Source organism: Budorcas taxicolor, chromosome 25 (genome assembly GCF_023091745.1).
Source record: "Budorcas taxicolor isolate Tak-1 chromosome 25, Takin1.1, whole genome shotgun sequence".
In the NCBI taxonomy this organism is placed as follows: domain Eukaryota; kingdom Metazoa; phylum Chordata; class Mammalia; order Artiodactyla; family Bovidae; genus Budorcas; species Budorcas taxicolor.
This window is the reverse complement of record NC_068934.1, coordinates 42,504,528-42,576,616: the sequence shown is the minus strand read 5'-3', so window position 1 is coordinate 42,576,616 and position 72,089 is coordinate 42,504,528. Positions and strand designations below refer to the sequence as shown.

Genomic DNA, 72,089 nt, shown 5'->3' with positions numbered 1-72,089 from the left:
TGGGGCCACTGTCTCCAAGTCTCTGTTGGGTATAGAAGCCCAGCTTCCAATCTTACCAGCTGGCCCACCCCTGTCCATGTTACCATGTCGGTGAGCTCAGTGGAGCTGGGCTGAGTACACTGCTCTTCGGGGATCATCCTCACATGTCTACTGCATCCTTCTGTGTTTCCCGAGTATCCACGTCTTTATCTAGAACCGTTTTCTGACCAGCACTGTTGGGACTTGGGGTGGACTACTCCCAAATAGATTACAATGGAACATTGTTTATTTTGAATTAAAGTTAAGAAATGGCCAAGGCAAGAGGGATGCTCTGACTCTCCTTTCTGATCCCCTGAAAGCAGGAAATACACCCCTCATGTGAAAGGTGCCCTCGCTGCACCTGGAGGTAGAAGGACACCCTTATTGCCAGGGACAGGGCATCCGGGGGAAGAAGCCTGGATAAACACCTCGTTACTTCTTTTGTTTACCACCCCAAGCGCAAACTCTGCTTAGATTCCTCACAACTGAACACTCAATACCTGTTTTGGGACTTCCCTGGTGGTCCAGTGGTTAAGAATCCATCTTCCAATGCAGGGGACTCGGGTTTGATCCTTGGTCAGAATACTAAGATCCCACATGCCTCAGGGCAACAAAACCTGCTCAGTGCAATGGAAGAAAGCCTGCAAGCAGAGCAAGCCTTCAGTCAGAGAAAACCTGTGCACTACAACCAGGAGCCCTTGCGCTGCAACGAAGACCCAGGGCAGCCAAACAAACAAACAGGCAAACAGCCACAATAACAGCAACAACAAACCACCCCATACTCAGAACACATTAGTTTCTTTGTCCTGTCAATTTCTCACACATGCATTGTTTTCTGTCTAAAATGTCTAAAAGCTGCCTGCTTTGGCACTTCTTAGGGACCATTTCCACGAGGCTCTGTGTGTATGCATTAAAATGGTTTTCTTTTTCTCGATGAGTCTATCTTGAGTTGATTTTATCATTCAGTTCAGTTCAGTCACTCAATCATGTCTGATGCGTCACAACCCCATGTACTGCAGCATGCCAGGCTTCCCTGTCCATCACCAACTCCCGGACCCTACTCAAACTCATGTCCATTGAGTCAGTGATGCCATCCAACCATCTCATCCTCTGTCATCCCCTTCTCCTCTCCCGCCTTCAGTCTTTCTCAGCATCAGGGTCTTTTCCAATGAGCTGGTTCTTCACATTAGGTGGCCAAAGTATTGGAGTTTCAGCTTCAGCATCAGTCCTTCCAATGAATATTCAGGACTGATTTCCTTTAGGATGAACTGATTTGATCTCGTTGCAGTCCAAGGAACTCTCAGGAGTCTTCTCCAGCACCACAGTTCAAAAGCAACAATTCTTCAGTGCTCAGCTTTCTTAGGTAGTCCAACTCTCACATCCATACATGACTACTGGAAAAACCATAGCTTTGACTAGACGGACCTTTGTCGGCACAGTAGTGTGTCTGCTTTGTAATATGCTGTCTAGCTTGGTCATAGCTTTTCTTCCAAGAAGCAAGCGTCTTTTAATTTCATGGCTGCAGTCACCATCTGCAGTGATTTTGGAGCCGAAGCAAATGAAGTCTGTCACTGTTTCCATTTGTTGTTTCATTTTATCATTAGTTTTATCATTAGTTCAGCCACAGTAACCCAAGAAGCACAGAGGGGGAAATTTTCTCTCCCCAACAGTACACAACTGAGACAATATTATTTCATAAAAGCAGAACCTCAGTGCTACCCAGAGTTCAGACATTTGTTCAACAGGTCAATCACAAGCCTGCTATGTGCCTGGAGGTGGCCAGGCACCTGGGACACAGGGCCGTCCAGGCGAGCTTCCTGCCCACAAACTGTGGGCAGCGAGAGGCCACAGGGTGGTTTCCTCCACTTCACACCAGCTTCCAGGCTCCCAGTTGGTCAGCCATGATCTACGTCATCTAAGCACCTACGCCCTCCAGTGGTATTACACCCACAGGTCCGTTGAGTTTCCCTCCTTTGATCCCTCCCTTCTCTGCATTTCATACCTGCGGCTCCTCCTCGCACTTACTCTTTCCCCTCTGGCCAGCCAGTTTCTCGCCTCCTTCCTGGGTGGCTGGCTTTCTCTGGATGTCCCCTTTCATGGCTGTATTTATTCCTGCTGGGGTTGCTTTTAAGGGGACCAGACCAGATGGGTCTTCCCTGAGCTGAAGGTTCTTGGTGTTCTGTGTATCCGTGGTCAGACCCCTGGTATTGAGCGTTACCCCACTTCTCTTGCTGCAGGTCACTGATGTGCTCATGACACAAGGCGTGACAGCAGGTGTCATCGGAGAAGTGGGCCCGGCCCCTGCCGCACTGCCATCCTGCAGAAGCAAGAGGGAAAAGCAGTAAGTGCAAGGAGTTGTCATGAAGGCAGCCAGTTACTATAGAGAAATCTTGCTTAGCTAGCAGGCATGGAGTTTAGTTTATTGATTTCCCTGTTTTGTGATCATTTAGGCTTATTTTAATGGAACTAAGTAAAAGCACAGGAAGATTTTATTTGGGGAAATGCAGACTAGCATGATTCTATTAAAGACACGGTTGAGGACTTCCCTGGTGGTCCAGTGGTTAAGAATTTGCCTTCCAAAGCAGGGGCACAGGTTCAGTCCCTAGGTGGGGAACTAAGATCCCACATGCCTCGGGGCAAGTAAATCTGAGTGGGGCAACTACTGAGCCCATGTTCTCTGGAGCCCGCATGCTGCAACTGGAGAGTCCATAGTGAAAGTCAAAGTCGCTCAGTTGTGTCCGACTTTTGTGATCCCATGGACTGCACGCTCCATGGAATTCTCCAGGCGAGAAATCTGGAGTGGTTAGCCTTTCTCTTCTCCAGGGGATCTTCCCAACCCGGTGATTGAACCCAGGTCTCCCACATTGCAGACAGATTCTTTACCAGCCGAGCTACAAGGGAAGCCCAACAAGAGAGTCCATGCACCGCATTAAAAGATTTTGTATGTTGCAACTAAGACTCAATGCAGTTAAAAAAAAAAAAAAGACAATTGAACTCTGTTCCGGACTGCTATTTTGTCTTGTTTATGCCTTTCTCTCCATGCCAGCCACTGTCAGTTGAGGTTCCTGGCTCATTTGCTGTGTGGTTCCAGATAGTCCTCCTCTTCTCACTGCCTTTATTATTATTATTTTTAATGTATTTATTTAGTTTTGGCTGTGCTGGGTCTTTGTTGCTGCACAACCCTTTCTCTCGTTGTGGAAAGTGGGGATTGGCCTCTAGCTGTGGTGCACTCGGTTCTCATCGTGGTGGCTTGTTTGGTTGCAGAACACGGGCTCTAGGGCGCCTGGGCTCAGTAGCTGCGGCTCCTGGGCTCTATAGCACAGACTCAGTAGTTGTGGTGCCTGGGCTTATTTGCCCCACAGCAAGTGGGATCTACCCAGACCAGGGATTGAACCCATGTCTCCTGCACTGGTAGGCACATTCTTTACCACTGAGCCCCCAGGGAAGCCCTCACCTGCTTTTATCATGTGTAAATGGAAAGCACTGGGCCTGGTCTTGTGCACATTCTCCCAGCTCTAAATTCTCTGATTCACCTATAAAGGCTGGCTGCCGGCCTCACCCACTTTTTTTCAGTCTTCAAATATTTCTCTATTGGAAAGCCATGCGTTGCCTTCATTTATTGGATTTCGAATCACAGTATGTCTACTTTGGTGAAACATGGCTGCATTTTCTAGTACAAAAAAGCTTTAAAAATTGTTTCAGGCATGAAAAGATGTATCCAACTTAAATTGCGAAAAAGCGCACTGTATTTACTGCTGCCCTGCAGTCATTTCTGCATTCCCCATGTTTCTTAAGTCACTATTGTCTGATTGCACACAATGTGAAGAGCAAGTATGAAAATCAGACATTTACATATACTTCTGAAGTCCTCTTGAGAATATCCTGTTGGCATTAAAGGCTCAGCTGCGGTGGCAGGATATGCACATGCCTGTTGGAAAGCCGGAATGATCTCCCAGTGATGCGCCTGGAACCATCAGGGAGGAGCCGCTGGACCTGCAAGGACGCAGCGGGGCTCACCGGAAGACTGCAGAGGAATGTCTGTCTCTGAACAGCCGAGTTATCGAATGACCAGCTTCCAAATTCACTCGTGTGTGTTTTTAGCTCACCTGTTTTATTTTGTTTCAAAACGCCATTTAAAAAAGTCCCTGCCCCAGCTCGCTCCAGCTATAGGAGCAGGGATGGAAGTAGAGAAAGAGGCTCTGCTGAGTCAGTACCGGGATGGGCAGCGCTTAAGTTTTGGCAGGGTTGCCGATCCCAACGAGAAGAGGAAGGTGGAGGAAACAAGGTTAATATAGGCACGGATATACGTCGCCAAGAACTGATTCTTTTTCATGAGAAAAGCACATTGTCTCCTCTGTCTCTACCCCCGAGAATCCCCCAACCTCGAGTCTCTCCTGGGTTCATTTTCCTTTTTCTGCCTCCCAGACTGGGCATCTCCGCGATGGGCTTCTTCCTTTCCCCAGTAGAGGGCGCCCTCTCCTATGTTGCTGAGGGGAACTTGAACAACAGCATTATGTTTCGTTTTTTTGAGGGGGTGGGTAGGCAGTTTCTTAAGATTAACCATTGACTTACCGGTAACTCCACAGCCCTACTTGTGTTTGCCCAAAAGAAATAAAAATATACTTTCATGCATACAAACAAACCTGTATGGTAACGTCCATCAGTTCACTTCAGTTCAGTTCAATCGCTCCGTCGTGTCCGACTCTTTGCGACCCCATGGATTGCAGCACCCCAGGCTTCCTTGGAGCCTACTCAAACTCACGTCCATCGTGTCTGTGATGCCATCCAACCAACTCATCCTCTGTCGTCCCCTTCTCCTCTCGCCTTCAATCTTTCCCAGCATCAGGGTCTTTTCCAGTCAGTTTTTTTGCATCAGGTGACCAAAGTATTGGAGTTTCAGCTTCAACATCAGTCCTTCCAATGAATATTCAGGACTGATTTCCTTTAGGATTGACTGGTTTGATCTCCTTGCAGTTCAACGGACTCTCAAGAGTCTTCTCCAACACCACAGTTCAAAAGCATCAATTCTTTGGTGCTCAGCTTTCTTCACAGTCCAACTTTCACATCCATACATGACCACTGGAAAAACCACAGGTTTGAGTTTTGTTGGCTAAATGATGTCTCTGCTTTTTAATATGCTCTTTAGGTTGGTCATTGCTTTGCTTCCAAGGAGCAAGCGTCTTTTAATTTCATGGCTGCAGTCACCATCTGCAGGGATTTTGGAGCCCCTCAAAATAAAGTCTGTCACTGTTTCCACTGTTTCCCCATCTATTTGCCATGAAGTGATGGGACCAGATGCCATGATCTTAGTTTTCTGAATGTTGAGTTTAAGCCAACTTTTTCACTCCTCTTTCACTTTCATCAAGAGGCTCTTCAGTTCTTCTTCGCTTTTTGTCATAAGGGTGGTGTCATCTGCATATCTGAGGTTATTGATATTCTCCTGGCAATCAAATACCAAAAGTCACAAAAATGTCCTTCAGATGGTGAATAAGCAAATGCTGGGACATGCATAAAACAATATACCACTCAGCAGTAACAAGGAACAAAGTTTATTTATGCTACAACATAAATGAATGTCAGACATTCATTAAGTCAGCATTCTGCTAAGTTAAAGAACCCAGACACAAAAAGCAAGCTACTGTATGATTCCATTTCTATGACATTCTAGAAAAGGCAAAGCTATAGGGAGAGAAAAGAGATCACAGGAGCTGAGGTGTGGAGCTGGGGGTGAGGGGCTGGCTGACAACAATGGGGCATTGGGGAAATTTAGGGGTGAGTGACTCTCCTATACTCTGGGTTCTGCTGATGGTCACATGGATATGCGAGTTTGTCAGCAGTCCAAGAACTATATACAAAAAGGGTCAATTTATTATTAGTAAATGTTCTTCAATAAGTCTACTTTATATATTTATTTTGAATATAAACATATATATATACAAATACATGCACACCTATGTGTATGCATATGTGCTGTAAAGCTGTTTTAATGGTTGCATAACATGCCATTCATGCAAGGGCTTCCCTTGTAGCTCAGCTGGTAAAGAATCCACCTACAATGCAGGAGACCCGGTTCTATTCTTGGGTAGGAAAGATACGCTGGAGAAGGGATAGGCTACCCACTCCAGTATTCTCGGGTTTCCCTGTTGGCTCAGCTGATGAAGAATCCGACTGCAATGTAGGAGACTTGGGTTCAATCCATGGGTTGGAAAGACACCTTGGAGAAGGAACGACTACCCACTCCAGTGTTCTTGCCTGGAGAATTCCATGGACTGTATATCTATGGGGTCGCAAAGAGTTGTACATGACTGAATGACTTTCACTTTCACTTCACATGCCATTACCTGCAGGTATCTATTTTATTTGTCCAATTCCCTGCTGTTTCCAGGGTTTGGGCATTCTCTTTAATGCTGTGATGCTGTGGAAGGAAGCAGGGAGTTGGTCCAGGACCTATCCAAGCCTGCCCCAGTGCCTCCCCACACACGCCCTCACTCCATCACTACACAGCCCAGAGGTAGGGATTATTATCTGCTCTACAGAGGGTGCAGCTGAACTTAGCAGGGGGGTGGGGGAAGTCACGTGTGCAAGTTGCACACTCAGGGAGCAGGAGACCGAGGATCCCCAACTGCTTCTGTCCAGTTGGGAGGCCCACGCCCCTCTCCTTACACTGTGCAGCCAGTTGTTAATGATTGGGAGGAAATAGCTATTTCTTCCTCTTGTTTGTCCCTCCAGAACAACAAATATATAGGAGACTGGACCCAAGATGAGATGCTTTCCAAGAAATGGGGGTTGGCTTGAACGGAACCCCACTCTCCAGTGGAATAAAGTCAACAGTCTGACCATGAACTCTTCTCTAATGAAGATGAGCCCTTGGTACACTGTGGGGTGGGGAGCACAATGAAGTCAGCAAATGGCCCTTGAGTGCCTGTTGTGCCAGGCACTGAAGGGAGAACCAGTGCATGTTGGTGCAACTGTTCCCCATCTCCACCTCAACCCTGGGGCTTAAACAGAGAACCCGTCCTTGCTTGAGGGAGCCAGATGGCTCACACAGCCCCTGCTCACGGAGAAGGCCCCGTGTTCACAGCCAGAGGCAGGAATCTCAGTCAGGTCTCCAAGTCTCAGTCTTGGCTTGGCCTGAGACACGAAAACCAGAGATGGGCAGAGGGCAGCCCTGGCAGGGAACATTCTAGAACCTGACCCTCAAGGAGCCCCAGTCCAGCCTGCAGGCTCCTCTGTTCATCACCTGCAGTCAACAGTTGGGAGCCCTTCTTGCACTGGTGAGAAGTCCCTCCATTTACTGGGATGACTGGGCTGGAAAGGCGCTCTTTAGAGGACAAAGGCGAGACGGAGAGGGGGTCCAGAAGGCAGTGTGGGTGGACACGCAGCAGGGCAGTGAGTCAGAGTGATGTACACAAGTTGGGTGTGAGTGCAGTGTATGTGCAGAGTGTGTGTGTGTCAGAGAGTGAGTCCTGACTCCCAGGAGGTCTGATATGCCTCCTAAAGGGCCACCCGCCTTGTTCCCTGGGCGAGTGATATGAGTGATGGAGCTCCAACCTGCAAAGCCCGACATGCCAGACATGGTGCTCAACATGGAGCCGCATTATCGTCATTCCTGCGAGTAAGACCTGTCACTGCCTCACTTGACAGATGGGAAGACTGAGGCTCATGGAGATTAGATGGCCTTTCTCACCTGTAAGTAGAAGAGCAAGACCAAAACCTAGTTCTGAATGTTTCCAATGTTATGCCCTTCATGAACCCAGGACATCAAGGCCATCCTGGGACAGCTCAAGTCTGGGCTCCAGGCCTTGAGCCGGCTGGGGATCACAGACTGTGGTTGGGGTTGGCGATGGGCAGTTCCTTTCTGGAGTTTGCCGGAACAAGAGGTATGTTGCCCTGGTCACACTCAGAATGCAAGATACACCCCTCCCACAGGAGTTTTATCTCAGGAACACTCTGAGGTCAGCCAGCACCGAAGCTCCCTGGGCCCTGGCTGAGACAGCCACACCCTGACCAGGGGGCTGAGCGACTGCTGTGGGCAGAGGATGCCAGCTGACTAGTGGGGAGACATGGCTGAGAGCAAAGCCTTTGATTATAGGAGTCAAGACTCAACTTGGCCAAAGATGTGACAGTTTACACATTAAACAGAATGACTACACAGAGATTGAAACGTATCCAATATTTTGAAATCTATGTGCTCATGATATTTTTAAATTTATTTGTCACCTTTGGAAGGTATGAAAGACTTACCATATCATTTGAAAGACTGATAAACAAAGGAAGAGATCCAATCGATCATTTGTTAAATGAGCTATACTCAGGGAACCAGATGAAAAACTGCACCAAAATCTAAAGTCACAACACAATACTGAAAAGGTAGACATACTTACGTATGCAAATAAGTAGAAAAGTGATCTGGAAGGGCACACACCCAGCTGTCTAAAGGAAAAACTGTCTATATAGGAGACCATGGTGGAAAGGGATTTTAGCCTTAATGCTGACAGTTTTGATTGGGCTTTGGTTTTGTTTTGTTGTGGTGTTGTTATTGTTAACAAGGAAAATGTATTTACATGTTACTTGTGCAATTAAAGAAATTAATTGTTTTTTAAGTTCAGGCTTTGGAGTCAGAGTCTCCTAGGGTCAGATTCCCACTCTGCCTCTTGGAGAAGTTCCTTTACCACAGCATTTGTGCCCTTGAGTGTGAACTTGGGAGTAAGTAGTCCTACTTCACAGCTTCCCTGGTGGCTCGGTGGTAAAGAATCTGCCTGCAATGCAGGAGACACAAGAGATGTAGGTTCGATCCCTGGGTTCGATCCCTTGGAGGAGGAAATGTATACCCATTCCAGTATTCTTGCCTGGAGAATCCCATGTACAGAGGAGTCTGGTGGGCTACAGTCCCTCAGGTTGCAGAGTTGTCACTACTGAGCAACTGAGCATGCACGCACCCATTCCTACATCACAGGGTTGTTTCAAAAGCTAAATAAAAGCCTTTCTCATACGGCAGGCTGTGGTGAGCACTCAGAGAGTGTGGATATTTTTGAGCCAGAAGGGAGGAACACGTGGAGGAGGATAAAGGGATGGAGGGAAAGCAGAGGGGCTGCTGCGATGGAAGATGAGGGGGGACAAGGATGCTTTCTGACAGCCCACCCAGGCCCACTTCTGTGAACCACACTCCTGGTCCCACTGATATGGACAGCGTGACTGAGGAGGTGGGGCTGGGCTCCCCGAGCCCTCCATTCCTGCCTTCTGAGGACTGCCCGCAGGAGTGCTTGCCACCCAACCTGGACCCTCAGGTCTCAGCTTGTACCTGTGCCCCTCTGAGCCAGAGCTGCAGACCAACAAGGAAATCACCACCAACAGAGTTTTTTTTTTTTTTTTAAATAAAAGCTTATCTGCAGTTTAGACTGACCAAGGCCATCTTTTTGTCAAGATGATGTCTGTCTGTTTTGTTGCCTGGACGTCCAGCCTTTATCATTTTAAGAGTTTGGTTTTTCCTCTGACTCTGCCCAGGCATACAAGTCTTTAGAAACGTGAGTCAGATTTCACATGAGAATTGCTTTGTCTTTAAGCGGAGCCAGGCTACGTGCTGGGTAGACAAGAAGGCCCTGAAGAAAAGCCATCAGAGTTTGAGATGTAGGTTCAGAAGGAGCTGGTGAGGTCAAGGTCATGGTCAACACTCACCAAGTTTTAGGGCAGAGAGGAGAGGGGAAGAGTTGGTGATGGACAGGGAGGCCTGTTGTGGTCCATGGGGTCGCAAAAGTTGGACACGACTGAGTGACTGAGTTGAACTTGAGCTGAACATTCTGCTTTATTGAATGATTTTTAAAATACTGACTGACCCACTAAATAAGAGCTATCACTTTAATCCAATACAATGGATTAAAGACAATCTCTTTAACAAGTGATGCTGGGAAAACTGGTCCACCACTTGTAGAAGAATGAAACTAGAACACTTTCTAACACCATACACAAAAATAAACTCAAAATGGATTAAAGATCTAAATGTAAGACCAGAAACTATAAAACTAGAGGAGAACAGAGGGAAAACACTCTCCGACATACATCGCAGCAGGATCCTCTATGACCCCTCTCCCAGAATATTGGAAATAAAAGCAAAAATAAACAAATGGGACCTAATTAAACTTAAAAGCTTCTGCACAACAAAGGAAACTATAAGCAAGGTGAAAAGACAGCCTTCAGAATGGGAGAGAATAATAGCAAATGAAGCAACTGACAAACAAGTAATCTCAAAAATATACAAGCAACTCCTGCAGCTCAATTCCAGAAAAATAAACGACCCAATCAAAAAATGGGCCAAACTACTAAATAGACATTTCTCCAAAGAAGACATACAGATGGCTAACAAACACATGAAAAGATGCTCAACATCACTCATTATCAGAGAAAGGCAAATCAAAACCACAATGAGGTACCATTTCACACCAGTCAGAATGGCTGCGATCCAAAAGTCTACAAGCAATAAATGCTGGAGAGTGTGTGCAGAAATGGGAACCCTCTTACACTGTTGGTGGGAATGCAAACTAGTACAGCCACTATGGAGAACAGTGTGGAGATTCCTTAGAAAACTGGAAATAGAATTGCCTTATGACCCAGCAATCCCACTGCTGGGCATACACACTGAGGAAACCAGCACTGAAAGAGACACATGTACCCCAGTGTTCATCACAGCACTGTTTATAATAGCCAGGACATGGAAGCAACCTAGATGTCCATCAGCAGATGAATGGATAAGAAAGCAGTGGTACATATACACAATGGAGTATTACTCAGCCATTAAAAAGAATACATTTGAATCAGTTGTAATGAGGTGGATGAAACTGGAGCCTATTATACAGAGTGAAGTAAGCCAGAAAGAAAAACACCAATACAGTATACTAATGCATATATATGGAATTTAGAAAGATGGTAATGATAATGCTGTATGCGAGACAGCAAAAGAGACACAGATGTACAGAACAGTCTTTTGGGCTCTGTGGGAGAGGGAGAGGGTGGGATGATTTGGGAGAATGGCACTGAAAGATGTATAATATCATATATGAAGCAAATCACCAGTCCAGGTTCAATGCATGATACTGGATGCTTGGGGCTGGTGCACTGGGATGACCCAGAGGGGTGGTATGGGGAGGGGGGAAGGAAGGGGGTTCAGAATAGGGAACATGTGTATACCTGTGGTGGATTCATGTTGATGTATGGCAGAAGCAATACAGTATTGTGAAGTAATTAATCCCCAATTAAAATAAAAAAATTTATAATAAAAAAAGTTATCACTTGCCAAAGGGTCACAAACCAGAGTTGCTGGATTGTAGGGTATGAACTTTGGCCTTGTTAGAAAAAGAATGGAAGATGAAGCTTTTCACTGGCAGAATACCAGAGGTGTAACGGCTCAGTATTTAAATATTTGCCAGCACGGTAGCTGCAGCATACAGGGTCTTTCAATTAACATTTCTATAATTGCTTATGAAGTGCTTCATTTTGTCATGTGTTTGTGAGACGTTTGTATTCATTCCTCTGTGAAAAGCCCATTAATGTATTTGTCCACTTTTCTGTTGGGTTGTCTTTCTGTTATTGATTTCTTTATGCATACTGAATATACCAATCCTTTGTCAGTTTTTGTGTTACAAATATCTTCTCCCAGATGTTGCTTATCTTTTCATTTACTTTATTATTCTTATTTGATGGAATCAAATTTACCTTTTTCTGCTTTATTATATTTTCTGTATTATTTTGTGCTACAGAATTACGGAAGGGTCATAAAGATGTTCTGCATTTTCTTCTAAAAATTTTATACTTTTGCCTGTGATGGTTAACTTTGAGTCAACATGACTGGGCCAAGGTATGCTCTGGTAGCTGATGAAACATTATTTCTGGGTCTATCTGTAAGGGTGTTTCCAGGTGAGATTAAGTGTTTGAATTAGTCGACTAAGTGAAGATCTGCTCTCACCTGTGGGCAAGGAGAAATGTGAAACAAAATGGAATCACAAAGGTCAAGTTTTTTTTTAATGGAACCAGAAGGCCATTAAATAGGTGGACCTTTCCCACATGCTACTTGGATGGAACCTCAACTTTTGGACTGCGTGAAACCACAAATCCCGAGGACTCTGAAAAAACACCTAAAACTTGGCGTGTGTGTGTGCTCAGTTCTCCAGGCAAGAATATTGAGGTGGGTTGCCATTTCCTTCTCCAGGAGATCTTCCTTACCCAGGGACTGAACCCATGTCTCTTGTGTCTCCTGCACTGGCAAGCCTATTCTTTACCACTGTGCCACCTGGGTAATCCCCAAAACTTGTCATAGCAACAGGTTTTCACCTTGCTCTAGTCATAGCTTTAGTAATCCTGTTCAGCCAGGACTGGCTTCTGCATCTGGCACCAATTAAAATTCTTTGCCATACAAGCCTCCCTTCTTTGTCTTTAAAAGCCCATGACTGTTACTCCCTAGTAGGACACAGTTTAGGTTGCTACTCACATCTGTGTGCTCTGCATCGTAGTTTTTTGATCCCAAATAAGAGCTTTCTACCTCATTATCGCCTTCTAGGCTTCCGTGGTGGTTCAGATGGTAAAGAATCTGCCTGCGATGCAGGAGACCTGTGTTTGATCCCTGAGCTGGGAAGATCCCCTGGAGAAGGAAATGACAACCCACTCCAGTATTCTTCCCAGGAAATTCTATGGACAGAGGAGCCTGGCAGGCTACAGTCCATGGAGTCGCAAAGAGTCAGGTTTATTTAGGTTGACAATGAGCATCATCCCATCTACTGACGGCCCAAATAGAACAAAGAAGGTGAAGGAAGAACTCTCTCTCTTCTTGAGATGGGAGGTCAATCTTTTCCAGCTTTCTGATCTCAGATTTCCTGGTTCTCTGACCTTTAGACTCCAGAGCTTACCCTAGCACCCCACGCTGCAAGTTCTCAGGCCAGGAACTGGGACTTGGACCATCAGCTCCCTTGGATCTCAGGCCTTTGGGCTTGGACTCTGTTATAACACTAGCTTTCTGTTCTCTGCTTGCAGATGGTGGATCGTGGGACTTCTCAGCCTTTGTAGCCATGTGAACCAATTCCTATAATAAGCCTTTTCTTGCATCTATCTATATACCCCTGCTCTGTTTTGATCACAACAATAATTTATAATAAATCTTGGTATTTGATAGTGCAAGTCTCCCTGTCTGGTATTTCTTCTTGGCAATGAAAAAGCTAATCTTGGTTTTTTACTTTTTGGAGGTCCACTTGAGAATCTGGCAGCAAATTTCAGCAAAGACCCTGTTGGAATTTGGTTTGGAATTGCACTGAATCTAGAGATGAAACTTGGAGAAAAACTGACATTTATGATATTGAGGTTTCCTATCCATGAATACTGTATCTCTCTCCAATCACTAGATTTCCTTTGATATCCTTAAATACTTTTTCCACAGAGATGTCATCCATATATTGCTTGAATGTTTGGTAAGACTCATCTGTAAAACAATCCAGGTCTGCCTTTTTTTGTGGGACAATTTTTAACTACTGATTTAATTCCTTTAATGGTAATAGAGATGATTAGATTTTTTTATTTGGATTCATCTTGGATTCAATTTTGATAACATGTTTTCCTTAGAATGGTGGCTCAGATGGTAAAGCATCTGCCTACAATGCGGGAGACCCAGTTTCAATCCCTGGGTCGGGAAGATCTGGGGAAAAAAATGGCAACCCACTCCAGTATTCTTGCCTGGAAAATCCCTTGGATGGAGAAACCTGGTAGGCTTCAGTCCATTGGGTCGCAAAGAGTCAGACACTACTGAGTGACTTCACTTTCCTTTCCTTTTCCTTAGAATGTATTAATTACATCCAAATTTACTAATTTATTGTCTTCATGTTATTTATTGATTTCTTGTTGTTTGATCTCCTTAGCATCTGTAGTTATATCTCCATTTTCCCCTAAAACATTAACTTGTGCATTCTCTTTTGTTGCTTATTTTGATTCATTTCTTTTGGTTCATATCTTTTTACTTTCTTTCTATTTTTCCCTTCTGCCTCTTTCTATCTTCTTTTTTTTTCAGTCTTTAAAAGGTATAATTAACATACAACATTGTCTTAGTTTACCTTAGTTTCAGGAGCACAACATAATGATTTGATATTTGGATATATTGCAAATGATCACTACAACAAATCTGGTTAACATCTGTCATCATACACAGTTACAAACTTTTCTTTTTCTTGTGATGAGCACTTTTAAGAGGTACTCTCCTAGAAACTTTCAAATATGCAACGCAGTATTTTAGCTATAGTCACCACTGTGTCGACATTCTAGGAATCAGCGAACTAAAATGGACCGGAATGGGTGAATTTAACTCACATGACCATTTTATCTACTACTGTGGGCAGGAATCCCTCAGAAGAAATGGAGTAGCCATCATAATCAACAAAAGAGTCCAAAATGCAGTACTTGGATGCGATCTCAAAAACGACAGAATGATCTCTGTTCATTTCCAAGGCAAACCATTCAATATCACAGTAATCCAAGTCTATGCCCCAACCAGTAATGCTGAAGAAGCTGAAGTTGAATGGTTCTATGGAGACCTACAAGACCTTTTACAACTAACACCTCAAAAAGATGTCCTTTTCATTATAGGGGACTGGAAGGCAAAAGTAGGAAGTCAAGAAACACCTGGAGTAACAGGCAAATTTGGCCTTGGAATGTGGAATGAAGCAGGGCAAAGGTTAATAGAGTTTTGCCAAGAAAATGCACTGGTCATAGCAAACACCCTCTTCCAACAACACAAGAGAAGACTACACATGGACATCACCGGATGGTCAACACTGAAATCAGAGTGATTATATTCTTTGCAGCCAAAGATGGAGAAGCTCTATACAGTCAACAAAAACAAGACCAGGAGCTGACTGTGGCTCAGATCATGAACTGCTTATTACCAAATTCATCATGAACTGCTTATTACCAAATTCAGTCTTAAATGGAAGAAAGTAGGGAAAACCGCTAGACCATTCAGGTATGACCTAAATCAAATCCCTTATGATTTTACAGTGGAAGTGAGAAATAGATTTAAGGGCCTAGATCTGATAGATAGAGTGCCTGATGAACTATGGATGCAGGTTTATGACATTGTGCAGCAGACAGGGATCAAGACCATCCCCATGGAAAAGAAATGCAAAAAAGCAAAATGGCTGTCTGGGGAAGCCTTACAAATAGCTGCGAAAAGAAGAGAAGTGAAAACAAAGGAGAAGAGGAAAGATATAAGCATCTGAATGCAGAGTTCCAAAGAATAGCAAGAAGAGATAAGAAAGCCTTCTTCAGCAATCAATGCAAAGAAATAGAGGAAAACAACAGAATGGGAAAGACTAGAGATCTCTTCAGGAAAATTAGAGATACCAAGGGAACATTTCATGCAAAGATGGGCTCGATAAAGGACAGAAATGGTATGGACCTAACAGAAGCAGAAGATATTAAGAAGAGGTGCAAGAATACACAGAAGAACTGTACAAAAAAGATCTTCACGACCCAGATAATCATGATGCTGTGATCACTCATCTAGAGCCAGACATCCTGGAATGTGAAGTCAAGTGGGCCTTAGAAAGCATCAGTATGAACAAAGCTAGTGGAGGTGATGGAATTCCAGTTGAGCTATTTCAAATTCTGAAAGATGATGCTGTGAAAGTGCCAGGGGCCAGCGTGAGGAACTCCGCCCATGGCAAAGGTCATGAGGAAGGAGGCTTGGCATACGCAAAGGCGTAATCAAGCCTCAGGAAACCCCCTGTTCCCGAGCATCTAACCCCAAAACCAGAGTCTGTTTTATGCTCTCACCTACATCTCTGACTTTACGGGGGGCTCTCCCCCATAACCGTTTCTCTCAGAGAAGGAGTAAACGTGCAGCTCCAAGGCAACAAAAATTCCTGGGCGTGACAAGAGTGTTTCAGCTTACAGACTCCTCTGAAGGTTATCTAGCCCACCTGTATAGGTTCATCTGGCCACATGTGATGTTTACAGCCTCCCAACCTGACAGGCACGAGATGATTTAGACTTACTAAAGGCAAATTCTTTTGGGGAGTTGGAAATTATTAGTATAGTGGATTGGTTAGGAATTATATTGGTGAAGGGTTTTTCATTTGTTGTGTCAATAATTGCTGCTAATTCCTTCCCCTGGTTGGGACAAGGATGTTTCAGGTCAAACCTCTCTGCCGATAGACTCGCTTGTGTGACAGGATTATCCACACTCCTGCACATGATTGTTTACTACCTCTCAACCATAAGCAGCACAGAGAGTTTTGGAGTATTCTGAGAGTCTTAATTAGCATAGGGCTTTTTCTTCTTGTTGAGTCAATGATTGCCACCAGGCCTCCATATCCTTAGGCACCTGGGAATATATTAATCAATGTATTTGGACTATAGAAAAGGAAATATAGTAGTTTTTAAGGTTAACAATACTAGACTTTTTGAGTTAATGAATTTTCTCTTTTGTAATAGATCACTGTACTTTGTTATAAATCACTGTGTCCTTGCTATGTAAAAATGTAACTTAATTGCTATCTTAAGACTAAATAGATCTTAAGGGGAGCATTGGTGAAAGGATTTTCATTTGTTGGGCTGATGTTTGCTACTAAATCTCCATGTTCCCTACCCTTATAATGAATATAACTAGCATATAGGAAGAAGTAAGTATTAACCTTTAAGCATATAGGAGAAATAAGCATTAACCTTTAAGATTAATCATGTTAATCTTGGGTTAAATAAATTCCTTTCTTGATTGTAACTCACTACACCCTCACCCTATAGGAATGTAACTTTATTTGGAGGGTGGTGCCTGGTTTGAGAAAAAACACTCTTGGAAGAAATAAGTTTTTTGGTTATCAGAAAAAAAGGATCATAAAATGTCAGCGGGTCTCGTGGCCAGAAGATGATGTAATATTCCTAAGACCTTTTTTTTATACATTTATGTGAAGCACCTGATTTTGCTAAAGGTCAGGACTGCTAACCCCCACGTGACTCTGTATTCATCCCTATGTGTAGCAAAAGGTATATAAGCAAACCCCAAAATAAAGAAATCAGATCAGTTTCCGGAAAGACTGATTCCCTCATGTTGTTCTTTTCTGCTCCCCGTTTTTCTGGCTGAATTCCCATCTGGAGTGTGGGTGCCCTCCAAGTCTACTCATTTGCCCCAGTTTTCAAGCCCACGTGAGAAGGAGGCCAAGGAGGGGCACCTTCCGATATTCAAGTGGCACCGGTGGCCCAACGTAGATGGTGCAAATTCCTTGTCTTGGAATTTTATTGGTATCCCACGTAAACCAAGTTATTCAGCCCCTTTTTCTCTCCTACTATTTTCTGGCTGAATTCCCATCTGGTGCATGGGTACCCACAAAGCCTGTTAATTTTGCCTGGGCTTCTAAGATCGGAGCGGGGGGGTCCTCAGTGCCTCCTCTCCTTCGGGAGAATGGGAAGACGCCTGCGGCCTGCATAGGTGGTGATTGGTATTCCATGTGAACCAAGTTATTCAGCCTCTTTTTCTCTGCTAATCTTCTAATCCCTCTCTATCTGTAATTAAGTAAGTTATTTCCCAAGACGCCAATGCCGTCCCCACCTTCGAACTCCTTGGATCCACCAGGGCTGGACCCCAGCATGAAAGTGCTGCACTCAATATGCCAGCAAATTTGGAAAACTCAGCAGTGGCCACAGGACTGGAAAAGGTCAGTTTTCATTGCAATTCCAAAGAAAGGCAATGCCAAAGAATGCTCAAACTACCACACAATTGCACTCGTCTCACATGCTAGGAAAGTAATGCTCAAAATTCTCCAAGCCAGGCTTCAGCAATACGTGAACCATGAACTTCCTGATGTTCAAGCTGGTTTTAGAAAAGGCAGAGGAACCAGAGATCAAATTGCCAACATCTGCTGGATCATGGAAAAAGCAAGAGAGTTCCAGAAAAAAATCTATTTCTGCTTTATCGACTATACCAAAGCCTTTGACTGTGTGGATCACAATAAACTGTGGAAAATTCTGAGAGAGATGGAAATACCAGAGCACCTGACCTGCCTCTTGAGAAACCTGTATGCAGGTCAGGAAGCAAAAGTTAGAACTGGACATGGAACAACAGACTGGTTCCAAATAGGAAAAGGAGTCCGTCAAGGCTGTATGTTGTCACCCTGCTTATTTAACTCATATGCAGAGTACATCATGAGAAACGCTGGGCTGGAAGAAGCACAAGCTGGAATCAAGATTGCCGGGAGAAATATCAATAACCTCAGATATGCAGATGACACCACCCTTATGGCAGAAAGTGAAGAGGAACTAAAAAGCCTCTTGATGAAAGTGAAAGAGGAGAGTGAAAAAGTTGGCTTCAAGCTCAACATTCAGAAAACGAAGATCATGGCATCTGGTCCCATCACTTCCTGGAAATAGATGGGGAAACAGTGGAAACAGTGTCAGACTTTATTTTTTTGGGCTCCAAAATCACTGCAGATGGTGACTGCAGCCATGAATTTAAAAGACGCTTACTCCTTGGGAGAAAAGTTATGACCAACCTAGATAGCTTATTCAAAAGCAGTGACATTACTTTGCCAACTAAGGTCCATCTAGTCAAGGCTATGGTTTTTCCAGTAGTTATATATGGATGTGAGAGTTGGATTGTAAAGAAGGCTGAGTGCAGAAGAATTGATGCTTTTGAACTGTGGTGTTGGAGAAGACTCTTGAGAGTCCCTTGGACTGCAAGGAGATCCAACCAGTCCATTCTGATGGAGATCAGCCCTGGGTGTTCTTTGGAAGGACTGATGCTAAAGCTGAAACTCCAATACTTTGGCCACCTCATGCGAAGAGTTGACTTATTGGAAAAGACTCTGATGCCGGGAGGGATTGCAGGCAGGAGGAGAAGGGGACGACAGAGGATGAGATGGCTGGATGGCATCACCGACTCGATGGACGTGAGTTTGAGTGAACTCCGGGAGTTGGTGATGGACAGGGAGGCCTGGTGTGCTGTGATTCATGGGGTCGCAAAGAGTCGGACAGGACTGAGCGACTGAACTGAACTGAACTGAACCATGTGGTAAATTACATCCTCATAACTTATTTATCTTATAACTGTAAGTTTGTACATTTTGACCTCCCTCACCCACTTTGACCACCCCCCAAGCCCCACCTCTGCCAACCACTGTCTGGTCTTTGTGTCAATAAGCATGAGTCTTTTTAAAGATCCAATATATAAGTAAGATCATACAGTATTTGCATTTATCTGACTTATTTCACTTTAGCATAATGCCCTCAAGGTCAATTTATACTGTTACAAGTGGCAAGATTTCATTCTTTCTTATGGCTGAATACTGTCCTGTTCCATAAGTATATACCACAATTTTTTTCATTTTTTAGTTGGCAGTGAATCAGCACCTTTTTACAATTAAAAAAATTTTTTTTTAAGTGCCAAAAACATTTTGTATACTACAGTTTCTTCATCCACTTATCGATTGATGGACACTTGGGTTTTTTCTGTATCTTGGATGTTGTGAATAATGCTGGGACAAACATGGGAGTGCGCATATCTTTTCAAATTAAATTTTTTCTTTTCTTTGGATAAATACCTGGATGGGGGATTCCTGGATCATATGGTAGTTCTATTTTTAATTGTTTGAAGAACCTTCTTACTGTTTTCCATAGTGGTTCCACCCATTTACATTCCCTCCAACAGGGGACAGGGCTTGTCTTTTCTCCACATTCTCACGAACATTTGTTATTTCTTGCCTTTATGATAACAGCCATGAACTGATATCTCATTGTAGATTTGATTTGCATTTCCCTGATGATTATTACTGTTAAGCATTTTTTCATTTACCTATTGGCCATCTGGGCTTCCCTTGTGGCTCAGCTGGTAAAGAATCTGCCCAGTGCAGGAGACCTGGGTACGATCCCTGGGTTAGGAAGATCCCCTGGAGAAGGGAAAGGCTACCCACTCCAGTATTCTGGCCTGGAGAATTCCTTGAACTGTATAGTCCATAGGGTCACAAAGAGTGGGACATGACTGAATGATTTTCGTTTCCCTTCTCTTCACTGGCCATCTATATGATTCTTTCTGTTAATATCTTCTTAAATTAGATGATTAACTCATTCAGTTCAGTTCAGTTCAGTCGCTCAATCGTATCCGACTCTTTGAGACCCCATGAACCACAGCACGCCAGGCCTCCCTGTCCATCACCAACTCCCAGAGTCCACCCAAACTCATGTCCATCAAGTTGGTGATGCCATACAACCATTTTATCCTCTGTCGTCCCCTTTCCTCCTGCCCTCAAACTTTCCCAGCGTCAGAGTCTTTTCCAATGAGTCAGCTCTTCACATCAGGTGGCCAAAATATTGGAGTTTCAGCTTCAACATCAGTCCTTCCAATGAACACCCAGGACTGATCTCCTTTGGGATGGATTGGTTGGATCTCCTTGCGGTCCAAGGGACTCTCAAGAGTCTTCTCCAATACCACAGTTCCAAAGCATCAGTTCTTCAGTGCTCAGCTTTCTTTATAGTCCAACTCTCACATCCATACATGACCACTGGAAAAACCATAGCCTTGACTAGACGGACCTTAGTTGGCAAAGTAATGTCTCTGGTTTTTAATATGCTGTCTAGATTGATTGTAATTTTCCTTCCAAGGAGTAAGCGTCTTTTAATTTCATGGCTTCAGTTACCATCTGCAGTGATTTTGGAGCTCAGAAAAATAAATCAGCCACTGTTTCCAATGTTTCGCCATCTATTTGCCATGAAGTATTGGGACCAGATGCCATGATCTTCGTTTTCTGAATGTTGAGCTTTAAGCCAACTTTTTACTCTCCTCTTTCACTTTCATCAAGAGGCTCTTTAGTTCCTCTTCACCTTCTGCCATAAGCATGGTGTCATCTGCATATATGAGGTTATTGATATTTCTCCTGGCAATCTTGATTCCAGCTTTTGCCTCCTCCAGCCCATTGTCTCATGATGTACTCTGCATATAAGTTAAATAGGCAGGGTGACAATATACAGCCTTGACGTCCTTTTCCTATTTTGAACCAGTCTGCTGTTCCATGTCCAGTTCTAACTGTGGCTTCCTGACCTGCATACAGATTTCTCAAGAGGCAGGTCATGTGGTCTGGTATTCCCATCTCTTTCAGAATTTTTCAGTGTATTGTGATCCACACAGTCGAAGCCTTTGGCATAGTCAATAAAGCAAAAATAGATTGTTTTCTGTTATTCTCTTGCCTTTTCTATGATCGAACAGATGTTGGCAATTTGATCTCTGGTTCCTCTGCCTTCTCTAACTTTCAGCTTGAACATCTGGAAGTTCACAGTTCACGTATTGCTGAAGCCTGGCTTCGAGTATTTTGAGCAATACTTTACTATCGTGTGAGATGAGTGCAATTGTGTGGTAATTTGAGGATTCTTTGGCATTGCCTTTCTTTGGAACTGGAATGAAAACTGACCTTTTCCAGTCCTGTGGCCACTGCTGAGTTTTCCAAATTTGCTGGCATATGAGTGCAGCAGTTTCAGAGCATCATCTTTCAGGATCTGGAATAGCTCAACTAGAATTCCATCACCTCCGCTAGCTTTGTTTGTAGTGATGCTTTCTAAGGCCCACTTGACTTCACATTCCAGGATGTCTGGCTCTAGGTGAGTGATCACACCATCGTGGTTATCTGGGTCATGAAGATCTTTTTTGTACAGTCCTTCTGTGTATTCTTGCCACCTCTTCTTAACATCTGCTTCTGTTAGGTCTATACCACGTCTGTCCTTTATTGAGCTCATCTTTGCATGAAATATTTCCTTGGTATCTCTAATTTTCTTGAAGAGATCTCTAGTCTTTCCTGTTGTATTGCTTCCCTCTATTTCTTTACATTGATTAACTCATTAATTTGCACCTTTTTCTTTCTTAATGTAAGAATTCATAGTATAAATTCCTCTCTAGGTATGTCTTTAGTGGAATGACTCAAATACTGATATCTTAATATTTTTGTAATTGTCTAGTTCTAAATATTGTCTAGTTTCCATTGGGTTTCCTTCTCTGACTCATAATTTATCGAATAGTGTGTTCTAAAATGTCTTAAAGTATAGGATTTTTCTAGCTATCTCTTTGTTATTGATTTCTAACTTAACTGCATTACGTTTAGAAAAAATGATGTTTGTCTTACCAGTCCCTTGAAATTTGTCCAGACTTGCTTCAAGGTCAAGGACATGGTCAGTTTCATAAGCATTCCTTTGTGTGTGGTGAAAAAGAATCTGTATTCCACAATTGTACTGTATGTGTTCATTAAACCAGCTTGTAGGTAACTTCTTCAAAGCTTCTGTATCTTTACTGGTTTTTGTGTACCCTTAATTTATCAGTTCCTGAGAGAGGTGTCTGTAGATCTCCCACTGTCATGGTCAATTTGTTAGTTTCCCCTTGCAACAAGCTAACATTTTCAGTACCTATTAGAGGACTTTTATGAGATGCAAACAATTTTAGAATTATCATAGTTTCCTACTGAGTTGCAACTTTTATCAGAATTGTTGTGGAGTATTTTTTAACACCAGCCACTAATTCCCCAAGTTCCAGACACCAACTGGTTGGTCAACAAGTCAGTTCGATTTTGATACTAAGCACAGACGTTGCAACGTCAGTGCTCAGCACCCTGACTGCCCTCCTTCACCTTCAGATGCTGTTCACCACTTGCAAGTCCCAGGCCACGTGTATTTCTGTCAATGGATTAAAAATCACAGGTTCCCACAACCCCTCTGATGGTTCAATAATTTGCTAGAGAAGCTCACAGAACTCAGGAAAGCACTTGAATTATGTTTAGTGATTTATTGTAATGGATACAACTCAGGAACCGCTAGGTGGAAGAGATGCATAGAGCAAGGCGTGGTGGCAGAGGAGGCAAGGAGCTTCCCTGTCCTCTTCAGGCAGCCACTCTCTGGATACCTTGGTATGTTCACCACCAGGAAGTTCAAGTCTCCTCCTGAACAGTTTTTATAGAGCTTAATCTTCAGCAACCTCTCCCATGTTCTCTTCTTAGAGATCTGTAGCCTGAAATTTCCAACCCTCTAATCATTGAGTCTTTCCGATGACCAGACCCATCCTAAGGCTATCTTAGGGTCTAAGTCACCCCATTAACCCAAACTGAGGTTGATCAAAGGGGTTCCTTAAAAATAGCAAAGACAAGCATATCACTTGGGAAATTCTGAGGATTTTAGGTGCTCTGGCCCAGAACCAAGGACAAAGACCAAGTGTATTTCTTATTATGCCCCACTTTTTATCTTCTTTCTGTCTTGTAAACATTTTTGCTGTAAAGCCTATATTATAGAATATGAGAATGCTATACAAGCTTTTAGTTAATTAGTACTACTAATTAACCAATTTTTAGTTAGCACTGGCCTAGGATATCTTCTTTTAATTAAAAATAATTATATAATTTATAGAAACAATTTTGAAAGTTTTATTTTATTTAAATTATTAAGTTCAAATTTCAGAAAAATTTAAGATGTTTTATGTGAAAACTTTAATATACAAAAAGTACTAGAAAGACTAGTACAATGACCATTCATATACCCAGTGTATAGATTAAAAATTTATATTGGTCATATTTGCTTTATCTGCATCTATTTTTAAACTGGATCATGTGCTTTACATAAAATTTCATGCCTATCACATTTAATAAAATTCATAATTTCTTAGTTTTGTAAAATACTTTCTATATTTAAAATTTCCCAGTTATTCCAGATTGCTTTTATAATCATTTTTCTCATTTAATTGTTTTGCCTCCAACATGTTTTTCAGTCTAAAACAATTTATACAATTTTTCTTCTTGATAACATTAACATTTTAAAGAAACCAGATGAGTTGTCATGTAAAATGTCCATCATTTGAACATGTGTTTGTATTCTTATAATTCACTTTATCTGCTGTAAGCAGTATTCCTGGGTTAGTTTTCTAATCCAGTGTAATGGTTGCTTTTACTTGGCAAGTTTAGTTCATTTCTATTTATGGTCATTACTAATACATTTGGAATTAGTTCTTCCATCTTATCTGGTTGTTTCTACACAGCACACTTTTTGTATTTTTCTTTCTTTCTGAACTGGGTGTTTTGATTTGCTTTCTTGTGTTTATTTTTCTCATTCTTTTTTTCCCATATAGTTAGTTTGGAGGTTTATAGTCTATCTGTCCACATCACATTCTGCCCCATGTAAGAGAAGGGGCTCTAAGATACACACCCTTCTATGTTTGGCCTGTGTCTCTTAGGTTTGGGGAGCTTGAGAGCTGGCATGACATGTTACATCAATAGGGCTGAACCGAAAGAGAGAGAGAGAAAAAAAAACTACACTGGGAGAAAATTATCCTTTATCAACACTGGGGCATAAAAGGGCACAAGCTTATCCTAGGCCAGATATGGTCCAAGCAGGAGGGAGCTGGCAAGGAGCCGTTTATAAGTTCTGTCCAGGATTCCACAGACAGATGGTCCCCATACAACCGGAGCTGATCAAGGAAACACTGGCACTAGATGTAGGAGAAGACTTGTCCTGTGGACTGAAGGACAAATTTGCCCCATCAGGGTGCTTCTGAGGAATGCACGAAAGCTTTTTTCAGGAAAATGGTCACTTTGAACATCTGCCAAGCCCAGTGAGTGATAGCAGCAAATCTCAAGGGTCCAACCAGGAATGGTCATACCTCCTTCCCTAAGCCCTCTCCAGAGGCCTCAGCAGCAGGCAGGTCAGGTATAGGACCATCCACACCCACACTCCATAACGTCTGAAGCAGCCTTGTACCATGTGACCTGGCTTCACTGGCCAGAGATGATTGGCCTAGTGGGGCCACCTGACCCAATGGCAGTCAACCAATTGGTAGACAGCTCAGTGTGGTGAATGAGCCAATCAGATTCTCTCTCAGGAGCTTGTGCTAGGAGCTCCTCTCAGGCCAGGGGTAAGGCTGGAGCTGAGCAGATATGGGAAGAGACACCACAGGAGTGGGTGTGGGATCAGAGACTTGGGGGCCGTGACAAGTCCCAAGAAGAGAGGACGCAGGATCACTGCAGGGTGGAAGTGATAAGGCAGAGAAAAGCTGTGGAGAGCAGGGGAGGTTTTAAACAAGACTGGCCAGAGCATATAATTTTCATTTTGGCTGTGGTTTGGTTTGGTTTGAACCCCACTGGACATCTACAGACTCCAGCTGCTGACTCCTAGAAGCCGGCCTGGGTCTAGTTCCAGGTCAAGGGTCCTGATTGCCCTTGGTTCTTGTTCTTGCATATCAGTCAGGTTTGTCTGTTTTCCTTGCTGGTGACCAGTACCTACACAACTGGAAACACCCATTACTTGAGATAACCAGTGCTGGACTTTGTTTCCTACAGGTAAAGAACACTGCCCACAAAAAAAAGTGAGAGAAAATCACCGAAGAACCAGAGCACAGCCTGGCATCAGCAGGAACAGAGCCTCGCTGCAATCTCAACAGACTTCATGCCAGGCAGATCTTGATGCATGTCCTCTATAAAATCTTCCCTTATTGGGTTTTGTTTTTATTATTGTAAGGAAAAATGAAATCTACAAACCATACCAGAAACTGATAGCTTATGGTGTTTGGTGTCGAATTTGTGGTCTGCAAAGAAGAAGATTTAACTCCAGGACCAAAGATGCAGTCTCAGTCACTCAAAGCTTTGTGCAGCAAAGATTTTAATTTAATGTAAAAGGATAGAGAAAGCTTCTGACATAGATATCGGAAGGGGGTAGAAAGAGGGCCCATCTTACTAACTTAAGCAAGGCATTATATATTTTTCAACTGGCTGCTGAGAATAGATAAAAAGAAAACCTCAAGACTGAGAAAGTTTTATCCACCCCCTTTCCTGCAACATACATCTTGAGATAACATTGGCCCAAGGCTAGTGTGGAAGAATGGGTTTCAAGCACTCTGTCCCTGGCAGAGATGTATTATTGTTGTGTAAGCAGTGAGAAAACAGGCTCCCAGGCAACATTTGTTACAATTATAATGACTAACATAGAGACACAGAATCTGAGAAAACCATACCCAGGAGTAAGATATATTATGCTAAAAAGGCCAGTTTTGAAATGAAATAGATTGTTGCAAATTAACACAGAACTTTAAAATAAGCATGTCCTTGAGCAAGACATATCATAGCTCACAGGGCCTATGAGACTAAGGCAAAAGAATATGAAAAAGAAGGAAAGTTTACTTCCTCCTTAAAGGGGCCTTGGACTGCCTATCAACCTACCTATTAATTCTCTCAAAACTGTCTAGCAAAACAAGACTCCCCTGAATGTCTAATGCCACTGCTGACAAGACATTCCCTTCGGGTCATTGATTTTGCTAGTTTCTTGAGAACACGGCTCCAGCAAGTACGACCAGCACACCCAGTGCCATGGTGATTGCTGCAAAACCTCTGGCCTGCAAGAGAGACAAGAGTGAGTCAGACTCTGTGTCAGTAAGCTGAGTAAAGACTGTACATTCAACAAGGATGTCCAGCTCAGGGTGCTTCATGTGCCTCATAGCCTCTTTGACAAACTCAGGAGTCAACAAATATTGGCAGCGAAATGCAGAGAGGAGGGCAGCATGGGGAAGGAATTTGTGAATGGGGCAGCTGGCCAATGACATACACAGGCCTGAAGAGGGAAATTCCCTTCAGCCTGTGGGTTTTTAAAGCAGACATATCCCTAAAGGGTGACTGTGGAAAGGACAGGGAGATGAAGCCAGATGGTTGAAATCCTGGCTGATGAACAGGGAGCTCTTGAGATACATATAAAGTTGATGAGGAATTGCTATTGAATCCTCAGTGAACTCTGACCTGGGTCCTAACAGAACCCTCACTTGTCTTCATCTTTCCTGTATCCCCTGTGCCCAGACCTGCCAGGCGCCAAGTGCTCTCTGCATGTTCTTCAATAAATGACTCAACTATGAAAAAGAGTGGTGATGTTATACTTTAAATTATTAAGATATCTTACTTATATTGCTTGTACTAGAAAAAAAAGAAACCTGCAAAAGTAAAAGTAAATTTCAGGGTAAAAACAGAACATGTATCAAATTTCACTGCTTCCTAAACTCCAAATAAAAATAAAGTAAGACATTAGTTTTAGGCATAATTCCACTAGGACTCAGAGAACAGTAAAGGCTAAGGCAGCTGTAGAAAAAGCTGAATATTAATCCTAAAGACAGTAAGTCCCCTACATACTAACCTGGTCAGTTCTGAGAGCACGTTCTTAAGTCCAGTTTGTTTGTAAGTTCAACAAAGTTAGCTTGGGTACCCAAGTAATACAATCAACTATACAGTACTGTACTGTAAAAGATTTATAATAGTTTTCATACAAAAAATACTAAAAAACAAAAACAAAGAATAAAGAATACATTTTTTCCTTTACTTCAACTTAAATTCTTTATTATCATACTCAAAGATACTTATTGAAAGGGAAAGCATTAGCTGTTCAGTTGTGTCTGATTCTTTGTGACCTCATGGACTGCAGCCTGCCAGGCTTCTCTGTCCATGGAATTCTCCAGGCAAGAATACTGGAGTAGGTTGCCACTCCCTTCTCAAGGGAGATTTCCTAACCCAGGGATTGTACCCCAGTGTTCTGAATTGAACGCAGATTCTTTACCATCTGAGCCATCTTTTTAATAGGGTTCTCATACATTAAAAAAAAAAAGATTTATTCATTGATTTTTGGCTGCACTGGGTCATCATTGCTCTGTTCAGACTTTCTCGAGTTGCAGGTAGTGGGGGCTCCTCTCTGTCGTGGAGCATAGGCTCTAAGCTTGGGCTCAGTAGTTTTGGGCTCAGCAGTTGTGGCACACGGGTTGCTCCTGGACCAGGGATCGAACCTCTGTCCCCTGCATGGGCAGGTGTATTCTTTACTGCTGGGACCACCAGGGATGTCCCTCTGATATATTTTTAATCTTACAGTATAGTACTTTGAAAAGTACAGTAGTGAAGAACAGCAGCTGGTGTCCAGGGCCTGGTGTCATGTGAATAAGCAAGAAGAGTTACTGACTGGAGGAGGGAGAGGAGGTGGGAGATGGTGGAACTGAAGGATCGTCAGCAATAGGAGTTGGAGGGCAAGCTTCAGTGTCACTCTATCCTGACTTTGCTGGAACACAAGTTCGCATCTTTGAAAGTTCAAAACTTGAATATTTATATGTTGGGGGCTAACTGTGTACAACAGAATCCCTGAAAAAGACACATATTGACATCACCAGGTACTTCTGGAAGTGGGTGAAAGAGAGAGAGCCCAAGCCCCTCCTTAACTGCAATGAAAATCAGAAGATTTGGGGTCTGTAAACAGAAGCACATGTGAGGGTGTGGGTATCATACCTCCAAAAAGGGATTGAGGGGCCATACATATGTGAAAAGGAGACTCTTGGCCTTCCTGTCCCCTCTCCTCCTAGTATTTTACCCTCTACATAAAAGTCAGGAAAACTCTTCTGGGGAATCTGACTGGCCCAAGTGGAAACAATGAAAGGTGCCAATATGAGGGTTCTCAGTCTACTCCTATACAGACTATTAAATTAAGTGGGAGGGACTGTCCTATGACGGCGGAGGAATAGGACAGGGAGACCACTTTCGCCCCTACAAATTCATCAAAAGAACATTTCAACGCTGAGTAAATTCCACAGAACAACTTTTGAATGCCGGGAGAGGACATCAGGCACCCAGAAAAGCAGCCCATTGTCTTTGAAAGGAGGTAGGAAAAAAATATATATATTAAAAAAAGAGACAAAATGGTAGGGACAGAGCTTCGTCCTGGGAAGGGAGTCTTAAAAAGAGAGAAGTTTCCAAACACCAGGAAACACTCTCACTGCTGAGTCTGTGGCAAGCCTTGGAAGCACAGAAGGTAACATAACAGGGAGGAAAAATAAATAATTAAAACCTACAGATTACGAGCCCAACGGTAACCCCCTAGCAGAGGAGCAGCGTAGACGCCTGCACCTGCCACTAGCACCTGCTGGGCAGGGAGGCAGGGGCTGGGCAGGGAGGCGCGGGCTGCATTGATTAGAGTAAGGACCGGGCCTGAATGCCCCAAGGGAAATCTGAGCGAACTAACTTGGGCTAGCAAACCAGGCTGTGGGACAGCTACCACGCACAAAGCCCTAACCTAAGACACTTCCAGGCCCGCGCACAGAACAAAAGACTGAACAGAACTAGCCGGCTACAGACCATCCCCCTCCGGTGACAGGCAGCCAGAGCCAGAGGGGGCAATCGCAGCCCCAGAGAGACATTATCTACCAAACTTCAAGCAGGCTTCATTGCTAACTAAGACTTCTTGGGGTTCTGGACAGTCAACATCTGCCTGTCCAGAAGAGAAGGTGCGCCGGTTGTACACCCAGAAAACTGAACGGCAGGGATGGGGAGGCAATAAGTCAGTGACCGCAGTCTCCAAACATCTCATCACCTGAGCTGGGAAGGGCACAGAACGCAGGCCCAACCGAGTCTGCGCCTCTGAGTACTACCTGAGTGACTGAATCTGGGCGGCTTAGACCTGGATGGTGCATGCAGACCAGGGCTGGCCTCGGACGGTTCCCAGTGGAGCAGCCTAGAGCCTGAGCAGTGTGGGCAGGGAGGGTACATGCGCCGTGAGTGGGGGCAGACCCAGTGTGGCTGAGACACTGCAAGCACACGCCAGTGTTATTTGTTTGCAGTGTCCCTCCCCCCAACAGTGCGACTGAACAAATGAGCCTAAAAAAAAAGTGTCCACCACTGCCCCTTTTGTGTCAGGGCAGAAATCAGACACTGAAGAGACCAGCAAACAGAAGAAGCTAAAACAGAAGGAATCGCCTTGCAAGTGACAGGTGCAATAGATTAAAACCCTGCCGTTAGTACTGTCTACATAAGAAGGGGCCTATAGATCTTGAGAAATATAAGCCGGACCAAGGAACTATCCGAAAATGAACTGACCCCACATACCCACAACAACACCAGAGAAAGTCCTAGATATATTTTTACTATTTTTAAGATCATTCCTTTTTTTAAATTAAAAAAATTAAGTCCTCTATTACTCCTTTAATTTTCACTTTTATAACCTACTATTACTTTGCAAAAAAAAAAGAAACCCTATTTTTAAAAGCAAACTTCATATATATATATATTTTATAATTTTTGTCACTTTTTCTTCTTTTCTTTAATATTGTATTTTTGAAATTCCAACCTCTACTCTAGATTTTTAATCTTTGCTTTTTGGTATTTGTTATCAATTTTGTACCTTTAAGAACCCAATCTTCAGTACCCATTTTCACTTGGGAGCGAGATTACTGGCTTGACTGCTCTCTCCCCCTTTGGAGTCTCCTTTTTCTCTACCAGGTCACCTCTGTCTCCTCCCTCCCCCTTCTCTTCTCTACCCAACTCTGTGAATCTCTGTGTGTTCCAGACGGTGGGGAACACTTAGGGAACTGATTACTGGCTGGATCTGTCTCTCTCCTTTTGAGTCCCCCCTTTTATCCTCCTGGCCACCTCTGTCTCCTTCCTCTCTCTTCTCTTCTCTGTATAACTCTGTGAACATCTCTGAGCGGCCCAGTTGTGGAGTGCACATAAGGAAGTGATTACTGGCTAGCTTGCTCTCTCCTCTTTTGATTCCACCTCATCTCATTCGGGTCACCTCTAACTCCCTCCTCCCTCTTCTCTTCTCCATGTAACTCTGTGATCCTCTCTGGGTGTCCCTCACTGTGGAGAAACTTTTCCTCTTTAACCTCGATGTTTTATCAACGGTGCTGTATAGAAGGAGAAGTCTTGAGACTACTGTAAAAATAAGACTGAAAACCAGAAGCAGGAGGCTTAAGTCCAAATCCTGAGAACACCAGAGAACTCCTGACTCCAGGGAACATTAATTGACAGGAGCTCATCAAACGCTTCCATACCTACACTGAAACCAAGCACCACACAAGGACAAACACGTTCCAGAGCAAGACATATCACGCAAATTCTCCAGCAACACAGGAACACAGCCCTGAGGTTCAATATACAGGCTGCGCAAAGTTACTCCAAAACCATTGACATCTCATAACTCATTACTGGACACTTCATTGCACTCCAGAGAGAAGAAATGCAGCTCCACCCAGCAGAACTGCGACACAAGATTCCCTAAACAAGAAACCTCGACAAGCCACCCATATGACCCCACTCACAGTGAGGAAACTCCACAATAAAGAGAACTCCACAAACTGCCAGAATATAGAAAGGCCACCCCAAACTCAGCAATATAAACAAGACGAAGAGACAGAGGAATACCCAGCAGGTAAACGAATAGGATAAATGCCCACCAAACCAAACAAAAGAGGAAGATATAGGGAATCTACCTGATAAAGAATTCCAAATAATGATAGTGAAAATGATCCAAAATCTTGAAATCAAAAGGGAATCACAGATAAATAGCCTGAAGACAAGGATTAAGAAGATGCAAGAAAGGTTTAACAAGGACCTAGAAGAAATAAAAAAGAGTCAATATATAACACAATAAATGAGATCAAAAACACTCTGGAGGCAACAAATAGTAGAATAATGGAGGCAGAAGATAGGATTAGTGAAGTAGAAGATAGAATGGTAGAAATAAATGAATCAGAGAGGAAAAAAGAAAAACGAATTAAAAGAAATGAGGACAATCTCAGAGACCTCCAGGACAGTGTTAAAGGCCCCAACATTCGAATCATAAGAGTCCCAGAAGAAGACAAAAAGAAAGACCATGAGAAAACACTTGAGGACATAATAATTGAAAACTTCCCTAAAATGGGGCAGGAAATAATCACCCAAGTCCAAGAAACCCAGAGAGTCCCAAACAGGATAAACCCAAGGTGAAACACCCCAAGACACACATTAATCAAATTAACAAAGATCAAACACAAAGAACAAATATTAAAAGCAGCAAGGGAAAAACAACAAATAACACACAAGGGAATTCCCATAAGGATAACAGCTGATCTAGCAATAGAAACTCTTCAGGCCAGGAGGGAATGGCAGGACATACTTAAAGTGATGAAAGAAAATAACCTACAGCCCAGATTACTGTAACCAGCAAGGATCTCATTCAACTATGAAGGAGAAAACAAAAGCTTTACAGACAAGCAAAAGCTGAGAGAATTCAGCACCACCAAACCAGCTCTCCAACAGATGCTAAAGGATCTTCTCTAGACAGGAAACACAAAAAGGGTGTACAATTACCTTAAACATAAATGGGTTGAATGCCCCAACCAAAAGACAAAGACTGGCTGAATGGATACAAAAACAAGACCCTTATATGTGTTGTCTACAAGAGACCCACTCAAAACAGGGGACACATACAGACTGAAACTGAAGGGCTGGAAAAAGATATTCCACACAAATAGAGATCAAAAGAAAGAAGGAGTAGCCATACTCATATCAGATAAAATAGACTTTAAAACAAAGGCTGTGAAAAGAGACAAAGAAGGACACTACATAATGATCAAAGGATCAATCCAAGAAGAAGATATACCAATTATAAATATATTTGCACCCAACATTGGAGCACTGCAATACGTAAGACAAATGCTAACAAGTCTGAAAGGGGAAATTAACAATAACACAATAATAGTGGGAGACTTTAATACCCCACTCACACCTATAGATAGATCAACTAAACAGAAAATTAACAAGGAAACACAAATTTTAAATGATACAATAGGCCAGTTAGAGCTAATTCATATCTATAGGACATTTCACCCCAAAACAATGAATTTCACCTTTTTCTCAAGCGCACACGGAACTTTCTCCAGGATAGATCACATCCTGGGCCATAAATCTAGCCTTGGTAAATTCAAAACAATTGAAATCATTCCAAGCATCTTTTCTGTCCACCATGCAGTAAGATTAGATCTCAATTACAGGAGAAAAACTATTAAAAATTCCAACATTGAAGGCTGAACAACACGCTGCTGAATAACCAACAAATCACAGAAGAAATGAAAGAATAAATCAAAATATGCATAGAAACGAGTGAAAATGAAAACACAAACAACCCAAAACCTGTGAGACACTGTAAAAGCAGTGCTAAGGGGAAGGTTCGTAGCAATAGAGGCATACCTCAAGAAACAAGAAAAAAGTCAAATAAATAACCTAAGTCTACACCTAAAGCAACTAGAAAAGGAAGAAATGGAGGACCCCAGGTTAGTAGAAGGAAAGAAATCTGTAAAATTAAGGCAGAAATAAATACAAAAGAAACAAAAGAGACCATAGCAAAAATCAACAAAGCCAAAAGCTGATTCTTTGACAGGATAAATAAAATGGACAAACCATTAGCCAGACTCATGAAGAAACAAAGGGAGAAAAATCAAATCAATAAAATTAGAAATGAGAATGGAGAGATCACAACAGACGACACAGAAATACAAAGGGTCATAAGAGAATACTATCAGCACCTATATGCCAATAAAAGGGACAACGTGGAAGAAATGGACAAATTCTTAGAAAAGTACAATTTTCCAAAACTGAACCAGGAAGAAATAGAAAATCTTAACAGACGCATCACAAGCATGGAAATTGAAACTGTAATCAAATCTCCCAGCAAACAAAAGCCCAGGTCCAGACGGCTTCACAGCTGAATTCTACCCAAAATTTCGAGAAGAGCTAACACCTATCCTACTCAAACTCTTCCAGAAAATTGCAGAGGAAGGTAAACTTCCAAACTCATTCTATGAGGCTCCACCATCACCCCAATACCAAAACCTGACTAAGATGCCACAAAAAAAGAAAACTACAGGCCAATATCACTGATGAACATAGACGCAAAAATCCTTAACAAAATTCTAGCAATCAGAATCCAACAACACATTAAAAAGATCATAGATCATGACCAAGTGGGCTTTATCCCAGGGATGCAAGGATTCTTCAACATCTGCAAATCAATCAATGTAATACACCACATTAACAAATTGAAAAATAAAATCATATGATTATCTCAATAGATGCAGAGAAAGCCTTTGACAAAATTCAACATCCATTTATGATAAAAGCTCCCCAGAAAGCAGGACTAGAAGGAACATACCTCAACATAATAATAGCTATATATGACAAACCACAGCAAACGTTATCCTCAATGATGAAAAATTGAAAGCATTTCCCCTAAAGTCAGGAACAAGACAAGGGTGCCCACTTTCATCACTACTATTCAACATAGTTTTGGAAGTTTTGGCCACAGCAATCAGAGCAGAAAAAGAAATAAAAGGAATCCAAATTGGAAAAGAAGAAGTAAAACTCTCACTGTTTGCAGATGACATGATCCTCTACATAGAAAAGCCTAAAGACTCCACCAGGAACTTAGTAGAGCTAATCAATGAATATAGTAAGGTTGCAGGATATAAAATCAACACACAGAAATCCCTTGCATTCCTATACACTAGTAATGAGGAAATAGAAAGAGAAGTTAAGGAAACAATTCCATTCACCATTGCAGCGAAAAGAATAAAATACTTAGGAATATATCTACCTAAAGAAACTAAAGACCTATATATAGAAAACTATAAAACACTGGTGAAAGAAATCAAAGAAGACACTAATAGATGGAGAAATATACCACGTTCATGGATCAGAAGAATCAATATAGTGAACATGAGTATACTACCCAAAGCAATCTACAGATTCAATGCAATCCCTATCAAGCTACCAGCGATATTTTTTCACAGAGCTAGAACAAATACTTTCACAATTGATATGGAAATACAAAAAACCTTGAATAGCCAAAGCAATCTTGAGAAAGGAGAATGGAACTGGAGGAATCAACCTGCCTGACTTCAGGCTCTACTACAAAGCCACAGTCATCAAGACAGTATGGTACTGGCACAAAGACAGAAATATAGATCAGTTCAGTTCAGTTCAGTTCAATTCAGTGGCTCAGTCGTGTCCGACTCTTCGCGATCCCATGAATAGCAGCACGCCAGGCCTCCCTGTCCATCACCAACTCACGGAGTTCACTCAGACTCATGTCCATTGAGTCAGTGATGCCATCCAGCCGTCTCATCCTCTGTCATCCCCTTCCCCTGACCTGAATCTCTCCTAGCATCAGAGTCTTTTAAAATGAGTCCGCTCTTCACATGAGGTGGCCAAAGTATGGGAGTTGCAGCTTCAGCATCATTCCCTCCAAAGAAATCCCAGGGCTGATCTTCAGAATGTACTGGCTGGATCTCCTTGCAGTCCAAGGGACTCTCAAGAGTCTTCTCCAACACCACAGTTCAAAAGCATCATTTCTTTGGCGCTCAGCTGTCTTCACAGTCCAATACTCAAATTCATACATGGCACTGGAAAAATGATAGCCTTGACTAGACGGACCTTTGTTGGCAAAGTAATGTATCTGCTTCTGAATATGCTCTCTAGGTTGGTCATCACTTTCCTTCCAAGGAGTAAGCGTCTTTTAATTTCATGGCTGCAGTCACCATCTGCAGTAATTTTGGAGCCCCCAAAAATAAAGTCCGACACTGTTTCCACTGTTTCCCCATCTATTTCCCATGAAGTGATGGGAGCAGATGCCATGACCTTCGTTTTTCGAATATTGAGCTTTAAGCCCATTTTTCACTCTCCTCTTTCACTTTCATCAAGAGGCTTTTTAGTTCCTCTTCACTTTCTGCCATAAAGGTGATGTCATCTGCATATCTGAGATTATTGATATTTCTCCCGGCCATCTTGATTCCAGCTTGTGCTTCTTCCAGCCCAGCATTTTCATGATGTACTCTGCATATAAGTTAAATAAGCAGGGTGACAATATACAGCCTTGACGTACTGCTTTTCCTATTTGGAACGAGTCTGTAGTTTCATGTCCATTTCTAACTGTATCTTCCTGACCTTCATAGAGATTTCTCCAGAGGCAGGCCAGGTGGTCTGGTATTCCCATCTCTGTCAGAATTTTCCACAGTTTATTGTGATCCACACAGCCAAACGTTTTGGCATAGTCAATAAAGCCGAAATAGATGTTTTTCTGGAACTCTCTTGCTTTTTCGATGATCCAGCAGATGTTGGCAATTTGATCTCTGGTTTCTCTGCCTTTCTAAAACCAGCTTGAACACAATGGAACACAATAGAAAGCCCAGAGGTAAATCCACGCACCTGTGGACACCTTATCTTTGACAAAGGAGGCAAGAATATACAATGGATTAAAGACAATCTCTTTAACAAGTGGTGCTGGGAAAACAATGCGAAGAATGCAAACAATAAAAGAATGCAACTAGAACACTAACACCATACACAAAAATAAACTCAAAATGGATTAAAGATCTCAATGTAAGACCAGAAACTATAAAACTCCTAGAGGAGAACAGGCAAAACACTCTCCAACATACATCACAGCAGGATCCTCTATGACCCACCTCCCAGAATACTGGAAATAAAAGCAAAAATAAATAAATGGGACCTAATTAAAATTAAAAGCTTCTGGGCAACAGAGGAAACTATAAGCAAGGTGAAAAGACAGCCTTCAGAATGGGAGAAAATAATAGCAAACGAAGCAACTGACAAACAAGTAATCTCAAAAATATACAAGCAACTCCTGCAGCTCAATTCCAGAAAAATAAACGACCCAATCAAAAAATGGGCCAAACTACTAAATAGACATTTCTCCAAAGAAGACATACAGATGGCTAACAAACACATGAAAAGATGCTCAACATCACTCATTATCAGAGAAAGGCAAATCAAAACCACAATGAGGTGCCATTTCACGCCAGTCAGAATGGCTGCGATCCAAAAGTCTACAAGCAATAAATGCTGGAGAGGGTGTGGAGGAAAGGGAACCCTCTTACCCTGTTGGTGGGAATGCAAACTAGTACAGCCACTATGGAGAACAGTGTGGAGATTCCATAGAAAATTGGAAATAGAACTGCCATACGACCCAGCAATCGCACTGCTGGGCATACACACTGAGGAAGCCAGAATTGAAAGAGACATGTGTACCCCAATGTTCATTGCAGCACTGTTTATAATAGCCAGGACACGGAAGCAACCTAGATGTCCATCAGCAGATGAATGGATAAGAAAGCTGTGGTACATATACACAATGGAGTATTACTCAGCCATTAAAAAGAATACATTTGAATCAGTTGTAATGAGGTGGATGAAACTGGAGCCTATTATACAGAGTGAAGTAAGCCAGAAAGAAAAACACCAATACAGTACACTAACGCATATATATGGATTTCAGAAAGATGGTAACGATAACCCTCTATGCGAGACAGCAAAAGAGACACAAATGTACAGAACAGTCTTTTGGACTCTGTGGGAGAGGGAGAGGGTGGGATGATTTGGGAGAATGGCATTGAAACATATTAAATATCGTATATGACACGAATTGCCAGTCCAGGTTCAATGCATGATACTGGATGCTTGGGGTTGATGCACTGAGACGACCCAGAGGGACGGTACGGGCAGGGAGGTGGGAGGGGGATTCAGGATGGGGAACACGTGTGTACCCATGGTTGATTCATGTTGATGTATGACAAAACCAATACAATATTGTAAAGTAATTATCTTCCAATTAAATAAATTTATATTAAAAAATAAATCAAGTGGGAGGGTAAATTGAAAAATAATTCAGACATACGGGATCTCAAAAAATATCTTTTTCCATGCATCCTTTTTTAGGAAGCTGCTGAAGGAGTTTCCACCACAAGAAATGTGTAAACCAAGACAGGGCTTCCCAGGTTATTCATTGGTAAAGAATCCACCTACCAAAGCAGGAGACATGGGTTTGGTCCTTAGATTGGGAAGATCCTCTGGAGAAGGAAATGGAAGCCCCCCTCCAGTATTCTTGCCTGGGAAATCTCATGGGCAGAGGAGCCTGGAGGGCTAAAGTCCATGGTGTCGGAAAAGTGTCAGACACAATTTAATTATTCAACAATAACAACAAACCAAGAAAGAGGACATGAGATATGGAAGATGGTGCTCTGATGCAGGAGACAATAGAGGGAAATCTTTCTAGAATAACAGCAAGAGGAGCTCCCAAGACATTAACTGTACCCAGTGTAAAGAGTAACTGGTAGGCAGAAAAATAGTCCCCAAAGATGTCTAGGTCTTAATCCCATAATATGTCCTCATTCCTAATACTTGTAAATACATTATGCTTCATGGAGAGAGAGAATTAAAATTGCAGATAGAATTAAGGTTGCTAATCAATTTACTTTAGAATAGAAAGATTATTCTGGATATCTAGGTAAGCCCAATAGAATCACAAAGTTTCTGATGGAAGCAGGAAGGAGTAGAGTCAGTATCATAGTAATGCAATGGGAGAGAGACTCAACCAGCCATTTCCAACTTTGGAGATGAAGGGGAGCCACAAGCCAAGGAATGCAGGCAGCCTCTTGAAGCTGGAAAAGACTAGAAAACAGGTTCTCTGTGAGAGCCTCTAGAAGAGAACACAGCCTTGTTGACACCTTGATTTTAGCCCAGTGAGACCTGTTTCAGACTTCTGACCTCCAGAACTATAGGATAATACATTTGTGTTGTGTTAAGCCACTGAATTTCTGGCCATTTGTTACAGCAGCTACAGAAACTCATACAGCAATCAATTCAAGCTCGAGCCTGGCATGTAGAGTGAACTGTTGTCACCATTATCCTACATATCTTAAGGAAACTTCTGGGGGTTGTGGCCTAGCTGAGTAAGAGAAACAGCAGAGAAATAAGAAACTAAGAGACCATGGAGCTAGGGACACACCGAGGACCCACCTGGTCGCTGCGGGGGACCCCGTAGCGCAGCTCATTGACGAAATGCTCGCAGTTCTGGCTGGTCACACTGTAGCACATCACCTGGCCCACCAGCTTCTCTGCCTCCTGGACGATTTTGCTGGGAGGGAGTGGCTTGTACTTGTTATCGTGCTTGTTGTTGACCTTGTATCCATCTTTCCCAACCACGTCACACAGCCGCTCTTTCTTTACTATGGCCCTGTTGGCCACTGCATTCATGATACCGGATCCACCAGCTCCCGAGATTCCGCCTGTGGATTCAGGATGAGGAACATGATTGGTCCTGGGCCCGCCCCCAGCCTAGCATCCACCACATCCACAAGGGGATGAGCAGATGAGTCAGCGTCAGAGCTATGTAGCTTTGGATAAGACCCTTGTGGTCTCTGGTCCCTGGTTTTCTTATCTGAAATAAGGAGGAGTAAAATCCTATTATTTGCTGTGATTTTTTTCTTTAAAATAGAGAAGCTGGCCTTGTACACCCTGTGACACTTCAGTGGCCCTCTTGATTGTGCAATATGGGCCCTGAGCACACCCACTTCCCTAGGGGAATAGAGTGTGAATTTTTTTGTGATCCTGCCGAGGCTCCACTTCCCTGACACACACAAAGCTGATTACTGCAGAAAAGTTGAATGGGTTTGCAGAAGGGGATTCCATCTTTCTGGGAACAAAGGGACCAAAACCCCACAGCTGTTCCCAGAGGAGTGACACCAGGGAGGTCAAGGAAGGGCATATTCGCACAGCCCTGGTCAATGCTGAGGGGCTGGATTGTGCAACAGATTTCCAGGAGTGAAACTGCCTTGAAGAAAGGGATTTGGGGCCAATACAGGGGACAGGATGATGTGGAGCAAAAGCTGGTGCCCACACAGAGATCTCTCTTGAGGTCACCAGCTTATATCATGTAAGGTGGGTATGATGACTGAAAACTGGGCTTGCATTAAAAGGGTGGGCCCCAGGGAACATCACAGAGGAGACTCATGTCCCCCAGAGAGCCTCTGTGGCCTTGCCATGATCAAGAACCCCAAGGTCTCTCCCAGTAGCGGAAGCATCCCATTACACGGGGCAGGACCCATATTGCACTGTGATGCCACATGACAGCAACAAGCAATGGTCAGAGGGTCTGATCAGAGTGAAGGTCCTGTTCTGCTTGGCTTTCTAAAGAGGACTGAACCCCTCTGCCCTGAGAACAACTCTCAGGTTTAGAAATCATGGAATTCAGATTTCCTCCTAGTAGGGCAGGAGGTGCTTAACGGATTCAGTGAGGTAAATAGAAGATGATGCTGTGTTTGAGCCCCGAGTCTATTGAAAGGGTCAGCGTGGGGACTGGGTCAGGGGAGCTCTGGAGACTCATCCACCTTCAGCCCCTCGACAGGCAGGTAGGAGGCTGGGACTGGGGAGAGGCAAGCAAGGTGCCTGGGGCACAGAATTTCAGGAGGTTCCAGCTCCAGAGGTGCAAGTTCAGAGTCAACACCCAACAGTGAGGGCTTCCTCATACTCCACACGCTGGGTGCCACCCTAGTGAGAGTGAGCACAGGCTCAGAGGCAGAAGCAATGGGTGCTGATTCGGGTTCCATCACTGCATGGTCTTCACATGTCACTTAACTTAGCTGAGCCAATGCTAGGAATCCACAAAGACAAGCTAAGATGGATTCATGAACACACATCAAGTTAGGAATTTAAGGCTCGTTTTAAAGGAATTATTTTTGTTTTTAAAGTTAGTCGTGAGAGACTGTTTTCCTGGGCTCCAAATCACTGTGGATGGTGACTGCAGCCATGAAATTAAAAGACAGTTGCTCTTTGGAAGAAAAGCTATGACAAACCTAGACAGCATATTAAAAAGCAGAGACATTACTTTACTGACAAAGATCCACGTAGTCCTGTATGGATGTGAGAGCTGGACAATAAGAAAGGCTGAGTGCCAAAGAATTGATGCTTTCACACTTGGTGTTGGAGAAGACCCTTGAGAATTCCCTGGACTGCAAGGAGATGAAACCAGTCAATCCTAAAGGAAATCAATCCTGAATATTCACTGGAAGGACTGATGTTAAAGCTGAAGCTCCAACATTTTGGCCACCTGGCTCAAAGATCTGACTCATTGGAAAAGACCCTGATGCTGGGGAAGACTGAAGGCAGGAGAAGGGGATGACAGAGGATGAGACGGATGGATGGTATCATGGACACAATGGACATAAGTTAGAGCCAACTCTGGGAGATGGTGAAGGACAGGGAAGCCTTGTATGCTGCAGTCCATGGGGTCACAATGAGTTGGACATGACTGAGCAACTGAACAACAACATTAAAGAAAATACCATTAAACATTTGGAGAAAGGGCAGATGAATATGGCTAATAACCAATGACTGAAATTTGGGGAACCTCAGACTTCACAGCAGAGCATCAGGTTTAAAGGCAGGTGATAGAGTCAGAGCCAGGGTTTGAGTCCCACCACTGCGACTTTCTGCTATATGACTGTGGACAGGTTGCTTAACTTCTCTGAGTCCCCAGTTCCTTGTAGAACAGGTCCAATAATTTCCACCTGTGCCTACATCTGTGGACGAGGAGCTGCAAGGATTTAAGAAACAGATTAGGTAAGGTGCCTCCCCCAGTGCCTGGAACAGGGTTAGAGCCCAGCAAGTGTTTGCTCTCAGTAGTACTGGGTTGTTCTCTAAGTTTCCTTCCAGCTCTGACTTCCACCACTTTCTCAGTAGTATGAGGTCAGTCCCCCTTGCCTCACCTATTTCACAAGATTCCTGTGAAGCTCCAATGAGAAGATGCAGATAGAAGCATCTTTTCCCTTTAAGGAGCATTGCTCACCCAGTGATGGGTGTCACACTATCCACCCGGATCCCTGTCATGCCTTCCCTGTCTCCTGTCCAACAGTTACACCCACTCAGCACAGTCAGTCAATACTGAGGCCCTACTATGTGCCAGGCCTTGTCTAAGGTGCTGAAGCCCTCCATGAACTTGACAGCGTACCTGCCCTCAATTAGTATACACTCTAGTGAATGGACACTGACAGTGTACAAATAAAAAAAATAAGATACTTTCAGGTTTTGCAAAGGCTATGGGGAAGATTAAGTGAAGTCACATAGGAGAGGATGACCAGGGAAGGCTGCCCTCGCTCAGGCTGTGGAGGGCCACACCCAGGAATGGCCATTTGAGTTGAGACTTGAATGCTGAAAGGGAGGCAGCTGTGCTGAGAGCCAGGAAAGAGCATCACAAGCAGAAGGGAGACAAAAGCAAGGACCTCAGGAAGGAAGGCTGCAAGGAGGCCAGTGAGGTCCGGAGACCCAAGAGAGAAGAAGAAGAGGAAGATCAGATAGGCAGTCTGGGCCAGACCATGCCAGGCTCAGAGGCCACAGCACAGATTTGAAACTTTTTCTATACGTGACGGAAATGCCAGTTGAAATTTTAAGGAGAGGAGTGACATAACCAGATTTATATTTTAGAATGATCATGCTGGCTGCCCAGTGAAGGAAGGATTGACAATCGTGGACAAGGGGCAGAGAGACCAAGCAGAACTGCAGTAGCATCAGGGGAGAGAGCACGGTGTCTTACCCCAGGCACAGCAGTGGAGATGCTGAGAAATGATCAGGTTGTGGGTCTGCTTTGGAGGTAAAGCCAATAGGATTTCCTGATGGATTAGATAGAGGGTGAAAAGGATCAAGGATGATGTGTAGACTTTGGTCTAAGCAACTGAATGGTGTTGTCATCTGGAGCCCTCCATCTGAGGAGTGTCAAGTTCAACATGCAGTTAGACACCTAAGTGAAGATGCCAAGTAGTCAAGAGGGTATACAAGCCTGAAGCTGAGCAGGATCAAGCCTAAGTTAAGGTTGTGGTCTTAGGGAGACATCGACAAGTAGAAGGTATTAGAATCCAGGGCAGAGGTGAGGGAGGAGTGAAAATGAGAGATATGGGAGAGAGGAGGAAGCCCCCCAGCCCCCTCCCACAGGAGGCCACAAGGAAGGGCCTAGTGGGAAAGGAAGAAAGGCAGTGCCAGGGGAAGCATAGAGAGAGGTCACTCGTACGAAATGCTGCAGAGAAGCAAGGAGGCTGGAACAAGGATATTGATGAAGCCTTGATAAGAGCTGTTCCATGAGGGGTGTAAATAGCCCCTGGTGGAACAGAAGAGAGAATGGGAAGTAAGGAGCCAGCAATGGTCATGGCAGACAAGAGATCTACCCCATGGGAAGGTAGTTATAGAGAATGTGTGGTCAAGGGAGTCTTTGTTTAACAGTGGAAGATATTCCAGGGGTTTCAAAGCCAAGAGGAACAACACAGAAGGCAGGGGGAAATCTGAGGGTAAAATGCTTATGAAAGTAAGAGGAGGAGTCCAGGGCCCTAGTCCAACCCAGGGGCTGGCTTTATAAATAAGGGCAAAGGCAGATTCTGTGGATGTTGAGATTGGTGGTTTGGTTGATCAGGGTGGGGACAGTGACTTCTACCCTGGTTACTTTGATTTCTCTATAAATGCAGCATGAGGTCACTGATTTTGCTACCATCCTAGGTCAGCAGAAAACACACCCAAGAATGTCCACAGCAGCTGCACACAGAGCAGCTTACACCTGGAAACATCCAATGCCAATCAGCAGAAGAGTGGATAACAAATTGAGGGATTCCCATTGTCTGAGGATACACAGCAATGGAGAAATAAGAACAGCATGGGTGACTTCACAGGGCCATTGAAAGAGCTGGAGACAAGAGTTGCCCTGAAGTTCTAGAATAGGCAAAGAAAGCAGGAGGACCTAGAGGAGTGGCTGCCTCTCAGGAGGGAGAGAGGGTCCTGAAGAGGCATGAGGGGCTCTTAAGGGCCGTGGAAATGTTCTAGGCCTTGATCTGTTCATTGTCACATGGATGGATACGTTTTAAAAAATTCATTGACTCTACACTTGATTGGAAAAGACTCTGATGCTGGGAGGGAAGGGGGCAGGAGGAGAAGGGGATGACAGACGATGAGATGGCTGGATGGCATCACTGACTCAATGGGCGTGCGTTTGAGTGAACTCTGGGAGATGGTGATGGACAGGGAGGCCTGGCATGCTGCAATTCATGGGGATGCAAAGAGTCAGGCACGACTGAGCAACTGAACTGAAGTGAACTGATACACTTGACTATATTGTGCACTTTGCTGCATTTAGGTTTGTCCACAGTTAAATAATTTAGGAAAAGGGAGTGGGATTCCTCACAACAATACCCCAAGTTAAGAATTCTCAGCCTCAGTTTACAGATGAGGAAACTGAGGTTGGAGAATGAAACATGATCCACAGTCACCTCTGCTGCCCAAACACCTGTGCACTTTCCAAGTGATTTATTTAATTAAGATTCAACTTAAAAGTTGAATGCATTTGATTCAAGGTCATAATATATAAAATGCATTATAGTAGAACTGCCCCGTTGGAATCCCACCTCAATCTCTCTGCATACCCCTTGGGTTCCAAAGAGCAGAGTTTGAAAACCATGGCCCTACACCAAGATGTCTTCTGTAGCACTCAGGAACTAACTGCCAGTTGTGGAGCAAGAAGAATGTTGGGGTCCCTGGTTACCCACAGCTCCCCCATCCCCTCTGCTTCCAGCCTCAGCACGGTGGAGGCCAATGGTGCCCTTACCTGAGGGTACCAGGTGGACCACATATCCGCTGCCAACGTAGATAGCCCAGTGAGTGATGGGTGGCCGGGGAATCTCAATCAGGTCTCCAAGCTGGGGTTCAGGCTGCAAAACCAAGAAGAAGGCTGTTAGAGGTGATGGGAGAGCTGGGAACCAAGGGTGGGTCTCAGCCCAGCGGGAGCAGCTCATCAGCCTTCATCTCACAGCTCTCCTCGACGTCTTCCCAATCCCACCTGGTCATGCTGGTGTCCAGCCCACTTGACATGTCTGCCAGGCACTATGGGCCTGCCCACCTGTCATCAATACTTGAAAAGTGCACACCTTGCTGGGACTTCTACCTTATTATTACTCTTTCTAGTATATTATTTACTGAATGCTTACTCTGAGCCAAGGACTCTGCTGACCAGTTTTACAGGAATAGTTCAATAAATTCACACAACCCGCCTATGAGGTGGGCACTGTTGCAAAGGCCATGTGTTGAAAGAAGAAATCAAGGCTCAGAGATGGAAACGAGATTTTGCAAAACTGCACAGACCCTGAGTGATGTGAGCAGGACTCAGTGCTAGGCCGCTTGATTCCCAGTCCATCATCTTGATCAACACAGTGACCGTCAGGTGCCAGGATCCAGCCCCCGCAGGATCCAGGGGTACCATCAGGTGAGACAGTGTTGGCGAATGAATGAATGAGAGAGGAAAAAATAGAAGCTGATATTCCTTGGTTTACACAGAAAGCCAATAAAGCCCCAGACAAGGGACTTGCTCTGTTCATGGAGGCTTCACTCCTTTCGCTGGAGTGAAGACGCAGAGCCCCTCTAGTTGCAATGAAGATGCAGAATGCCTTCTTGATCGGGTCTTAGAAGCCCGGACAAGAAAGTGAATGCAGAGAGCCTCTGTGCTCCAGGGATCAGCCTGAAAAGGAGAGGGTGGGAGAAGGAGAAAGGGAGAAAGAATGATTGACACGCTGACCAAGATTTGGTGAGCGAGGCTCATAACTTTATTTTCAAAAGGAACTTTTGTACCTTGACTTGTGCATAGAGGGAAATGAAAGATGCAAAGTCATACAGAGTCAGCCCAAACATTACATCTGTTTTGTCCTTATTGAAACCAGGATTTTTTATGCATACCTTTCCCATAAACAATGTTGTGTACATTATCTTCTGGCCTTGGAGGCCTGTGGACATTTTATGACCCTCTTTTGACAAAGGCTGCTCAACCAGAAAACTTATTTTCCCTTGAAGTGTTTTTTCTTTATATTTCTAATCTATGTCAGCCTCAGAAAGTATTAAACAGAGTTACATTCTCACAGAGCAAAGATGCAGCGAGTTACAACAAAGAAAGAACCAATTAGCTCAAAGGTCTGATGTGGTTAATACCAAGGCTACTTCTTGTTTTTCTTACATTCCAACTATGTTAACTAATGCACTCCCAGGTGCACAGTAGATAAGAGATAGGGGAACTTAGCAGCAAGCATTGGAACAATGCGTTCTTTTCAACAATGAAATCCTACACCAGCACTATTCTAATAGTTTTTAACTCTTTGAATGGCTCTATATTTTTAGAATGTTTTAGGCTTTCCGTGCCTCTCACAGTTGGGAGGCTGTGAATAATCACATGCGTAGCTGCAAGAATCTGGATAAACCTGTCAGAGAAGCTAGAGAGCCATCAGAGGGGTTTGATTTGAAATATTCCGCTCACGCCCAAGAGACTTATCAACTAGCCCTAAGTTGATTTTTTCCAGAGAAAGGTGGTCGGGGATAGCCCCCTGTTAATGTCAGAAGAGTTAGTGAAAGGCACAAAATAGTAAGACAGACAGATTCTGGTTTTGGGGTAGATGCTCGAGCAGGTCCAAGGAGTCCCTCGAATCCTGATCTGCCTTTGCCTGTCAGGTCTTCTCCGCATGACCTTTGTCATGGGTGGGATCTCCCGTGGTGGCTCCCAGGAGTCAGGTAAGCACATGGGTTATCTGACTAGAGCTGCCCACCTGGGAGACCTGCAGAGGCCGCCAAATTTGGGGGCGGGGGGCGCGGTATTCCACAGACACTCCCCTCCCTGACCCAGACCTGGCAGACAGACGGAGTCAGCCTCTGGCAGTAATGTCCCCCTGGCTGCTCGTCGGGAGGGTGAGACTGCATGCGTGCATGTGTGACAAGCAAAGAAAACTCTCTCTGCACTGTGCTCACTCCTCTACTTCTGACACTGGACGTGTGGGTTTCCCACACTAAGCAGTTCAGTCCTCGGTGCACACTGACTGGGTGTCCCACAGTTTAACTCAGTTCTGACACTGATGGCCCAGAGACAGCGCAGACCCCACAGGCTTACTCCGAGAGACTGAGCTTCAGATGCCAGGTGCAAGTTGAAGTTGATACCTGCGCTCTGAACAACTGGCTATTAATTGACGGTTTCCACAGACCCCTTCCTTGGGTTCAGTGGATTGCTGGAACAGCTCATAGAACTCAGGAAAACAGTTTACTTGCTAGAACACCCGTTTACTAGAAAATATGCAACTCAGGAATTCAGGGGGCAAGCTGTGAGGCGGTGGGGATGGGGTGGGGATTCAGAGCATCCTTGCCCACTCCAAGGAACTCTGCTCTCCAGCACCTCCATGCTCTCACCAACACCCCAGCTTAGCAGTTTTATGGAGGCTTTATTATATGGGTTCAGATTAATGCTACTTCCAGCTCTTTGATCACCCGGTTGGTTGAAAGGGGCTTCTTCTGAATGATGAAATACGTTCCTCCCTCCCCCACTGCTCAGGAATTATTCAGGTTTTAGAAACTCTGTGGCAGGAACCTGGGACCAAGACTAAATATGCATTTCTCATTACATCGCAGTGGGAGTGTGTGGGAGTGAGAGTGTGCGTGCCTGCGCAGGGGAAGGTGGGAAGGATGCTGAAACGCTTCTCAGAGCCCCACCCTGTGATGAGAGCAGTGGCCCAGAGCCTGAGAGCACTCAGGAGAGCTTCAAGATCACCGTTATTCAATGTACTGAGGTCCCAGTACCAGACACTGTGCTAAGTGCTGCAGGTGGGGGCACTCCGATGTGGACTTCCCTCATCCAAACCAATCATAAATCTCTCTGGGACACCTGGAGACAGAGCTCCTCAAAGGTTGTTCCAGCCCTCTGTCTTTTCCCACTGACCCCTTGCTGTTCGGGGACAGACCGATAGGGGCCTGCCCACATCCCACCTCCAAACTCTGGCCTGACTGAGAGATTCCATCAAAGATGAGTCGGGAGTGTGGACTCCCCTAGGATAGCAATGATGGGCAGTGGGAATAGCCCATCACCACTCTACAGTGGCTGTGAAGCAGGGTCAAGGGCAGTTCATTTCTATTTATAGAAGCACTAAAACTGCCAAGAAGCATCCCATGTGGCAGGAAAAATATCTTCTTTTGCTGGAACTTTACAGGCAAATCATGCTGTCTTACTGCAGTAAGTATAATTTATCTTCCTACAAGAAGTCACCCGACCTTACTGAGAACCGATTTCAGAACACTGGACAATGGTCACAATTTATGAATCTCATTTGTTTTCCAGAATAGAAGAAAAAAAAAAGTACATTAATTGTTGGATGAGAGTTAGGAGGTTGTCAGGGATCCCCAGTGGAGAAGGAAGTGGCAACTCACTCCAGTTATTTTTGCCTGGAGAATCCTATGGACAGAGGAGTCTGACAGGCTACTGCTCATCGGGTTGCAAAGAGTCAGACAGAACTGAGCGACTGAGCACACGGATCCCCAAAGGGGAATTTAACTGGGCTTTTCCATGAATAATCCAGGATGTAAAGGCAAGGCAGAGACCCAGCCCTCAAGGAGTTTATGGATTAGAAAAGAGACGTTTTGGGAAACAGTAAGTACAAAGCTAATGGAGGTGATGGAATTCTAGTTGAGCTATTTCAAATCCTGAAAGATGATGCTGTGAAAGTGCTGCACTCAGTATGCCAGCAAATTTGGAAAACTCAGCAGTGGCCACAGGACTGGAACAGGTCAGTTTTCATTCCAATCCCAAAGAAAGACACTGACAAAGAATCCTCAAACTACTGCACAATTGCACTCATCTCACATGCTAGTAAAGTAATGCTGAAAATTCTCTACACCAGGCTTCAGCAATATGTGAACCGTGAAGTTCCAGATGTTCAAGCTGGTTTTAGAAAAGGCAGAGGAACCAGAGATCAAATTGCCAACATCCGCTGGATCATGGAAAAAGCAAGAGAGTTCCAGAAAAACATCTATTTCGGCTTTATTGACTATGCCAAAGCTGTTGACTGTGTGAGTCACAATAAACTGTGGAAAATTCTGAAAGAGATGGGAATACCAGAGCACCTGACCTGCTTCTTGAGAAACCTATATGCAGGTCAGGAAGCAATAGTTAGAACTGGACATGGAACAACAGACTGGTTCCAAATAGGAAAAGGAGTACATCAAGGCTGTATATTATCACCCTGCTTAACCTATATGCAGAGTACATCATGAGACACTCTGGGTTGGAAGAAGCACAAACTGGAATCAAGATTGCCGGGAGAAATATCAATCACCTCAGATATGCAGATGACATCACCCTTACGGCAGAAAGTGAAGAGGAACTAAAGAGCCTCTTGATGAAAGTGAAAGAGGAGAGTGAAAAAGTTGGCTTAAAGCTCAACATTCAGAATATGAAGATCATGGCATCCGGTCCCATCACTTCATGTCAAACAGATGGGGAAACAGTGGAAACAGTGTCAGACTTTATTTTTTTGGGCTCCCAAATCACTGCAGATGGTGATTGCAGCCATGAAATTAAAAGACACATATTCCTGGAAGGAAAGTTATGACCAACTTCGATAGCATCTAAAAAGCAGAGATTACTTTGCCAACAAAGGTCCGTCTAGTCAAGGCTATGTTTTTTCCAGTAGTCATGTATGGATGTGAGAGTTGGACTGTGAAGACAGCTAAGCACCGAAGAATTGATGCTTTTGAACTGTGGTGTTGGAGAAGACTCTTGAGGGTCCCTTGGACTGCAAGGAGATCCAACCAGTCCATTCTGAAGGAGATCAGCCCTGGGTGTTCTTTGGAAGGAATGGTGCTAAAGCTGAAACTACAGTACTTTGGCCACCTCATGTGAAGAGCTGACTCATTGGAAAAGACTCTGATGCTGGGAGTGACTGGGGGCAAGGGGAGAAGGGGACGACAGAGAATGAGATGGCTGGATGGCATCACAGACTTGATGGACTTGAGTTTGAGTGGACTCCAGGAGTTGGTGATGGTCATGGAGGCCTGGCGTGCTGCGATTCATGGGGTCGCAAAGAGTCGGACATGACTGAGCGACTGAACTGAATTGAAGTGAACTATGTAGTCAAATAATAAGCAGCCACTAGGTACACAGACTCGAGGAGTTCACTGTGTCCCAGGCAAATACCAATAAAAGGGGATGGGTGACCTTGACAAATTCAAAAAAATCGAAATCATTCCAAGCATCTTTTCTGACCACAATGCATGAAGATTAGGTCTCAATTACAGGAGAAAAACTATTAAAAATTCCAACATATGGAGGCTGAACAACACATTTCTGAATAACCAATGAAAAGAGAACTATACAGAGAAACAAGCTTGCAAATATATATATATATATATACCCAGCAGCAAAATTATCTACAGAGCTACTTGGACTCATCTCACCTCCCCTTTCTTTCTCAAGTTCATGTCCAACTGAAAAGGCTGACCCTAAAATTTGTCTCTGAATTCAGCGCCTCCTCATCTCCCATCAACTGACTTTGTCCGGGGCAGCCCCATTCCTGCTTCTGTGACTCCCTCTGACCCTTGAACACCCACCCCCAGCCCACTTCCTGTCTCCATCTGGCAAACATATAGATGGACTGTTCACTCCATCCCTAAGTAATCTCAGATGTCTAAGACCACGGCCGGGGTACTGGCAACAGCAGACAGGGAAAAGGCAGAACATAAGCTGTGTCTCTACTTGGAAAGGAAATGGGATAGGAGCCAGGCACGGAGTAGCTCAGCGTGAGGCGTTGCCTCCTCTCTTGAGAAATATGACACCTCTTCCCAGAACTGGTTGATTTTCAGTAATGGCAGGAATCTGGCTTGTTCCTTTCCAGCTGCACACTAGGAAAGGAGCCTGCCCCACCACTGAAACTTCTCTCATTCAGAAACTCTGGCTGCTTGGGAGAGAGCTTTTCAGGAACAGATCGCTGAAATGCAAGTGCATTCTCTGCAGCAGGACTGATGCCTTGGGTGACGGAGGAGGCAGAGGAGGTGGGATGCACTCATCTCCCTTGTCCCAGGGTTGCCCCCTCCGCTGCCACCCCAGCTTCCTCCCCACGGCCCCCAGAACAATCCACCACTCCTTCCCATGGAAGTCCCTACCCCCCACTGCGCTGGGTGCAGTCAGGAATCTCACTCTGCCCCAAGACCTCGCGGTTCCAGCAGGAAAAGGGAGTTTTAAACAACCAATATATTTTCCTATGAAAGCCTTCTCCAGACAGGCTCTGGGAAGAGCAAGACCCGGCCTTTACAGGAGGGGAGCTGCCCTCTCATTTGGAGTCAGTGGTGGGGAGTTTCAGGGGACTTACCGAAGCCATCGCAAGCCAGAGCAGTACTGCAATCTTGCTGCTCTCACACCAGCTTTTATATCAAAGCTAAGAATTTCACTTTCGCTTTTCTTCTAAAAAAAGTACGAAGGTGTAAGCTTTTTCTTTTTAAAGGGAGACTATGATTTCCTTTAAGTGGAAAGGTCAATGATTACCTACCTCAAAACGTAAAATCGCGGGGACTTTAAAGCCTCCTGGAAGTAGAGTAGGAGGCCGATGCTATCATCTGGCCTTGCTTGAGAAATCCAAGGTCTCTTCCAACAAAATCCTGGACGACTGTTCCTACTCCAGGAAGAGGGTTATTTAGAGGCTCAGAGGTGCCAACCCCCTAGTACACCTTCTAGGCCATTGTAATGACTCTAGGAAATACTGGGACAGAAGCCATGGGGTGGGCCAGTAGGGGTGTTGCACTGCATGGGACAAGCCTTCAGGAGGTGGGTGCCTCATGGCATGTGGGACCCAGGACCTCGATGCCCCTGTAGGATGTGTTTGGCTGCAAGAGGCAGAACTTAACTAAAACAGGTTTTGACAGCCTGGACAGTCACTGACTCTGTAACAGGAAGACAGAGGCCAGCGACTCAGATCCATTTCAGTAGCTCGTTGAGGCCACTAAGGACCTAGGGTTTTCCATCGTGCTGGTGCTGTGTCCCCAGTGACAGCCTGCCTGGTCACCATGGCTGCAGCAGCCTCAAGGGGCACATTATTTCCTGGTGATGTCCAAATGCACTAAAGGAAGATGTTTCTCATCAGTGACTGGACTTTGTGGTTGGATGCATGTGGCAGGGGTGGGGGTGAGGGTAGGGGAGAAGGAAAGGATGTGTTAGGGAGCTGGAGGACTTAGGGTGGCCCTCTCTGGGGACTAGGAAAGCTGGAAGAGGGGTTGGAACAGGGGACATCATTCCCCAGATCAGGAATGTAGTGGGAACAGAAAAATGATTCATTTTTGCAGCTGGGGTGCCCCGGGGTGGAACACAGACCATGAGGAATGGGGTGCGGAAAGGGAGTCAGGCAGGACTGTGGGGTGCCTAGTGGGAGATGTGGGCAAAGGCCCGGCTTGGCTTCTTGGCACAAGTGACCTTGAGCAGGGCATCGCCCTCTGGGAACCCTGGTTCCTGCGTCTCCACGATGGGATGATGCTCCCTTGTCAGGTTGTTGTGTGGGCGGAAGGGCCACGTAGCATGTGTCCACCCCATTGCTGACAGCTTTGTGATCCCACAAGGTTCTGGTCCCTGGCTGAACTACCTGTTGGGTCACATTAAGATCTCTCCACCTTGCATCTCTCAAGACATCAGCTATGAGAGAAGGGCATCCTGAGGGCAGGAGGGGCCCAAAGATGGGGCTCAGTGAGGCCACGGACACCATGAGCACAGGGTGGTGGGCTTGAGGGTCTGTCCACATACTGACTGCCCAGCATTGCCCTGGGTGGGCCTGGTGCTGGGACATGTTGGGGAGATGCTGTGCATGCTGTGTCATGAGTACACACGTGCAGAAACACATCTGCACAGCCCCAGGCATACGAAGGTACACCTGAGTGAACACGGACTCAGCCAACACAGTCCCAGGACCCTCCCTCTTTTCCCGTGTCTCAGCAGGGGTGGGGGCTGGTGCCCAAGACAAGTGCTTGCACCGTCCCGGTTGCCCATCACGTGATGAGGATTAAGCATCACCCCCTCTCCCCAAAGAAGCCACTCTATGCGAGACAGATGGCTTAGGTTCATGTTCATCTGGTTTTTCTAGAGCAGGCAGGCCAAACGCTATACCTGGAGATCTGGCTGAGATGTTTTCAAAGTGGCTATTAGACAAGAATGCAGTCCATCTGGTCCCTGAAAGCAAGGAAGGATTTTCTGTCTAAATGTCAGTCCTGTCCAACTCTTGGTCGTGTCTGACTCTTTCCGATCCCGTGTCCTATAGCCTGCTAGGCTCTTCTGGCAGGAAGTCTCAATGGACATTAGCAAATATTTTAAAAGGAACAAAAATGCAAACATAAAATATCAAATTTTGTGTGGTATAGGTAAAGTGCTGAGACAAAAATGTATTGTCTTAAATGCTTATACTAGAAAGGAAGAAAAGTTTAAAATCAGTTCTCTGAGCTTTCAACTGAAGAAATTAGAAAAAAAGTGCAAAATAAACCAAAGCAAGTAAAAAGAAGGAATTAAAAAACATAAGGGCAGAAATCTATAAAGCTGGAAACAGAAAACAGCAGAGAAAATCAATAGGGTCAAAAATGTTTTTCTGAAAATACCAATTAAATGGGTAAAACTCTAGTGAGACTGACAAAGAAAAAAAGGGAAAAAGATTCAAATGACCAATATCAGAAATGAAAGAAGGGTTTTCACTAAAGACCCCACAGACATTGAAGAGATAAGAAAATCATATTATGCACTCTATGTATGTATTACATTTGATGACTAAGATTAAATGTAGATTGGTACAGCCACTATGGAGAACAGTATGAAGATTCCTTAACAAATTAGGAATAAAATTACCATATGACCCAACAACCCCACTACTGGGCATATGCTCTGAGAAAACCACAATTCAAGACGATACATGCACCCCAGTGTTCATTGCAGCACTATTTATAATAGCCAGGATATGGAAGCAACCTAGATATTCATCGATAGATGAATGGATGAAGAAGATAGGGTTCATAGGTACAATGGAAGATTATACAGCCATAGAAAGGAACGAATTTGAGTCAGTTGTAGTGAGGTGGATGAACCTAGAACCTGTTTTACAGAGTAAGGTAGTCAGAAAGAGCAAAACAAATATAGCACAGTTGTGCATATATATGAAATCCAGATTAAATGGACCAATGTTTTGAAAAACACAAACTCTCAAAAGCAACCCAAGATAAAATAGATACACGGTCTATTTCTATGTCCAGTTAGGGGAATTGAATTTTTAATTAAAAAATCTTCCAAATGGAAATATCCAGGTAAGATTGCTTCCCCAGCAAATTTCATGAACAGTTTAAAGAAAGAGTCCCAATTTTTATAAAATTCCAGAAAATAGAGAAGGGGACAGCACTTCTGAGAGAACAAACAGATGGAAAATTAGCACATGAAAAGATGCTCAACATCTTTAGCTGCCTAGGCAAATACAAATTAAACCACAATGAGATACCTTGACACATCAAGAATGGGATCCGTTCCCCAAAGCCATCCACCTTTTCTGCAGCAATCAGCTTTGCGTATGTCAGGGAAGTGGAGTCTTGGCGGGATCACAAAAAACTCACACTCTATTCTCCCAGGGAGGTGGGTGTGCTCAGAGCCTGTATTTGCACAATCAAGAGGGCCACTGGGGTGTCACAGGATGTGCAAGGCCAACTTCTCTAGGTTAAAAATATCACAACAAATTATGGAACTTCATTCCTCATTTCAGATAAGACCGTGGACCAGAGACCACAAGGGTCTTATCCAAAGTCACATAGGTCTGACCCTGACTCATCTGCTCATCCCCTTGTGGATGTGGTGGATGCTAGGCTGGGGGCCAGCCCAGGACCAATCATGTTCCTCATCCTGTATCCACAGGCAGAATCTCAGGAGCTGGTGGGTCCAGTATCATGTCTTCACTGGCTGATAGGGCCATAGTAAACAAGAAGCGGCTGTGTGATGTGGTTGGGGGAGATCCGTACAGGGTCAACAACAAGCATGATGACAAGTACAAGCCATTTCCTCCCAGCAAAATCATCCAGCGGGTGGAGAAGCTGGTGGGCTGGGAGTTGTGCTACAGCCTGACCAGCCAGAACTGCGAGCATTTCATCAATGAGCCGTGCTACGGGGTCCCCCGCAGCGACCAGGTGGGTCCTCGGTGTGTCCCTAGCTCCGTGGTCTCTGAGTTTCTTATTTCTCTGCTGTTTCTCTTACTCAGCCAGGCCACATCCCCCAGAAGTTGCCTTAAGATATGTAGGATAATGGTGACAACAGTTCACTCTACATGCCAGGCTTGAACTTGAATTGATTGCTTTATGAGTACCTGTGGCTGCTGTAACACATGGCCAGAAATTCAGTGGCTTAACACAACACAAATGTATTGTCTTATAGTTCTGGAGGTCAGAAGTCTGAAACAGGTCTCACTGAGCTAAAATCAAGGTGTCAACAAGGCTGTGTTCTTTTCTAGAGGCTCTCACAGGGAACCTGTTTTCTAGTCTTTTCCAGCTTCAAGAGGCTGCCTGCATTCCTTGGCTTGTGGCTCCCTTTCATCTCCAAAGTTAGAAATGGCTGGTTGAGTCTCTCTCCCATTGTTTCACTGTGATACTGACTCTACTCCTTCCTGCTTCCATCAGAAACTTTGTGATTATATTGGGCTTATCTGGAAATCCAGAATAACCTTCCTATTCTAAGGTAAATTGATTAGCAACCTTAATTCTATCTGCAATCTCAATCCTCTCTCTCCATGTAGCATAATGTATTTACAAGTATTAGGAATGAGGACATATTATGGGATTAAGACCTAGACCTCCTTGGGGGCTATTTTTCTGCCTACCAGTTACTCTTTACCCTGGGTACAGTTAATGCCCTGGGAGCTCCTCCTGCTGTTATTCTAGAAAGATTTCCCTCTATTGTCTCCTGTACCAGAGCACCATCTTCCATATCTCATGTCCTCTCTCTTTGTTTGCTGTTATTGTTGAATAGCTAAACACCAACACCATGTTGAATAGCTTTTCCAACACCATGGACTTCAGCCCTCCAGGCCCCTCTGCCCATGAGATTTCCCAGGCAAGAATACTGGAGGGGGTTCCATTTCCTTCTCCAGAGGATCTTCCCAATCTAGGGACCAAACCCATGTCTCCTGCTTTGGCAGGTGGATTCTTTACCAATGAGTCACCTGGGAAGCCCTGTCTTGGTTTACACATTTCTTGTGGTGGAAACTCCTTCAGCAGCTTCTTAAAAAAGGATGCATGGAAGGAGAATTTTTTTTGAGATCCTATATGTCCGAATTATTTTTCAATTCACCCTCCCACTTGAAATAATAGTCTGTATAGGTATAGAATTCCAGGGCTTCCCTGGTAGCTCAACTAGTAAAGAATCCTCCTGAAATGCAGGAGATCCTGGTTTGATTCCTGGGTCAGGAAGATCCTCTGGAAAAGGGATAAGACTACCTACTGTAGTATTCTTGGGCTTCCCTGGTGGCTCAGACAGGAAAGAATCTGCCTGCAATGTGGGAAGCCTGGGTTCAATCCCTAGGTTGGGAAGATCCCCTGGAGGAGAAGGGCATGGCAACCCACTCTAGTATTCTTGCTTGGAGATTCTCCATGGACAGAGGAGCCTGGTGGGCTATAGTCCATACGGTTGCAAAGAGTTGGACATGACTGAACCACTAAGCACATAGGTATGTAATTCTAGGTTAGAAATTGTTTTACTGTAAGAGTTTGAGGGCATTATTCCGTTGTCTTCTTGCTTCCAGCATTGCTATGATGAAATGTAGAGTGATTCTGATTCCTGATCTTTTCTCGGTTTCCTGTTTTTCTCTCCTGCTCTAGAAGATGTAATGTCTTGTCTTTACCCAGTGTTCTAAAATCTCACACTAACGTGCCTTGGCATAGGTCTGCTTTTATCCTCAAAGCACCATTTCAATCTGAAAACATATACCCTTTGGTCCTAGTAAATTTTCATGAGTTATTTCACGCTTGCTTCCCCTCTGAGTTTCCTCTAATCCCTCTTTCTGGAAAGTTTATTATTCAAATGTTATACTGACTGGATTATTCCTTCATTTTTACCTTTGGAAGCTGTTTTCTATAGCTTCATCTTTTCTGCTGTTCCTTCTGAGAGATTTCCCAACTTTATCTCTAAAATGTCTATTGAGTTTGTAATTTCCAGCATATTTTTATTTTCTGAGAATTGCTTTTTTCTCTCAACATTCCGTTATTTTTAATAGCACTGTGTTCTTCTTTATATATGGTGTTGTTTAGTCACTAAGTCATATTTGATTCTTTTGCAGCCCCATGAGCCATAGCCCACCAGGTGCCTCTGTCCGTGGGATTTCCCAGGCAAGAATCCTGGAGTGCCTTCTCCAGTGGATCTTCCCAACCTAGGGATCCTGAATTGCCAGGTGGATTCTTTACCACTGGGCCACCAGGAAGTCCCTCTTCTTTACTGTATACATTCTATTCTCTAAAAACAGTTTTTAAAAAGATGTTATCTTTTCTTTCTCCAGATTGCTTTTTCCTTTTTGTTTTGCTCTCTGTCTCCTATTTCAAAGGTCTTCTAGATGTCTTGGAGAAGGCAATGGCACTCCATTCCAGTACTCTTGCCTGGAAAATCCCATGGGCAGAGGAGCCTGGTAAGCTGCAGTCCATGGGGTCGCAAAGCGTTGGACATGACTGAGCGACTTCACTTTCATTTTCACTTTCATGCCTTGGAGAAGGTAATGGCAACCCACTCCAGTGTTCTTGCCTGGAGCATCCCAGGGATGGCGGAGCCTGGCGAGCTTCCGTCTATGGAGTCGTACAGAGTTGGACACGACTGAAGTGACTTAGCAGTAGCAGCAGTAGCAGCAACAGCTAGATGTCTGGTACATCTGGATTGTGGGCTCATGATTAAGAGTACGGGGCTTGAGGAGTGAGCTCAGAGAGGGCAGTGGCTTGTTGACTTTGAGGTTCACTTCAGAGTAGAGGGGGAACCCTCATATTGGTACCTTTCATTGTTTCCACTTGGGCCAGTCCGATTCCCCAGAAGAGTTTTCCTGACTCTTATGCAGAGGGTAAAGTACTGGGAGCAGAGGGGACGGGAAGGCCACGAGCCTCCATTTCGCATATGTATGGCCTCTCAATCCCTTTTTGGAGGTATGATACCCACACCGTCACTTGCGCTTTTGTTTTCAGACCCCCAAATCTTCTGATTTTCATTGCAGTTAGGGAGGGGCCTCAGCTCTCTCTCTCTTTCACCTACTTCCAGAAGAACCTGGTGATGTCAATATGTGATATTTTTCAGGGATTCTGTTGTATACAGTTCAGTTCAGTTCAGTTCAGTTGCTCAGTCGTGTCCGACTCTTGGTGACCCCATGAATCGCAGCACGCCAGGCCTCCCTGTCCATGACCAACTCCCGGAGTTCACTCAAACTCACGTCCATCGAGTCCGTGATGCCATCCAGCCATCTCATCCTCTGTCGTCCCCTTCTCCCCCTGCCCCCAGTCCCTCCCAGCATCAGAGTCTTTTCCAATGAGTCAACTCTTCGCATGAGGTGGCCAAAGTACTGGACTTTCAGCTTTAGCATCATTCTTTCCAAAGAAATCCCAGGGCTGATCTCCTTTAGGATGGACTGGTTGGATCTCCCTGCAGTCCAAGGGACTCTCAAGAGTCTTCTCCAACACCACAGTTCAAAACCATCAATTCTTTGGTGCTCAGATTTCTCCACAGTCCAATTCACATCCATACACGACTACTGGAAAAACCATAGTCTTCACTAGATGGACCCTTGTTAGCTAAGTAATGTCCCTGTTTTTTAATATGCCATCTAGGTTGGTCATAACTTTCCTTCCAAGGAGTAAGTGTCTTTTAATTTCATGGCTGCAGTCACCATCTGCAGTGATTTTGGGGCCCAAAAAATAAAGTCTGACACTGTTTCTACTGTTTTCCCATCTATTTCCCATGAAGTGATGTACACTGTTAGCCCCTGACATATAAACATTTGAGTTTGGAACTTTCAAAATGCGAACTTGTGTTCCAGCAAAGTCAGGAAGGAGTGACATTGAAGCTTGCCCTCCATCTCCTATTGCTGATGATCCTTCCGTTCCACCATCTCCCACCTCCTCTCCCTCCTCCAGTCAGTAACTCTTCTTGCCTGTTCACGTGACACCAGCCCCTGGATGCCAGCTGTTGTTCTTCACCACTGTACTTTTCAAAGTACTATACTGTGAGATTAAAAATATATGAGAGGGACATCCCTGGTGGTTCCAGCAGTAAAGAATACACCTGCCAATGCAAGGGACACAGGTTCAAAACCTGGTCCAAGAGGATCCCACTTGAGGTGAGGTAACTAAGCCCTTGTGCCACAACTGCTGAGCCCAAAACTACTGAGTCCAAGTTCTAGAGCCTATGCTCCACAACAAAGGGAGCCCCCACTTCCTGCAACTCAAGAAAGGCTGAACACAGCAGTGAAGACCCAGTGAGCCAAAAATCAATGAGTAAATCTTTTTTAAAAAAAATATATGAGAACCCTATTAAAAGGATGGCTCAGATGGTAAAGAATCTGCATTCAATGCTAGACACTGACGTTCAATCCCTGGGTTAGAAAGTCTCCCTTGAGAAGGGAGTGGCAACCTACTCCAGTATTCTTGCCTGGAGAATTCCATGGACAGAGAAGCCTGGCAGGCTGAAGTCCATGAGGTCGCAAAGAATCAGACACAACTGATCACTTAATGCTTTCACTTTCAATAAGTATCTTTGAGTGTGATAATAAAGAATTTAAGTTGAAGTAAAAAAAGAATGTGTTCTTTATTCTTTTTGTTTTTTATGTATTTTTTTGTATGAAAAGTACTATAAATCTTTTACAGTACAGTGCTGTATAGTTGATTGTGTTACTTGGGGACCTAAGCTAACTTTGTTGGACTTACAAACAAATGGGACTTAAGAACGTGCTCTCAGAACTGACCAGGTTAGTATGTAGGGGACTTACTGTATTTAGGATTAATATTCAGCTTTTTCCACAGCTGCCTTAGCCTTTAGTGTTCTCTGAGTCCTAGTGGAATTATGCCTAAAACTAATGTCTTACTTTATTTTTGTTTGGAGTTCAGGACGGAGTGAAATTTGATACGTGTTCTGTTTTTACCCTGAAACTTACTCTTTCTTTTGCAGGTTTCTTTTTTTCTAGAACAAGCAATATAAGTAAGATATCTTAATAATTTAAAGTATAACATCACCACTCTTTTTCATAGTTGAGTCATTTATTGAAGAACGTGCAGAGAGCACTTGGCGCCTGGCAGGTCTGGGCACTGGACATACAGCAAAGATGAAGACAAGTGAGGGTTCTGTTAGGACCCAGGTCAGAGTTCACTGAGGATTCAATAGAAATTCCTGTTCAAATTTACACGTATCTCAAGAGCTCCCTGTTGATCAGCCAGGATTTCAACCATCTGGCCTCATCTCCCTGTCCTGTCCACAGTCACCCTCTGGGGATCTGTCTGCTTTAAAAACCCGCAGGCTGAAGGGAATTTCCCTCTTCAGGCCTGTGTATGTCATTGGCCAGCTGCCGCATTCACAAATTCCTTCCTCCTGCTGCCCTCCTCTCTGCATTTCCCTGCCAATATTTGTTGACTCCTGAGTTTGTCAAGGAGGCTATGAGGCACATGAAGCTCCATGAGCTGGACATCCTTGTTGAATGTACAGTCTGTACTCAGCTTACTGACACAGAATCTGACTCACTCTCCTCTCTCTTGCAGGTCAGAGATGCTGTCACAGCAGCTACCATCTCTGGAGTGGGCCTGATAGCCCTATTTGCTGGAGCCATGTTCTCAAGAAACAAGAAGCAAAATCAATGACCTGAAGGGAGTGTCTTGTCAGCAGTGGCTTTAGACATTGAGGGGCGTCTTGTTTTGCTAGACAGTTTTGAGAGAGTTAACAGGCAGGTTGATAGGCAGTCCAAGGCCCCTTTAAGGAGGAAGTAAACTTTCCTTCTTTTTCTTATTCTTTTGCCTTAGTCTCGTAGGCCCTGTGAGCTATGATATATCTTTCCAAGGATGGGCTATTTTTAAAAGCTCTGTGTTCATTTTGCAACAGTCTATTTCATTTGAAAACTGGCCTTTTAAGCATAACATATCTTACTCCTGGGTATGCTTTTCTCAGACTCTAGGTCTCCATGTCAGTCATTATAACTGTACCAAATGGTGCCTGGGAACCTGTTTCCTCACTGCTTACACAACCATAACACATCTCTCCCAGGGACAGAGTGCTTGAAACCCATTTTACCAGACTAGTCTTGGGCCAATGTTATCTCAAGATGTATGCTGTGGGAGAGGGTCTGGATAAAACTTTCTCAGTCTTGAGACATTGTTTTTATCTATTCTCAGCAGCCAGTTGAAAAGTATATAATGCCCTGCTTAAACTAGTGAGGTGGGTACTCTTTCTACCCCCTTCTGACATCTATGTCAGAAGCTTTCTCTGTCCTTTTATGTTAAATAAAAATCTTTGCTGCACAAAGCTCTGAGTGACTGAGACTGCATCTTTGGTCCTGGAGTTAAATCTCCTTTGAAGACCACAGATTCGACACCAAACATCATAAGCTATCAGTTTCTGGTATGGTTTGTGGATTTCATTTTTTCTTATAATAATAAAAATAAAACCCAATAAGGGAGGATTTTACTGGGGGACATGCATCAAGAACTGCCTGGCTGGAGTCTGTTGAGATTGCAGTGAGGCTCTGTTCCTGCTGATGTCAGGCTGTCTGGGTCTTTGGTGATTTTCTCTCACTTTCGGTTTGTGGGCAGTGTTCTTTGCCTGCAGGAAACAAAGTCCAGCTCTGGTTATCTGAAGTAATGGGTGTTTCCAGTCGTGTCGGTACAGGTGGGCAGCAAGAGAGACAGACAAACCTGACTGATATGCAAGAACAGGAACCAAGGGCAATCAGGACCCTTGGACCTGGAACTAAACCCAGGCCAGCTTCTAGGAGTCAGCAGCCGTAGTCTGTAGATGTCCAGTGGGGCTGAAACCAAACAAAACCACAGCCAAAATGAAAATTATATGCTCTGGCCAGTCTTGTTTAAAACCTCCCCTGCTCTCCACAGCTTTTCTCTGCCTTATCACTTCCACCCTGCAGTGATCCTGCGTCCTCTCTTCTTGGGACTTGTCACGGCCCCCAAGTCTCTGATCCCACACCCACTCCTGTAGTGTCTCTTCCCATATCTGCTCAGCTCCAGCCTTACCCCTGGTCTGAGAGGAGCTCCTAGCACAAGCTCCTGAGAGAGAATCTGATTGGCTCACTCACTACACTGAGCTGTCTACCGATTGGTTGACTGTCATTGGGTCAGATATCAGTTGATGGAAAAGAGTATGATTTTTCTTGTTCTTTTGAGGAAAGGTGAGGTTAAGATCCATCAGGTTGTTGATATTCATTACTTTATAACATTTTGAGATTTGGTCTCTTCATGGGCGTGTGGTGGTCGAGAGTGCGGCTTTCTGGAGTCAGGCAGACCCGGGCTGGATGTGAGCTCTGCCTTTTGTCAGCTTTATGACCTTGGGGATTGATTGAAGTTCTCTCAGGTTAAATACCACTCTTGGCGGTTTAGCCTCTCAGTCGTGTCAGACTCTTGTGACCGCATGGGCTGTAGCCCACTAGGCTCCTCTGTTGATGGGATTTTCCAGGCAAGAATACTCGAGTGGGTCACCATTTGGTAAAGTACAAGTGATGATATTGATCTCGGAGGGCTACTGTGTGAATTAGGTAAGAGCATCCTTATGCTTAGCATAGTGGCAACTAAGAAAATTCTCTTAATAAATCGTGGCAGTTGAAGTAGTCATAATGGCCCTCATTTTCATTCTTTCTCTTGGTTCACCCAGTGTCTTGTCCACTGGCCTGTCTGGGCCACAGTGACATCCTTAGGAGGCATTCACCAGCAAGGATCATGCTCAGCCTTCTTCCTCATACTGCTGATAACTAGTGGTGTTTACTACACTGACCTGCATGCTGATTAGTTCATCCCTATATATGTACATATATACAATAAATATATAAGTATGTATATGTGAATGGGAAAGGCGATTCATATAAAAATCGAGGAATATCAAGTACACCCCTACCTAGGTATGGATAGGGTAATACTGCCAATGTTTGGTGAAGAGTTCCAGAATCTCTGGGTCACAGTCTGGTGTCAACTTCTCTGACAGTTTATAAGAGCCTCCTTCTGGGAAAGTCACTGGGCAGGTCCATGAGGGGAACCTCATTAGGTTACAAAGGTGATGCAAACAGAAGGGATCTGGGGGATTATGGCATCAGCACAGGTGTCTGTTGGGGAAAATGACCCTCGCAACCTTTGTCCTGAGCCACATTTGATGCATACTGTCATCCTAGTATCTGTCTTTACTAGCAGCCTTTAGAGACACCCTTCAGTTTTCTCCTGTATTAATGCTTTTACCCTCTGTAGCTCACATCTTTCCCATTCTTAGATTACTCTCTAGTTTTGGTGGAATACCACTTTGAATAGGTTCTGAAAAAGAGCATATTTTAAAAAGACTGTGTGTGCCTGAAAATATCTTCATTTTATCCATTTGATTGATAGTTTGGGGATGCAATTTTAGGCTGAAAAAAATGTTGCCCCAAATTTGAAGGTATTGCTCCATTGTTATGTCATTTAAGCTATTCTTGTTGAGAAGTCTGAATTCGTTGTGATTTTTGAGCCTTTGTATGTGACCAGTTTTATCTTTCTGGAAGCTTATAGACTCTTCTCCTTATCTTCAGTGTTCTGAAAATTATCTATGATAAACCTTGCATAGATCTGTGTTTATGAATTGTATTGGGAACTTGATGACTCTTTTCAGTCTGGAAACCCCAATTCTTCAGTTCTGGGAAGTTTTCCATTTTCCCTTTTTTTTTAATTCCAGAGGTTGTATCCCTAGAATGCTCCTCTGTTTTTCGTTTTTAGAATTTTTATTTATTCATTTCTGACTGTGCTGGGTCTTCACTGCTGTGTGGGCTTCTGATTGTGGTGGCTTCTCTTGTTGTGGAGCATGGCTCTCGGGCACGTGGACTTGAGTAGCTGCTGCAGAGGGGCTCAGCAGCTGCGGCTCCCGGGCTCGCAGCACAGGCTCAATAGCTGTGGTGCACGGGCTTAGTTGCTCTTGGCAGGTGGGATCTTCCCAGGTCAGGAACGGGACCCAGATCGCCTGTACTGGCAGGCAGATTCTTTGTTATTGAGCCAACAGGGAAGTCCTCCTCTGATTTCCTAATCTTCTCTCTCCTGTTTTCCAATTATTTATCTTTTTAAATGAGAAAACTAACATTTACTGGTATATTTAGTATAATAGAAGTATTTTAAAAGTAGCAGTGATGATGTCAGAATAAAGAGAAACTTACGCCAAAATAAATCTGATTTCATAATTTGTGGTACTACATAACAATTGAGGTCCCAGTTAGACCTGGGCTTCAACTTCAGATAAATGTCCACCCTCCTATGCAGCAATAAAATAAAAAAAGAGATTACTGTACACATTTGGGAAATAATAAATTAAGGGTGTTGTATTAGGAAGATTTGGTAGATTTATAAAATATCTCTTAATTATGTCATTTTTAGTTTCCTTTAGTGGTTATTAATAGACTGAAGGACAAATTCATAAGTTCATACAAGTAGAACATTTGATTTCAACACAGTATTGTTACATAATCTAGTAAAATACATTTGTCAGTACACAAAAATAATATTTAGAGCATTTAAATACAATTCCAAATCTTGAGATAGTAAAAGAACCAAGAAATATTTGTTTATTGTTCATTCTTTCTACAAACATCTTCCTGAAAAATGAAGCAACACTAACTAGACACACGCCATTTCTCTTCCCGAGCCTTTAGCCTGATGCACCACTTACACACCTGAAAAAGGCAAAAAGCATCAGCAGTTCTCCTGGACCCCCTTCAGAGAACACGAAAGCAGGATCCAGACCAAGAGGAGGTGGCATGTGAACTGTTCCCAAAGATTTTCCTCTTTCACTTCTTGGCCTAGATGAGGGTTTCTCAGCCTCAGCACTGTTAACGTTTTGGGCCATTGACACGATGAAGTGAAGCCTTCCTTGTCCTGACTTGCTCTGTGCATTGCAGGATGTTTAGCAGCATCTGTGGCTTCTACCCTCTAGATGCCAGTAGCCTTCCCACCCCCAGGTGTAAGAGCCAGAATGGCTATAGATGTTGACAAATATCTCCCAGAGGCCAAGCCCGTCCCGTCCTTGAGAATCACTGGCCAAGGCAAGCAACGATCATAATACATGGTGTGGCCAAATTAAAATGCAGCTTCCGCACTTGTGCCGTCTCACCAGAGAGGGTGGAAGTAGTGGGTGCTGGACAATGTCCAGCAGTAGTTTTCTTTGTAATCGCTGTCAAAGCAGCAACTCTCTTTCATTGAACTCATGAGGACATTTGTGTTTGTGTTAAAAGAATCTGATTGGTCATTATGTTTATTTGTGTTCAGCTCTTTAAAGCAGACTAGATTTTCCTTCAACAGACTACATGTGACTTGTCTAACTTTCCAGTTAGAAAGGGAAGCAATGGATTAAACCTAAAACGTAGTCTGTGCTTTCCATGCCCGAGTATTCTAAAACAGATTCTCCTATTTTCCATCTGCCTACCTAAAAATACTCAGGTTTCAAGACATGTATACTTAGTAAGCTTTTGTAAATAAGCCTTCACATTGAATAGTACATTTTAAAAGAGGCAGCTAGGAGCTACACACTCAGGCTGAAGTCTATTCTGTGTCAGATAAAATTTTAAGATAAGTAGAAACTGAAGATATGGCCAATGGTAATATGTATATTTCATAAACCTGGATAAATTGCAGGGCATTAGTTAAAAATTACTGTAAATATTAAAGCCAACTTGCTGTCAAATATTTTATAAACATTCTTAGTTTGTAACCACTCATAGCCTAAATTCAATTGCTCTCTGAGTAATATTACCCTTCTTATATCTACTTACAACATTGCTGAAAGTAAAGAAAGCACATTCAAACTGTCTTTTTCCTAGAAACAATTCCAGGGCTTAACTCAGAGTGGACGTTTCAGCATAAGCAGCTAGTTGTCTGCAATCTGATAGAATTAGTTTGCCCACTTTGACAAAAAAGATAATGAAGGAGAATTTTTCTCTTTCATACTATTCTGATTGAAGACCTCTGATGCACACCATGTAGCCTATTTTCATGTTCAGAACTCCTGCAATTTCAGCGCAGTGGCTGGGCTGGACCCAGCAGCCTTGCAACAAGAAAATCATCAATGGCATCTGAAGGGAGCACTGTTTCTCCCAGGAAGATTATTCTTTCTGTAAAATTTGCACCCTTAGAACTAACTATTTACTACTTTTGTATTTAATGACATACTTTGTACAAGCATGAGCACAAACAATGAGGCTATTGTTGTTTTCTTTGACCAAGTACCTTTTGTATGAACTGGCTCCATCAGCATTTCTTCTCACACTATGAGGTTCTGTAAAGAACTGGGGGCTTATTGTTCTTACTCCACTATCTGCAAACCATTTCTCCCATCCTAATGCCTAGCTTAGCAAGGAAAACACTGGATACAAGTGGTTATATGCAGGTTCCCTAGCAAGAACGAAACAGAGCCACGAGTGCCATGAAGCCAGCCTAATTACCTTTCACAGGAAGCTCTAAAGACTGACGGACTGCTGCTGCTAAGTCACTTCAGTCGTGTCTGACTCTGTGCGACCCCATAGACGGCAGCCCACCAGCTCCCCCGTCCCTGGGATTCTCCAGGCAAGAACATTGGAGTGGGTTGCCATTTCCTTCTCCAATGCATGAAAGTGAAAAGTGAAAGGGAAGTTGCTCAGTCGTGTACGACTCTTCACAACCCCATGGACTGCAGCCCACCAGGCTCCTCCGCCCATGGGATTCTCCAGGCAAGAGTACTGGAGTGGGGTGCCATTGCCTTCTCCGGACGGACAGTGGAAGTTAGGTCAGTTGCTTCATTCAAACTTCTGTCCTCATGTGTTCTGCTGCCAAGTATGCCAGTTCTGGGTACCTTGTGATGTTAGTTACACTGGTATATTTCCTGGAATTTCATATAGCTTTGCTGGACACATTTATCACTCAGATAAGCCTGGACAGGGCCAAGATACATATTTTTTAACCACTGAAGCTTTCCAAATTGTTCTTCATGTTGGGCATGTGTGAGTATTGCAGCCACAAAATATACAGCCTAGACAAGCTTTGTGCTTTGAGTACCAAGGGCAGAGTTGGCAGGTCATGTAAGGATGTGGATTTTGGGTTCCAGGTCCACATTTTCACCCTTTATATTATTGAGATTTCTGATAGGTTGTCTCATTGGATTTCTTGGCATCAAACCATTAAGAAAATCTTTTCCTTTTTGAATCTTGATTCTGCTTAAATGCCTGGTTTGGTTTCAGGGAGATTTCTTGATCCATGTTTATGATGCTCTTTTAGTTGGGAGAAGTACAGTTTTGCTGATTGGGGCATCGTGCCTTCATTGCAGTGAGTGTTCTCTAAGTCCTAGTGAAATTATGCCTAAAACTAATGACTTACTTTATTTTTAGTTGGAGTTCAGGAAAGAGTGAAATTTGACATATGCTCAATTTTTACCGTGGAACTTACTCTTACTTTTGCCTCAGTGTTTTTTTTTTTTCTATTATAAGCAGTACAAATCAGATATCTTAATAGTTTATAACATCACTAGTCTTTTTCATAGTTGAGTCATATATTTAAGAACATGCAAAGGTCAATGGTTGGCTGGACTGCGCTCTGGGGATTCAGCAAGGGTGAAGATAAGTGAGGGATTTGAAGGACAGAGGTCAGAGTTTATTGAGGATTCAATAGCAATTCCTCTTCAACTTTACACTTACTTCAAGAGCTCCCTGTTGGCCAGCCAGGATTTCAACCATCTGGCTTCGTCTCCCTTGTCCTTTCTACAGCCACCCTCTGGGGCTCTGTCTGCTTTAAAAACTCACAGGGTCAAAGGAGTTTCCCTCTTTATGCCTGTGTACTTTGTTGGCAGCTGGCCCCATCCACCAATTGCTTTCCCATCCTGCCCTTCTCTCCCCATTTCCCTGCCAATATTTGTTGACTCCTGAGTTTGTCAGGGAAGCTAAGGGGCATGTCCAGCTCCCTGAGCTGGATGTCCTTGTTGAATGTACAGTCTGTTCTCAGCTTCCTGACACAGAGTCTGACTCACTGTGCTCTCTCTTGCAGGTCAGAGATGCCATCATGGCAGTTGGCATCGCGGGAGTGGGCCTTGCAGCCATGGGCCTCATTGGAGTCATGTTCTCAAGAAACAAGAAACAAAAGCAGTGACTTTATACAGTCCTGTCTGCAGTGACTTTATACATTGAGCGGGTCTTGTTTGCCTAGTGGGTTTCTGCTTTGGATTGTAGTTTTCATTCTATTTTACAATAAGGTTTATTTTCACAAGAATAAAATGAAGCCCAGTAAGGAAAGATTTAATTGGGATTAATGCATCAAGAAGTGCCTGGCATGAAGTCTGTTCAGGGTGCAGCGAGGCTCTGTTCCTGCTGATGCCAGCCTGTGCTCTGGCTCTTAGGTGATTTTCTCTCACTTTTGATTTGTGGGCTGTGTTCTTTACCTGCAGGAAACAAAGTCCAGCTCTGGTTATCTCCATAATGGGTGTTTCCAGGTGTGTAGGTACAGGTGGGCAGCAAGAGAGACAGACAAACCTGACTGATATGCAAGAACAGGAACCAAGGGAAACCAGGACCCTTGACCTGGAACTAGACCCAGGCTGGCTTCCAGGAGTCAGCAGCTGGAGTCTGTAGATGTCCAGTGGGGCTCAAACCAAACCGAATCGCAGCCAAAATGAAAATTACATGCTCTGGCCAATCTTGTTTAAAACCTCCCCTGCTGTCCACAGCTTTTCTCTGCCTTATCCCTTCCGCCCTGCAGTGATCCTGCGTCCTCTCCTCTTGGGGCTTGTTATGATCCCCAAGTCTCTGACCCCACACCCACTTCTGTGGCTTCTCTTCCCATATTCATTCAGCTTCATCCCTCCCCGTGGCCTGCGAGGCGCTCCTAGCACAAGGTCCTGAGAGAGAATCTGATTGGCTCAGTCACCACACTGAGCTGTCTACTGGTTGGTTGATAGCATTGGCCCACTAGACCAATGAGCTCTGCCCAGTGCAGCCAGGTCACCTGGTACAAAGGCTGCCTCAGACCTTATGGAGTGTGGGTGTGGATGGTCTTATACCTGACCTGCCTGCTGCTGAGGCCTCTGGGGAGGGCTTAGGGAAGGAGGTCTGACCATTCGTGATTGGTCCCTTGGGGTCTGCCTCTGTTACTAGCTGGGCTTGGCAGATGTTCAAAGTGACCAGTTTCCTGAAACGGGCTTTTGTGGGCTCCTCAGAAGTTCCCTTCTGGGGCCAATTGTCCTTCCCTCCACAAGGCAAGTCATCTCCTCCATCTGGTTGCCAATGTTTCCCTGGGCAGCCTTGGTTGTCTGGGGACCTTCTGTCTGTGGAATCCCGGACAGGACTTGTAAACGGCTCCTTTCTCGTTCCCTCCTGCTTGGACCATACCTGGTCTAGGAAAAGCTTATGCTCATTCTTTCCCCAGTGTTGACATAAGCATAGTTTTCTCCCAGTTAGTTCCTTTTAGTTTTATCTTAGCTCTATTGATATAACATCTCATGCCTGTTTTCAAGTTTGCCAAGCTCAAGGGGCACAGGCCAAAATTAAAGGGGAGTCTTTGAAGGCCCTTCTCTCACATTGGGCAGAATGTGATGTGGACCCATGGAGTACAGATCTCTAAATTAATCATGGAATAAAACGGAATGAGGTAGACTAAACATAAGAAAGCAAAAGCACCCCGTTCAATTACAAAATAAGGAAACATTACATATAAAAAGTGAGATTTGTGGAAATGATCAGATAAGATGGAAGAACTAATTCCAAATATATTGATAGTGACCATAAATATAAATGAACTAAACTTGCCAAGTAAAAGACAAACATTATACTGGATTAGAAAACGAATGCAGGGAATACTGTTTACAGCAGATACAATTGAAATATAAGGACATAAAGACTGAAGTTAATAAGATGGACAGTTTATGTGACAAGTCGTTTGACATCTTGAAAACATTAATGTTATCAAGGAAAAACATTGGGGGTATGTATAAACTGTCCTAGACTGAAAGGCATGTTGGAGACAAAGTAACTAAATGTGAGAAAGGACTATGGAAGCAATTTGGGTTTACTGGGGAAATTTGAATGTGAACTGGATAATGAAGACTATTAAGGAATCATGAATCTTATTAAGTGTGATAAAGGTATGAGGCTTATGTAAAACACATGGTATGAAAAATAGATGCAGATAAAGCAAAATGACAATCAGATTTTAACCCATGCATTAGGTATATGAGCGGCCATTTTACTACTACTTTTGTATATTAAAACATTTCCGTAGTAAATACCTTATAAGTAGCTGAAACTTGAAAATTTAAACAAAATAAACTTTCAAAATTATTTCAATACATTTTATAGTAATATTTTTAATAAAAAGATATACTAGGCAACTACTAAGTAAAAACTGGTGAATTCATTGATATGAATTAACTGAAAGCTGGCATAACTATATTGATGTCAGAAAATATAAGCTTTAAACCAAAAATGATTACTAGACAGAAAGGCTGAAAAGTGTGGCGTAATAAGAAATACACATGGTCTTTGTCCTTGGTTCTTGGGCAGAGCTCCTAAAACCCTCAGAATTTCCTTGTTGATAGGCTTTATGTTTTTCTATTTCTAAGGAGACCCCTTTGATCAACCTGAGTTTGTACTAATGGGGTGACTTAGACCCTTAGATAGTCTTAGGATGGGGCTGGTCATCAGAAAGCCCCAGTGATTAGAGGGTTGGAAATTTCAGGCTACTGATCTCTAAGAAGGGAACGTGGGAGGGGGTGCTGAAGATTAAGCTCTATAAAAACTGTTCAGCGAGGAGACTTGATGAACTTCCTGGGTGGTGAACATACCAAGGTATCCGAAGAGTGGCTGCCTGAAGAGGACAGGGAAGCTCCTTGCCTCCTCTGTCACGACGCCTTGCCCTCCACCTCTCTTGCATTTGGTTGCTTCTGAATTGTATCCATCCCAATAAATTGGTTAACATTTAAGGTGCCTTTCTGAGTTCTGTGAGCCTTTCTGGAAAACTACTGAAACGTAGGAGGGGTTTTGACAAAAGTACAGGTGAGTGGTGAAGGACATCTGATGTGAAGGAAGACAGTCTTAGGGGACTGTGCACATAGGCTGTGAAGTCTGTGTTTAGTGTCAAAATTGAACCGATTCAGTGAGCACCCAGTTGATGTCTGGAAACTCAGAGAATTGACTGCTGGTGTCGAGAAACACTCCACAAAGATTCTGATAAAACTTTCAACTAGGAAGGTATGATATTAATAATTCTAAAATTGTTTGCATCTAATAAAAATCCTAAAAGAGATATTAAAAATTTTGGTCTGTTGTAAGGAGAAAATGACCAGTTCACCCCAGTGGGCGATCGACCTACGCCTCTGTCAGGATCTGATAAATCAGGGGACACAAAAATCAGTTAAGACACAGAAACTTCGAACAACGTACTGACAAGCTGATTCAATGAGCACATAGACTGTGAAATACAGATTCTTTCTGACCACACACAAAGGAATGCTTACAAAAACTGCCCATGCCCGGGTAGGAGGCGGGTGGCTCTTTAGGAGGCATATCAGACCTCCTGGGAGTCAGGGCTCACTCTCTGACACACACATACTCTGCACATACACTGCACGCACACCCAACTTGTGTACATCACTCTGACTCACTGCCCTGCTGCGTGTCCACCCACACTGCCTTCTGGACCCCCTCTCTGTCTCGCCTTTGTCCTCTAAATAGCGCCTTTCCAGCCCAGTCATCCCAGTAAACAGAGGGACTTCTCCCCAGTGCAAGAAGGGCTCCCAACTGTTGACTGCAGGTGATGAACAGAGGGAGCCTGCAGGCTGGACTGGGGCTCCTTGAGGGTCAGGTTCTAGACTGTTCCCTGCCAGGGCTGCCCTCTGCCTGTCTCTGGTTTTCGTGTCTCAGGCCAAGCCAAGACTGAGACTTGGAGACCTGACTGAGATTCCTGCCTCTGGCTGTGAACACGGGCCTTCTCCGTGAGCAGGGGCTGTGTGAGCCATCTGGCTCCCTCAAGCAAGGACGGGTTCTCTGTTTAAGCCCCAGGGTTGAGGTGGAGAGGGGGAACAGTTGCACCAACATGCACTGGTTCTCCCTTCAGTGCCTGGCACAACAGGCACTCAAGGGCCATTTGCTGACTTCATCATGCTCCCCACCCCACAGCGTACCAAGGGCTCGTCTTCATTAGAAGTGAGTTCATGGGCTGACTGTTGACTTTATTCCACTGGAGAGTGGGGTTCAGTTCAAGCCAACCCCCGGTTCTTGGGAAGCATCTCATCTTGGTTCCAGTCGCCTATATATTAGTTGTTTTGGAGGGACGAACAGGAATAAGACACAGTTACTTCCTTTCAATAGTTTACAACTGGCTGCACAGTGTAAGGAAAGGAGCTACAGCCTCCCAACTAGAGAGAAGCAGTTGGGGATCCTGGGTCTCCTGCTCCCTGAGTGTGCA

At 44.0% G+C, this 72,089-nt stretch overlaps 2 protein-coding genes across 2 annotated transcripts; one reads left to right on the top strand and one right to left on the bottom strand.

Annotated features, from left to right (window-relative positions):
• Positions 1-25,684: 25,684 nt before the first annotated feature.
• On the bottom strand, positions 25,685-51,047 carry LOC128068776 (phospholipase A and acyltransferase 3-like). Its single transcript, XM_052661984.1, has 5 exons — positions 50,984-51,047; positions 50,807-50,898; positions 44,251-44,353; positions 38,631-38,899; positions 25,685-26,380 (listed from the first exon to the last, which is right to left on the bottom strand). The coding sequence occupies exons 2-5, from the start codon at positions 50,813-50,815 to the stop codon at positions 26,303-26,305; spliced, it is 459 nt and encodes a 152-aa protein (XP_052517944.1). The 5' UTR covers positions 50,816-50,898; positions 50,984-51,047; the 3' UTR covers positions 25,685-26,302.
• Positions 51,048-52,157: 1,110 nt separating this feature from the next.
• LOC128068580 (phospholipase A and acyltransferase 3-like) lies at positions 52,158-68,055 on the top strand. The gene is made up of 3 exons (XM_052661690.1): positions 52,158-52,167; positions 54,358-54,626; positions 67,680-68,055. Exons 1-3 carry the CDS (start codon positions 52,158-52,160, stop codon positions 67,779-67,781), a joined length of 381 nt encoding a protein of 126 aa, XP_052517650.1. The 3' UTR covers positions 67,782-68,055.
• Positions 68,056-72,089: the final 4,034 nt, after the last annotated feature.

Bases quoted from the DNA above. Each gene is read 5' to 3' on its own strand.
- LOC128068580 (XM_052661690.1), top strand. The intron at 54,627-67,679 runs GTGGGTCCTCGG...TCTCTCTTGCAG, and splicing joins GGGTCCCCCGCAGCGACCAG to GTCAGAGATGCCATCATGGC.
- LOC128068776 (XM_052661984.1), bottom strand. The intron at 38,900-44,250 runs GTAAGGGCACCA...CTGAATCCACAG, and splicing joins GGTCCACCTGGTACCCTCAG to GCGGAATCTCGGGAGCTGGT. The intron at 26,381-38,630 runs GTGGGTCCTCGG...TCTCTCTTGCAG, and splicing joins GGGTCCCCCGCAGCGACCAG to GCCAGAGGTTTTGCAGCAAT.